This window comes from Rutidosis leptorrhynchoides, chromosome 1 (genome assembly GCF_046630445.1).
Source record: "Rutidosis leptorrhynchoides isolate AG116_Rl617_1_P2 chromosome 1, CSIRO_AGI_Rlap_v1, whole genome shotgun sequence".
Taxonomy (NCBI): Eukaryota; Viridiplantae; Streptophyta; class Magnoliopsida; order Asterales; family Asteraceae; genus Rutidosis; species Rutidosis leptorrhynchoides.
Window position 1 is genome coordinate 525,039,805 of NC_092333.1, and position 72,089 is coordinate 525,111,893.

The following is a 72,089-nucleotide window of genomic DNA, read 5'->3' on the forward strand; positions in this document are numbered from 1 at the left end:
TAAGGTGGATCCGGCAAAGATAGAAACTGTTGAAAAGTGGGAAACCCCAAAAACTCCGAAACACATACGCCAGTTTTTAGGACTAGCTGGTTACTACAGAAGGTTCATCCAAGACTTTTCCAGAATAGCAAAACCCTTGACTGCATTAACGCATAAAGGGAAGAAATTTGAATGGAATGATGAACAAGAGAAAGCGTTTCAGTTATTGAAGAAAAAGCTAACTACGGCGCCTATATTGTCATTGCCTGAAGGGAATGATGATTTTGTGATTTATTGTGACGCATCAAAGCAAGGTCTCGGTTGTGTATTAATGCAACGAACGAAGGTGATTGCTTATGCATCTAGACAATTGAAGATTCACGAACAAAATTATACGACGCATGATTTGGAATTAGGCGCGGTTGTTTTTGCATTAAAGACTTGGAGGCACTACTTATATGGGGTCAAAAGTATTATATATACCGACCACAAAAGTCTTCAACACATATTTAATCAGAAACAACTGAATATGAGGCAGCGTAGGTGGATTGAATTATTGAATGATTACGACTTTGAGATTCGTTACCACCCGGGGAAGGCAAATGTGGTAGCCGATGCCTTGAGCAGGAAGGACAGAGAACCCATTCGAGTAAAATCTATGAATATAATGATTCATAATAACCTTACTACTCAAATAAAGGAGGCGCAACAAGGAGTTTTAAAAGAGGGAAATTTAAAGGATGAAATACCCAAAGGATCGGAGAAGCATCTTAATATTCGGGAAGACGGAACCCGGTATAGGGCTGAAAGGATTTGGGTACCAAAATTTGGAGATATGAGAGAAATGGTACTTAGAGAAGCTCATAAAACCAGATACTCAATACATCCTGGAACGGGGAAGATGTACAAGGATCTCAAGAAACATTTTTGGTGGCCGGGTATGAAAGCCGATGTTGCTAAATACGTAGGAGAATGTTTGACGTGTTCTAAGGTCAAAGCTGAGCATCAGAAACCATCAGGTCTACTTCAACAACCCGAAATCCCAGAATGGAAATGGGAAAACATTACCATGGATTTCATCACTAAATTGCCAAGGACTGCAAGTGGTTTTGATACTATTTGGGTAATAGTTGATCGTCTCACCAAATCAGCACACTTCCTGCCAATAAGAGAAGATGACAAGATGGAGAAGTTAGCACGACTGTATTTGAAGGAAGTCGTCTCCAGACATGGAATACCAATCTCTATTATCTCTGATAGGGATGGCAGATTTATTTCAAGATTCTGGCAGACATTACAGCAAGCATTAGGAACTCGTCTAGACATGAGTACTGCCTATCATCCACAAACTGATGGGCAGAGCGAAAGGACGATACAAACGCTTGAAGACATGCTACGAGCATGTGTTATTGATTTCGGAAACAGTTGGGATCGACATCTACAGTTAGCAGAATTTTCCTACAACAACAGCTACCATTCAAGCATTGAGATGGCGCCGTTTGAAGCACTTTATGGTAGAAAGTGCAGGTCTCTGATTTGTTGGAGTGAGGTGGGGGATAGACAGATTACGGGTCCGGAGATTATATAAGAAACTACCGAGAAGATCATCCAAATTCAACAACGATTGAAAACCGCCCAAAGTCGACAAAAGAGCTACGCTGACATTAAAAGAAAAGATATAGAATTTGAAATTGGAGAGATGGTCATGCTTAAAGTTGCACCTTGGAAAGGCGTTGTTCGATTTGGTAAACGAGGGAAATTAAATCCAAGGTATATTGGACCATTCAAGATTATTGATCGTGTCGGACCAGTAGCTTACCGACTTGAGTTACCTCAACAACTCGCGGCTGTACATAACACTTTCCACGTCTCGAATTTGAAGAAATGTTTTGCTAAAGAAGATCTCACTATTCCGTTAGATGAAATCCAAATCAACGAAAAACTCCAATTCATCGAAGAACCCGTCGAAATAATGGATCGTGAGGTTAAAAGACTTAAGCAAAACAAGATACCAATTGTTAAGGTTTGATGGAATGCTCGTAGAGGACCCGAGTTCACCTGGGAGTGTGAAGATCAGATGAAGAAGAAATACCCGCATCTATTTCCAAAAGATTCGTCAACACCTTCAACAGCTTAAAATTTCGGGACGAAATTGATTTAACGGGTAGGTACTGTAGTGACCCGAACTTTTCCATGTTTATATATATTAATTGAGATTGATATTTACATGATTAAATGTTTCCAACATGTTAAGCAATCAAACTTGTTAAGACTTGATTAATTGAAATATGTTTCATATAGACAATTGACCACCCAAGTTGATCGGTGATTCACGAACGTTAAAACTTGTAAAAACTATATGATGACATATATATGGATATATATATAGTTAACATGATACTATGATAAGAAAACATATCATAAAGTATATTAACAATGAACTACATATGTAAAAACAAGACTACTAACTTAATGATTTTTAAACGAGACATATATGTAACGATTATCGTTGTAAAGACATTTAATGTATATATATATATCATATTAAGAGATATTCATACATGATAATATCATGATAATATAATAATTTAAAATCTCATTTGATATTATAAACATTGGGTTAACAACATTTAACAAGATCGTTAACCTAAAGGTTTCAAAACAACACTTACATGTAACGACTAACGATGACTTAACGACTCAGTTAAAATGTATATACATGTAGTGTTTTAATATGTATTTATACACTTTTGAAAGACTTCAATACACTTATCAAAATACTTCTACTTAACAAAAATGCTTACAATTACATCCTCGTTCAGTTTCATCAACAATTCTACTCGTATGCACCCGTATTCGTACTCGTACAATACACAGCTTTTAGATGTATGTACTATTGGTATATACACTCCAATGATCAGCTCTTAGCAGCCCATGTGAGTCACCTAACACATGTGGGAACCATCATTTGGCAACTAGCATGAAATATCTCATAAAATTACAAAAATATGAGTAATCATTCATGACTTATTTACATGAAAACAAAATTACATATCCTTTATATCTAATCCATACACCAACGACCAAAAACACCTACAAACACTTTCATTCTTCAATTTTATTCATCTAATTGATCTCTCTCAAGTTCTATCTTCAAGTTCTAAGTGTTCTTCATATATTCTACAAGTTCTAGTTACATAAAATCAAGAATACTTTCAAGTTTGCTAGCTCACTTCCAATCTTGTAAGGTGATCATCCAACCTCAAGAAATCTTTGTTTCTTACAGTAGGTTATCATTCTAATACAAGGTAATAATCATATTCAAACTTTGGTTCAATTTCTATAACTATAACAATCTTATTTCAAGTGATGATCTTACTTGAACTTGTTTTCGTGTCATGATTCTGCTTCAAGAACTTCGAGCCATCCAAGGATCCGTTGAAGCTAGATCCATTTTTCACTTTTCCAGTAAGTTTATCCAAGGAAATTAAGGTAGTAATGATGTTCATAACATCATTCGATTCATACATATAAAGCTATCTTATTCGAAGATTTAAACTTGTAATCACTAGAACATAGTTTAGTTAATTCTAAACTTGTTCGCAAACAAAAGTTAATCCTTCTAACTTGACTTTTAAAATCAACTAAACACATGTTCTATATCTATATGATATGCTAACTTAATGATTTAAAACCTGGAGACACGAAAAATACCGTAAAACTGGATTTACGCCGTCGTAGTAACACCGCGGGCTGTTTTGGGTTAGTTACTTAAAAACTATAATAAACTTTGATTTAAAAGTTGTTATTCTGAGAAAATGATTTTTATTATGAACATGAAACTATATCCAAAAATTATGGTTAAACTCAAAGTGGAAATATGTTTTCTAAAATGGTCATCTAGACGTCGTTCTTTCGACTGAAATGACTACCTTTACAAAAACGACTTGTAACTTATTTTTCTGACTATAAACCTATACTTTTTCTGTTTAGATTCATAAAATAGAGTTCAATATGAAACCATAGCAATTTGATTCACTCAAAACGGATTTAAAATGAAGAAGTTATGGGTAAAACAAGATTGGATAATTTTTCTCATTTTAGCTACGTGAAAATTGGTAACAAATCTATTCCAACCATAACTTAATCAACTTGTATTGTATATTATGTAATCTTGAGATACCATAGACACGTATACAATGTTTCAACCTATCATGTCGACACATCTATATATATTTCGGAACAACCATAGACACTCTATATGTGAATGTTGGAGTTAGCTATATAGGGTTGAGGTTGATTCCAAAATATATATAGTTTGAGTTGTGATCAATACTGAGATACGTATACACTGGGTCGTGGATTGATTCAAGATAATATTTATCGATTTATTTATGTACATCTAACTGTGGACAACTAGTTGTAGGTTACTAACGAGGACCGCTGACTTAATAAACTTAAAACATCAAAATATATTAAAAGTGTTGTAAATATATTTTGAACATACTTTGATATATATGTATATATTGTTATAGGTTCGTGAATCAACCAGTGGCCAAGTCTTACTTCCCGACGAAGTAAAAATCTGTGAAAGTGAGTTATAGTCCCACTTTTAAAATCTAATATTTTTGGGATGAGAATACATGCAGGTTTTATAAATGATTTACAAAATAGGCACAAGTACGTGAAACTACATTCTATGGTTGAATTATCGAAATCGAATATGCCCCTTTTTATTAAGTCTGGTAATCTAAGAATTTGGGAACAGACACCCTAATTGACGCGAATCCTAAAGATAGATCTATTGGGCCTAACAAACCCCATCCAAAGTACCGGATGCTTTAGTACTTCGAAATTTATATCATATCCGAAGGGTGTCCCGGAATGATGGGGATATTCTTATATATGCATCTTGTTAATGTCGGTTACCAGGTGTTCACCATATGAATGATTTTTATCTCTATGTATGGGATGTGTATTGAAATATGAAATCTTGTGGTCTATTATTATGATTTGATATATATAGGTTAAACCTATAACTCACCAACATTTTTGTTGACGTTTTAAGCATGTTTATTCTCAGGTGATTATTAAGAGCTTCCGCTGTCGCATACTTAAATAAGGACGAGATTTGGAGTCCATGCTTGTATGATATTATGTAAAAACTGCATTCAAGAAACTTATTTTGTTGTAACATATTTGTATTGTAAACCATTATGTAATGGTCGTGTGTAAACAGGATATTTTAGATTATCATTATTTGATAATCTACGTAAAGCTTTTTAAACCTTTATTGATGAAATAAAGGTTATGGTTTGTTTTAAAATGAATGCAGTCTTTGAAAAACGTCTCATATAGAGGTCAAAACCTCGCAACGAAATCAATTAATATGGAACGTTTTTAATCAATAAGAACGGGACATTTCACCGTATTCCCCGGGAATCACAGCACCACCGGGATGGGGCTGTGGCTCCGGAGGTACTGGGATGAGTGGAGCTGGAATCTCCAGTGGATCCTCATGTCCGTCTGAGATGATCACTGGGTCGGGTGCATGGCCACTGGCTCCAGAGGACGAAGCGCCAGAGTCACTGGAGTGTGTCGACGACGGGATCTGAGAATCGGCAACAATGGTAGGCGAGGTGGAAGGTGAGTCTGAGTCGCTCTCCAAAATGACAATGGGCGGGATATCCAACATCTGAACAAGGAAAAATAACTTTTTCCGTGTCAGCAAGTCATAAAGCAAGCATGTATTAGGCACTACAGCAACCTAGGTTGTCTACAACAGCACATAGCATGGCAATAATAACAACGCTTAAACCGAAATAACATGTGAAAGTAGATAGTAATTATGCAATAGCGAAAATAAGCATACAGCAAGTTCGCATGGTAGTAAAGATAAGTAATAGCATGCAGTAATATCACATAGCAGTAAAAGTAATCAGTAGCATGCAGTAAGTTTCGCAGAAATAAGTAAACTAGCAAATTGTAGATTAGTCCTATTAGTGAATCTTACTTGGTCCGGTCTAGACTCACTAATGCAACCTAATTCCCTACAACCAATGCTCTGATACCAAATGTGACGCCCCGTACAAAACCATCGTGTACGATTCGTCATCAATAGGATCTTTACACGGTTGAATACTACATGCTGTTTGAAAACCAGTTTGCATTCATAAAAACATAGTGTTTACAAAAGATAACGTGATACAAAGGTCGTTACAAAGCCATTATTCAAATAACATAAGTTGCGAATGCAAAATAAAAGTTTCATGATTGAGACATCTCTAAGTTATGCAGTGGTTATCTAACACAGCAGGTCCTTAACAGCAAGTCTAAACAGCATGACAGCAAGTCTAACAGCAGAAGCAACAAACCTCTAAGCACCTGAGAAAACATGTTTAAAAACGTCAACAATAATGTTGGTGAGCTATAGTTTAAGTTGTAACAGTAATATAAGATTGACCATGAGATTTCAATGTTTCAAAACAGTATGAAAAGCATATGTATAACCGTGGGCACATGGTAACTAGACTTAACGTAAATATAAATATCACCCCCTAAAAGTACACCTGGCGAGTGCGTATGTCCTCGAAGTATTAAACACCCGTTAAGTGCTGGCGCGACTAGCCCGAGTGGGGATGTCAAACCCTATGGATCCATATCTAATATTCGCGTCTACCGGTTCAAAACCAATAGTTAAACGTTACCGTGCTAAGGGGAATCTTTATGCCGTTGTATAACCCACACATATTTAAAGTTTAAGTACTCGTGTCAAGTAAGTAAAACATAAAAAGCGCATGTATTCTCAGTCCCAAAAATAGTATAAGTAAAAAGGGATGCTATAACTCACAGTGATAAAAGCGGTAAAGTCGGTAATGAAAGTGTGCAAGTAGTAAGTCGGTCCGAAAGGTCGTCAACCTAAATCAAAGGTTACTAGGTCAGTAGGTTATCTTTATAAGTTCTAATAATGCATAAAATAAGTTTAAGTGTCATCATCATAAAAGCTAAGTAAGTTTGACAAGAATAGAGATTGAAACAATAGGCTGTCTTCGGTCAGCTGTTACGACCTCTACGTAAATCGAAAAGATGCGTAATCAGTGGCTATGGCTCCGTATGTGAGTCCCCTAGTTTCTTACCAATTTATAGAACCAAACTCGTCTTCGTTTGACCGTGGCGACGGTTTAAGAGCGAGCCGGTCAGAAATTTCAGCACAACGTTAATAGGGTGTAACGACTTTCGGAAGGCCATAAATCCTAAACCGTAACTCGGATTAAGATGAGGTCTAAACGGAAAATCATCTAATCGAACCGAACTAACTGAAAATAAACTTTCCAGTAGCCCAGGTTACAGATCAGATCCCAAAAACAGTGAACAAGTGCTCCGGTGGGGTTCTTGGTGTTTGATGCTCATCACGGTTCTCATCCTTGATGCTTGTAGCTTCAAGTGTACAACTCGTTGATAGTTTAGTATCACTTTTGACCAAGATTTTAACATCAATACACAATATGTTAAGACGAAGTAATAACACAACTCATTTAAGAGTCTTAGATGGATGATGAACCAAGGTTACATCATATCCTTAGTCTTAACACAAATACAAGTCCTATTTACAAACAAAGTTACAAACTTTACATCAATCAAACAAATATGAACATAATCTAAGTAAAATGAGGTGATGGAACCCTAAGCTAGAGAGCTTGGATCCCTTTCACACAAGTTATAAGGTCACAAAGCTAGAAAGCTTGAACCTTTAGTGTTCTTGAAGATCTTGAAGCATAAAGCTTGGATCTTTAAGTTATATGAAGATCATAAACACAAGTTTTGATCTTTATATCAAAATAATGAGATCATAAGTTAGAAAACTTAGATCCAACAAAAGATATGAAGATCCAAGCTAGAAAGCTTGCATCTTGATTGTTCTTGAAGATCTTGAAGCATAAAGCTTGGATCTTTAAGTTACATGAAGATTACAAACACAAGTTTGAATCTTTATAACAAAATAACAAGATTTAAAGTTAAAAGATATAGATCTACAAAGTGGGTGAAGATTCAAAGCTAGAAAGCTTGAATCTTCCATGTTCTTGAAGGATTCAAATCCATGTTTGAATCTACAAGATGTAATCAAGATCAAAGCTAAAAAGCAAGACCCTTTAATGATGATGATGGTCACGAAAATAATAGAAGGAGAAGAAGAAGAAAAGTTCAAATTTACTTACACTTTTAGAGAGAGAAAGAACTAGAGAGAATTAGAGATTGAGTGTGTGTGAATCAGAAATGAAAGCAAGTGTAAAATGGGAGGAATGAGGCTTGTATTTATAGTGAAATGAGGGTGGGGGGAGGCCTCTTGGCCATAATTTTTGGTAGGGGGAGGGAGAAACAAGATTTACTTTTTGGTTAATGGTTGTCTAAAGTAGGTACTTATGTTGGGATCCCATGCAACATTAAGGATAATACTTGACATAAATGCTAGCATGTTCTCTCTAATAAATGGGCATTTGTCTTACTTATTATTGAGTCCCTAGTAATTAATTAGTGGGCTAAAAAAATGGGCTACTAGCTAGAGTAGGGTGGGCTTAAGTCTAACAAGGTAGAAAGTCCAACAAGACTAACTAGTAAGCATAATTAAATTACTACGCATAATTAAGCATCCATAAACCCAAGTAATTATTATTATGAAATAATAATTAGTATTCCGTAGTTATAATATTCCGATTACGACAAAAGTTAAACGTGCGCGCAGTTCGCGATTTAATCGGAACGTTAAGTGACACTAACGGTCATAAAGCATCCGGTGATCAAGTTAAGAATCCTACATACTTTAAGGCACGTTTTAACATATAAATGTAAGTACACCATGTATATAAAGGTTCCAGAGTATAAAGTAGCACAGTACGCACAAATACGCAGTTTCGCTAAAATACAAGGCATAAAAGCAAGTCGAAAAAGTCGGGTCGTTACATAACGGCCTGCCAAGTGGCAAGCTGTTTTTCAGCCATTTACTTACATTTTTGCCATCGAGCATTTCCTATAAATGGGGGTTTCATCCCACCATTTCAACACACACCAATTCTTCACTTCTCTCTCAAATATCTCTCTATAGTCACTCTCTAGTGATCTATAGGAGATTAGTTCTCTCTATACTTTCTCTCTCTAGATTCTAGAGAGAGAAAAGTACATAGATTGGGAAATGTAATTATCTCTCTATTGTCGCTCTCTAGTGATCAATAGGAGATTAGTATGTAGTTAGTAGTAGAAGTTATCAAGCATTGTAACGCTATGGATATTATGAAGAAATACAAGTGTTATTCTGCCGACATTATCCGGTAACATCTATCCTTTCTTTTATTATTTTATTATAATATTCTTGTTTGATGTTTGTGATTTATTAATATTAGAAATGCTTGTTGCCATGATGTGTGAGTAATTGCTTGATTGTTTGCCATGATTTAATAATGTTAGTTAGGGATGTTTATTGTTTCGTACTCTCTTTCTGTCTATGATATTAAACCTCGTTATTATCGTCCTTCCACCAATAAACGTGATTAAAACCTTTTATAAAGTCGACTATTATAAAGGTAATTAGTTATTTGTGTTTATACATTGATCAAGGTATGAACCCATCAGAAATGCTATAAAGTACATAGGGGAATTACCATAGGACCGGATCAAGACATTGGTCAAGAGTATAAGACTCATGTCGATGTACTATAGGACCACTTGAGCATGGTCAAGGTTAGAAGATATGGAACCACTATAAGTCTAGTACATGGTGGATAACTAAGGGATTTATTGGGTAGATTTAATTAAGGGCTGGTTTAAGTCATAAATGGGAATTTAATGCACTACAATACAAACTAAGCTTATAAATCTTTAAGGATGACTGAGAACTATCAGAGGTTCTAATTTGTCTACAAACCCTTAGATTTTACCAAACCATTGACAGAAAGGAATACGATACACAATCATAACCACCCATTTGGGTGATGCACTAAGGTGTTAAGAAAGGTTGGATATTATATGTATATGGCTATGCTACTTTATTCGTGCGCCCAAGGTATACATTGCATCCAAGATGGGCCGCTTATATCCTTAAACCGGATAAAGCGTCGGGAGTTAAGCATAGTCCATCCAATCAGAATCTTCAAAGCCTAGTTCCTCGTGACATGCTAATCGGGAAACCGCTTAGTAGGAAATCTAGTGTTCACACCAAGGTATATCTATCTAATGAGTGTCTCATAATCATCCCGACACTACGTTATCTTAAATCATGGTGAACCACGTCTTCTCTGTCCTTAGCCGTTGCATGCTAGCTAGCTTATTTTAATTATATTGCTTTAATATCTTAATTACAATTATATCAACTATTCAACCCAACTATTGCCTTTACACAATTTGATATTCCAGATAAAAGTGGTGTCTAGAATAAACCGGTTGGACTTGGTTGTTGGATTTTCCGAACAGTCACCAATTTATTGGGACCAAAAGGATCCTGCCTCTCCACACAAGGTGTACCTGGCCACTAGTCTTGGATACTAAATTGTTACAACTCATCTTAATCACTAAATTATCTAAATAAGCTCCGCTTCAAATTCGACCAATCAAAGAACTACCCTAGGTCATATTTGCCCTTGCTAACCTATAGGAAGGAATAATAGATTTAGGCCCAGCATATATAAATTAAACAATCGGCTTCTTCTGTTGATATCCTGAATTGACATTTTGCGACCTAACGACACCGCATAAATAAACCGTCCGATTTGGGCATATCAGAAACCTTATCACATGTCTCATTATTTACGTTGACGACATGATTATCACAGGAAATGATCAGGAAGAAATTGCAAATTTAAAAACTAACCTTTCTAAAGAATTTGAAATGAAAGACCTAGAAAGACTTAAATATTTTTTGGGAATCGAAGTCTTACGTTCACAAAGGGGGTTTTTTATATGTCAAAAGAAATATATACTTGATCTTCTTGCTGAAACAGGAATGGTCGACTGTAAACCTGCGGATACTCCTATGATCCCAAACCAAAGATTATATATGGAAGATAAGACCAAGGTCAAAGCAGCTAATCTAAGTCAATATCAAAGGATCGTGGGAAAACTCATTTATCTGGCTCATACTCGTCCTGATATAGCACATTCTGTCAGAGTTGTCAGTCAATTCATGAACCAACCTCAACATCATATGGATGCAGTATGGAGGATTATCAGATACCTCAAAGGCACAGCAGGGGACGGGGTCTTGTTCCAGAAAAACAACCACTTAGAAACACAAATATTTACTGATGCGGGTTATGGAGGAGAAAAGGGAGACAGAAAGTCAGCATCCGGATACTTTTCACTTGTTGGAGGAAATTTGGTTGCTTGGAAAAGCAAGAAACAAAAGGTTGTCGCCCTATCAAGTGTTGAAGCTGAATTTCGAGGAATTACTCATCGTGTAACTGAGGCTCTATGGATCAAGAAACTTTTAACAGAAATCGGCTTTCCTCCAGGTAATCCCATAAAAATCATGTGTGTTAACGAAGCGGCAATCGCAATCTCTGAAAATCCAATTCAACATGATCGAACCAAACACATCGAGATAGACCGACACTTCATTAAAGAAAAAATCGAAGCAGAAATAATCTCTCTACCATTCCTAAGATCAGAAGACCAACTAGCAAACATCCTAACAAAATCTGTCAACGGGAGACTCTTCAAAGACGTTCTCCTCAAGTTAAACATCGGGAATCCCACTATTTAACTTGCGGGAGAGTGTTAAAACAGAATCAAGAATTGGGATCAGAATCAAGTTCATCACTTCCCTCCTTTGAAGCTACAGCAGAACGACGGCTCTCTTACAGCAAAGATTACAGCACATGACAGCCTGCACATTCCATAAATATATTTAGGCTCCTTTCCTTGTATAGATTGATATAGCCATTGTATTTTAGATATAAATAGGGATGTTCCTGCATTGTAAGATTACTCATCTTAATCAAAGCAATATAATTACAATTCTTATTCAAAACAAATATCAAACAAACAACAATTTCTAAAGAAAAATAATTAAACAAAAATGGTACCAAGTTGAAAATTGAAGCAAACCAACGTCGATTCAGATAAACGCAGGAAGAAACAGCTTCTACAACAGAATATTTTAACAAACAACAAATTATTTTTGCTGTAGCTTCAACAGAGCACATATCAACTTCTAATTCATATTACAAAACTGACACAAAATCATCTAATAATCGCAATCTAAATTAATAACCTAAAGCACTAATAACATCTAAAATTAAGAGCTCAAACTTATTCTGAAAACAGAATAACATGCATATAATGATGTAATGTGCTAAACAGATGAAATGAAATTCAAATTACTTTATAAAAAATACAGATACAAATATGCTAATAGATCTCAAATAACATATATAGTCAAATAGATAAATACAATAGAATTTCATAAAGGAATAAAGCTTGAACCTGCACTTTGATACGATTACGTCAATTAATCGCAATGTAAGCCGAATTTTCAATAGAGGAAACCACAACTTTAGAAGAAAGAAGGGTGAAAACAAACGATTATAACCCTAAAACGTTTTTTGAATCGCTTCATACGACAAAATTACCAACTGAAAACCATTCAATCGTTACTCATTAACAATCGCCCGAAAATCGTTGAGCACTTACGATGAACCATTGAAGATGGCGGTGGTAGTTTAGTTTTTCCTTTTCTCAGCTACAATCGCCTGGAGATAAAGCATCTTTAAATTATATCAAACTTAATACAAATATTAGCAAATATATCGTACATCTGCTTCCATAATACCAAATCAAGCGTTCATCTATGCACAATACCTCACTCAATAATAGCGTTGCATAAGATATTGAATTTATCAATGCATACAGATTTCAATTTAACGATTAAAGAACGACTACTAAATCAATCAATTGATCTGTGCCACTCTATGAAGATCCAGTTCCCTAACCCTAACAACATGGATGTTGTTCACATATCAGAGTGGCGATTTGGCTAGAGTCGCGAATTTTAGGTTTTGATTTCTTATTTTGCTATCGACAAATCTCCTATGATAAAATCTAGAATGAATTTCTTATTTTCTTACATCTTTGCTACTCATGCTTTGTTGAATTGGGTACCCTCAACTCTCTTATTTCAGTCCAAATGCGTTTTCATGAATGTTGATTTAATTATGATGTTTCACAAGTCTAATGTTTAAGAAACGGGCGATCAGCATCAGTGTTTTCTTGCTACCAACATCAAACTGATTATAAGAACATCAGGTGTGGAAGGGTCACTTCCGGTGTCGGTGCCGGCGTCGATTGTGACCGACGGTCACTACACACCAGGCCAGTGTCGCTTTGACGTTTTGAGGACCAGCGTCGAGGAAGCAACGCTGCTTCTAACACCGTTTGTGGGTCCCAAAATTTGAAAATAGATCCGTTGTAATACAATTTCAGCCTTTTTTATTTTTAATTAATATTAATATATACTAGTATTTTTTTTTATTTAAGGCAAACATGAACGAATTTTTCATGTGATACGTATTTGTGTTTTCATGAACGAATTTTGAGTTCCAGGTAGAAATCGTTGGTCAGAGTAGTGGTGCAGTGAGTTTTAGGTTTAAATTGGGGAATAAGAAAACACTTTTTCAACTTTTTGTTTAATACCCTCAACTTATGTTTACATTGTGTTGTAACCCTTCATAAATAATATTATATCAACTCCTCAATCAAATTTGTAGATAAATACAAACATAAAATATTTATCTAATAATATATAATTAATTAGTATACTTTTACACCAATCGACCGTTTCGAATATTGGATAAAGATTTTACAAATCAAATTTTTTACAGTAATATCATTTAAAAGAGATAATTATATTTATTTAATAATATATAATTAAATTAAATAATAAATACATAAAATATTTTCTCTTTCTAAGATACTGAACTGACCATATTTTCAATTCTCCTGTTTTTTCAGCAATGTCAGTTTACAATGTCAGCCCAGTCAGCGTCCAGTCATCAGCAAGACACTGAACTAACACTGAACTGATGCGTTACGGCACCCCGTGCTCTAATGATCATTTAGAAATCACAATATGGGGACTGATAGAACTAAAGATGATTGCATATATGTATATGTGTATATATGTGGTGATAATGGCATTACAATGTCTGACTTTATTTTTATGTTTTTTATATTTTTCAAAAAACTATAACTTATATAAAAACTTGGGGACACTCATCGGAAAGATGATGAAAGGACCCGTTCATATACATTATAAACGATTCACAATAGTTGATTACATCGCGAGGTATTTGACCTCTATATGATACATTTTACAAACATTGCATTCGTTTCTAAAAGATAAACTTTCTTTATAACGAAAGTTGACGGCATGCATACCATTTCATAATACATCCAACTATAATTGACTTAATAATAATCTTGATGAACTCAACGACTCGAATGCAACGTCTTTTGAAATATGCCATGAATGACTCCAAGTAATATGTCTAAAATGAGCAAATGCACAGCGGAAGATTTCTTTCATACCTGAGAATAAACATGCTTTAAAGTGTCAACCAAAAGGTTGGTGAGTTCATTAGTTTATCATAATCATTCATTTTCATCATTTTAATATACCACAAGAATTTTATTTCTAGTTCTCATAAATATACGTCCCATGCATAGAGACAAAAATTATTCATATGGTGAACACCTGGTAACCGACCTTAACAAGATGCATATAGAATATCCCCATCATTCCGGGACTCCCTTCGGACATGATAAATTCGAAGTACTAAAGCATCCGGTACTTTGGATGGGGCTTGTTGGGCCCAATAGATCTATCTTTAGGATTCGCGTCAATTAGGGTGTCTGTTCCCTAATTCTTAGATTACCAGACTAAAAAGGGGCATATTCGGTTTAATAATCCAACCATAGAATGTAGTTTTCGATTACTCGTGTCTATTTCGTAAAACATTTATAAAAATTTCGCATGTATTCTCAGCCCAAAAATATAAAGGGTAAAAAGGTAAATGAAACTCACCATACTGTATTTTGTAGTAAAAATACATATGACGACATTGAACAACTGAACAATGCAGGGTTGGCCTCAGATTCACGAACTTATATCATATGTATATTTATTAATATTCATAGTTGTAATTGAACCCATATATATATATATATATATATATATGTTTCATATATTCATTTTTGTATATAAAAAAAAATATAAGTTTTGTTATATTATATGTATTAAATATATTTTCATGTAACTAATATTTATTTGGTAAAATAATATTAATAGTAAAATTTGTATCTTTTTCTGATAATAATAATACTAAAAATAATTAGATTTAGTAATGATACTGATATTAATAGCTTTGATAATAATACTAATAATGATAATAACTATAATAATAAATTTTAATATTAATGATAATGGTTTTAATCTTAATGATGCTACTAATAATAATAACCTAATGATAATACTAATAGTAATACTTGTACTAGTAGTAGTAATAATAATAATAATAATAATGATGATAATAATAATAATAATAATAATAATAGTAATAATAATAATAATAATAATAATAATAATAATAATAATAAATATAATAATAGTAATAGTAATAGTAATAATAATAATAATAATAATAATAATAATAATAATAATAATAATAATAATAATAATAATAATAATAATAATAATAATAATAATAATAATAATAATAATAATGGTAATAGTAATACTACCTCATAGAAGTAGTCCTTAAAAAAAATGTCCAAGCCCGGGTTTGAACCTGCGACGTCCCGCTAACCCGATAACGCCTTTAACCATTCATTTGTCACCTCATTTCTGATTTAATTGATACACTAAATCTATGTATTCTAATACTAATGTCTGTCTTCTTCTTGTAAAAAAAATGCCATAACTCAGGCTCGAACCTGAGTGCTCTCGTTAAACCCACACTCAAACCAATCCTTTGTCCGCTGTTTTTCTGTTTTAGTTACCATCCTAATTTCTTTTAACTATTATATAACAGTCATCTTCTTCTTAAAACTAATAGACTTGGAACATCATTAACCATTATCATTTATTTTCCCATCTCACATCATTATCATAACTTACCATAACATCAATATTTTATGTACCATATCATCATTATAATCGACTGGAATCATCATTTAATCACTATATTCATCATCATTCTCATACTAATCCAATCCTAACCCTAATTATCATCATTAACCTACAACACCCATCATCATATCATCGATGCTTTATCATTAACTTAACGTTATATTAAGAGTACTCGTAAGTCTATTTCTTGGCCAGGAACACGGTTCAAAACAAAAAAAAATATAGCAGCCCAAACGATTTACTCGGCCCAACAACTAAAAATAAGTCCACGTTGTAGTGTTAAGTTACATAGTCCATCATCAAGCCCAAGAGACTATATAACCTAATAATTAGACCTAAACATATTCGTAAATCAATTAACAGATTATTAGTTGTATACATGTGTGCTGATGTCGACAGGAATTAGTGGTTGGTCTTCGATTCCTTTTATAAATAATTAACTAAAACATCATCATTATCATTCTCACGTTCATCCTTTATTTATGTTACCTTTACATTGAATTGAGTGATAGGGTGTAAAGTTGTGATGGTTGATTGTAAACGAAAAGAGAAGCATAATTATGGCAGAAATCATAATAGCTTATGGTGGTGGGTCTGGTTCGATATGAAACAGAAGGGGAAACAGTGTTGTAGCAGTAGTTAGTTGTGAGATTGTGAACTGAAATAGTAACAGAAGTATTGCATCTGCAGTCTTCGAAGGAAAACAGGGAAAAAAATATCAAGCGGTTTTGATGGTTTGATGGTTTGATAAAGTGGTGATCGAACCCATTCAATAGGAACAAGGAAAATGGTTTGGGTATATGTGGGTCTTGTTGAACGAAGCCTTCCATCATGATGATAGTTATATGGTGATCGGAATAGAGAAAAAAAATGACAGGTATTTAATTGTTAACAACAGCTAGCATCCTTACTTCATCATTACGTACCTTAATATTATTCTTTCATCACCTCATGTTATTTCATGTATCGTTATTTTTATCATTTCATCTTTGTAATTACTCCTTCGTGATTGTAACCGAAGCAAGGACAAGAAGCAGGAAATCACCAAAGTTATGAGTTTTGTGTTGGTAACCATAAACAGGAACAATTACATGGTGGTTCGATTGGTGGGTTGTGATAGAGTGTGATCATGGTGTTGATCCTCGGATGATGGTGAGCAAGAAGGACTCGAGCAGGAAATATATTGAGTTTTTGGTTTAGGCTGTTTATTAATTGAATGAACAAAGAAAGATGGACCAATAAGAAAGAAGAGATATAATGCTCTCGTGATGTATTGTCTATAAACTCTAACACATGTATATGTATATCTAATCCGTGCATTGTAGATAGTGGGGAAAAGGAATTAGCATCCAATAATGAATTCAATTAGGTACAGTAAAAACCAATCCTTCAATCAATTAGGCATAGGATTGTGATTATAATAATATTTGAAATGTAAACGTGGAAAACTTGAGCAACCTCTATAATTTTTACCGATAGTTTTATTAGAGATATTAATTCGTATTCCGTTGTAGATCAGTAACAAATAAAAGTCTTTAATTGATTAAATATAAAATAAATCAACTATCTGCATTTGATCCTGAGTAAAATATAAAAAGTGTTAAAATCTAATAATTAGATTCTGAATATACTTTTAATAAGCCTATACATTATATTACTCATTTTTGGATCACCGTTTATATTAAAATAATATTAGTTCGTATTTTACTCATGTAATATCCATCGAATGGCAATTGAGTATAACAGTCGTTAACTAAATAGATTCGAAATCACAAAATATATAATTAATGTACTTTATATATATATATATATATATATATATATATATATATATATATATATATATATATATATATATATATGTTCTTAAATAATTATCATAATATCATTTTTATTTTATTTTATATAATTACTTTTAATAAGAGCAACCTATAATATTTTAAATCAATATATATATATATATATATATATATATACACACACACACACACACACACACATATATATATTTACAATTAATTGTTCGTGAATCGTCGGGACTGGTCGAAGGTCAATTGAATATATGAAACAGTTCAAAAATTTTAAGATTTCAACATTACAGACTTTGCTTATCGTGTCGGAAACATATAAAGATTAAGTTTAAATTTGGTCGAAAATTTTCGGGTCGTCACAGATGAGGCCTCGAAACACATACAACTGAAAGGCACCAAAGCCGCACAAAGAAACAACATGTCCTAAACAACATAAAATATCACACCAAAACCACTTACTAAACAACATGTCCTATACATACGTGTTATATCTTTTCGTTTCATTGGTTAATCTATTTTGTTTCTTAAGAATGAAGATGGAAGATGAATACGGAACGGAAGGGTCTACTAATGAAAAGAAGAACGAATTAGCGGTAATGGTTGAAGCCGCGATTGAACAATGTGTCTCGGGTGTCGCCAACGGAGTTGGCCAAGTAGTCAAAGAGTCAATCGAAGGACGGGTAACCGAAATGGTCCGAGACCAAGTGACGAAGGTCGTAAGGGAAGAGTTTGAGAAGAGGTTTCCTAAACCTCGAGGTAGGGGTGACGAAGATGTACATGCAAGGCTAGAGCCACATGGTACTTCGGGTAAAAGGAAAAGAGGTACGCCTGAAGGCGTAGAGTATGTGAAAAAGAAGAACAAGGGAAGTTACACATCTAGATGTTTCAATTGTGGTGTTAGGGGCCACAAGATATGGGAGTGCACGCTGCCGAGAAACGAAAACAGAATGTGCTACCATTGCCATAAAGAGGGACACCGAAGGTCGGAGTGTCCCGAGTTGCTCAATGATCAAGGTAGAAGTGTAAATGAGGCGTCTAGTAGCATGAGGAAGGTAGTAACGGGCTCCGGTGGGTCTAAGTGTTACAATTGTGGGCAACGGGGACATAAGTCTCGCGATTGTCCGTCGGGTAAAACTGTATGTTTTTATTGTTGGAAGGAAGGGCACCAAAGGTCTGAGTGTCCCGATTTAGCTAGTAATCAGACTAGGAGGTTTGGAGGTTGGGTGCTTACGTGTTTTAAGTGTGGAGGACGAGGCCATTTGGCACGGGATTGTACGGGTACACCTTTGAGCACGATCAAGTGCTTTGCTTGCCAGAAGGAGGGACATCGAAAGTCAGAGTGTTCGGAAGCGTTTGCCGATCGGGTTAAGAGGTTAGAGCGCGAGTATTCGATGGGTGGTGAAGCACCGAGCGATGTTGTTTCAGGTACCTTCACTTCTCGATGCAAATATGCCTTACTATTATTGATGTTGTGTGCCAATGTATTCGGTTATGAAATTGAGACCTAGATCTCATTACCAAACCTAATAAGTTTTAAGTGAACGTATATTTTAACCGTACCCTTACGGGCGCGGGGCTAGTGATAAGATGACAGCGCACTAGGGTAGCGTTTGAGTCATTGACTCATGTGAATGCGACTTGAGGGGCGAATGCATTAGTGTAAATACGTGGTATTGTTACGGGTAGCATTCCTAACGGAGTTACCCTACGTTGGAGTTGGGATCGTCGACCGCAGGGCGTAAGACTTGGTGCAACCAAGCATTCCTTAATGTTTGGGAAATGTTTTCTACTAAGCCATGGAGACGGGCTTTGGTTTTGGATGTTAGGGCGTGTTCGTCTTCGTGTGGAAAACTGATGAGCTATAGCAATGGGATTATTGCAAGTGCAAGGTTGTGTATATCGTGGTAAACTCTACGTTTGAAGAGTTTAAGGTTAGGTTAAATTCCTTCGTATGCTCGGGGTTGGAGCAAGGTTTTGGTGACGTGTGTATTAAGAGATGCAAGACGGGTGAACCTCGTCTCTCTTATAGGAATTACGATAATGCGATTTGGCGAATTAGTTGTTAGGTTAGTGGTCACTCTTTCTGCGAACGCGAATATGTGTTTATCGTCGGGATTTATTGTTAAGGATGAATTCGCGAGAATTCAAGGACTATGACCAATGAGGACATCGATTGTGTATGTGGATAAGTGGACCTCCCACGGGATGCTATTATTCAACTATGTGGTTACGGAACGGAGTCTTAAGTGGGGGAGTTGTACCCTCGCACGAAGGTGCTCTATTGTATTGTTACTTTGGATGATGCTCGTATGGATACGAAGCTAGTGTTGAGACCTACATTGGTCGACGGTGGTAAAAGTACAATTTGGAATAAGTTGTGCTTATGGTTTTGGGTTTAAATTATCACCAAGGTGGTAATGTGGTAAATCTCATTGGGAGATAATTGACGTATTCGACAAGTAAGGTAAGGTCCCTCGGTTAAGGGATGTGCGTACCGGATTCTCTTCTAGGGGATTATTGTTGTGCCTATGCGCAATATGGGTGGTTCTTGGCTCGATTGTGTTAGCCGTTTGGTTACCTTTGGGAATAGCATGATGGGACTTTGAGAAAGGGCACGATGCCTCATTCTCGTATACTTTGAGTGATAGTTACACAATGGCCATTATTGTGTACTACAAGGTGGTTACATGTAGGTTTATGATGTTAATTGCCCGTGTAAATTGTACACTTAGCCGTTTTGTGCATGTGGTGGTAAGTAATAGTAGTTTTCGACATTAACGGTTTTTGGTCGCTTGCTTACGATCTTACGATAGCTGTGTACTAGTCGTGGTTGCGCGCTACTAAGAATGTTGAGTAATAAGTGTTATCCGTAAGGATTTTCTTTTGTCCGGTCTTCATCGTTTGGGTCGTTGACCTTGGGTTGAGAATTTTGGTTGTTTTTAGCATTGTACTAGGTAAGGGTACGCTAAGGGTACGTGGCATTCTCGCGTATTCTGAGTTATCGTTATAGACTTCGGATATTGTGTGTATTGCACGTTTTGGGATGCGTGCAAATGTGTATTTACTTTTGGGTCAACCGGTGGGTTAATACATTTTGTGATGGAAATCGGATCGTAACGTTTGTTAAGTACCATAGAGCGTGGTTCCGGGTGGTTAAGTGACGTGGATCACGAGGACGTGATCGATTCTAAGTGGGGGAGAGTTGTAAGACCCGTGTATTTTATTGTGAACATGTAATTATAAGTGATTCGGATGGTGGGGTTTCGTTACATAATTTAAAACGAGGAAAGAAGCTGATCTGGGCGGGTGCGCGCCGCGCGTCCCACTCGCGCGCCGCGCGAAATCGAGCTGACAGCTCACCTCTTTTTATTTAATTTATGGCATGGGCATTTTGGTAAAATCACATGGAATCCGAACTAAAGGCCATAAGATCAGTTTGTGGAGTGTTATAGCTTCATTACCACCAACCTTATCTCCTTCCACCTAAACTTTAGAGAGAGAGAGAGATACTTAGTGAGAGAAAGCTTGAATCAAGGAAGAAGGAGGCGATTTTGGGTCGAATTGCGAGTTCTAAAGTTGTTCATCTAGTCACTAGCTACGTGGTGATTGTGGCGGTAAGTTCTAAACCTAATTCCTTGTTGTAAATTGTTTAAGGGTTAGGGTTTGGAGTAAAGGATGAACATCAAACCCATTTATTAGTGATTTTGGAGTGTTCTTGGGTAAATTGTGTCATGAAGACTAAATGGTAACTAACCTAGGGTTTCATAGTACTAATTGATGTTTATGAACCCTAATAGGTTAGTTAATTGCTAGCACACATTTATATAAGTAAATGGGTGTTAATTGGGTGTGGATGACCCAAATGGGTGTATTGACTTGAAAATTGGTCAAATGGGTCAAAATGGACCTAGGATAGTAATGCTTGTGATTAATGCACAAACCTAGCGTTAAAAGTTGTTTTAGGACCTAACTTGGTTAATGTTAGGGTTTTTGGCGAAAGATGACCCGATTTTAGGGTTAAGTGTTAAAATGGGTCAAGATGAGTAATGTTGACCTAGTTGGGTTAAATTGGTGAAAAATGACCCAAAGGGTGTTAACCTAGAGTTCATTCTTGTGTTTGAGGTTTTGTAAGTGTTGAATTGAGTTGCTAGTCATTAGCACTCTTATGAATGATGAAAGACTTGAAAATGGGTCAAATGAGTCAAGGTTGATCGAAAGGGATGAAACGGGTATGAAATATCCTAAGTTTATTCTAGTTGAAGTTAGTAGACTATAATTCGCTAGTTTTAGTGATTAAAGTTGAGTCTTGGCCATTTATGGGCGGTTTTGGTATAGTCGAGCTATTTAATGCATATTGGGTCATTAAATGCTCAAGTGTAAGTATTGTGGTTAATTCCACTAGTTGCGTAATTGAATGTGTACTTATGTATTAGGTACGATTGCTTTGAAGATCGGAAGTGCATAATCATCATCTTGGTGCTAAGGTGAGTGGAATAATTATGCGTATGTGTATATAATTTATTTATTTGTGTTGCGTGAATGTGGCATTGTCGCGGTGTTCAAGACACCACATTCTAGGTAACGAGTAGTATTGTCGCGGTGTTTAAGACACTACTCATTGTATGTTTGACGAGTGGTATTGTCGCGGTGTTTAAGACACTACTCATTGTTTAATTGACATGTGGTATTGTCGCGGTGTTTAAGACACCACATTGTCATGGGAGTGGAATTGTCGCGGTGTTTAAGACACCACTCATTGTATTGAATGAAGTGTGGATTCGTCGCGGTGTTTAAGACGCCACATTGTCGTAAGGGTGAGTTAGTCGCGGTGTTCAAGACATCACCCGGGGGATTAGTGATTACGCGGTGTGTAAGTAACACTAGTGGATGTTATGAACTCCAACGGTCTTATAAGTACCGTTTCCCTTGTTCGAATTGGTTAACCAAGGTTGCGTGAATTAGGTATTGAATGTATTTAATTATGAATCGTATGCTATTGTATTATTAGCTACTCGTGGATTTGCGGTTTATGGTATATGCATAATATTGTTGTATGATTGTCGAAATGTTAAACCGAGTATGATGTTGTGTAAGTGATGCAAGTAGGTAGATTATATATGTATATGTATAATTATTTTGCTCACTAAGCTTTGCTTACCCTCTCGTTGTTTACCTTTTTATAGGTTCGTGTGTGGATAAGGGTAAGGGCATTACCTTGGATTAAGTTTCCCGCTTTGATGATTAGGAAGCGCTTTTGGCTTTGGCTTGGAGTTTGACCGAGACTTGGGTAGTTTAACCCCAAACACCATGCTCGTTGTGTCGTTTGGCAATTAAACTTTTTGTGGTCGAAACTCTAATTTGTATTAAACATTGTATTTTAAACTTAGTGGCGTTTTGGGCACGTGTGGGCCCCACCTTGTAAAACTTGTTCATACCTTAGTTATGTGCTAGTTTTACATATATGAATGTATGGTTAAAAACGTTTTGGTTAAATATGCCGGGAACACGTTCATCTTTTTCGCATTTAAACTTTCCGGCAACAGCAGGGGTTTGGCGCGGCGCGCGGCCCTTTTTGGCGCGGCGCGCCGATGGCCTGGAACAACAAATTTTTTTTTTGTTTGAAATTTTCGTCGTGTTTGGTCGGTTACGGTTTGGGTTGTTACAAGTGGTATCAGAGCCTGGTCTAAGGGATTTAGGTGACTTGAGATAGGCGCCTAGACTTAGACTTTTGTGTGTGCATTGTGCGGGACTTGTAGGACTTTGGGTCGGACCGGGACTTGGTTAGCACATAGATTATATGAACTAATCATGCGTTATTTGTTTGTGTTGTGTAGCGATCATCAAGCGAAATGGACGTTGTACTAGCGAGTTAACGCGACGTGCTCGCGTAGTAATGATTAGCTACCCTTACTACGGGTGCAAATCGTGTCAAACAAGCGATGTACGACGATTGTTAAGCAAGATGGGGTAGTGTGGCATATGTATATATATATGTATATATATACATACGTGTTATATCTTTTCGTTTCATTGGTTAATCTATTTTGTTTCTTAAGAATGAAGATGGAAGATGAATACGGAACGGAAGGGTCTACTAATGAAAAGAAGAACGAATTAGCGGTAATGGTTGAAGCCGCGATTGAACAATGTGTCTCGGGTGTCGCCAACGGAGTTGGCCAAGTAGTCAAAGAGTCAATCGAAGGACGTGTAACCGAAATGGTCCGAGACCAAGTGACGAAGGTCGTAAGGGAAGAGTTTGAGAAGAGGTTTCCTAAACCTCGAGGTAGGGGTGACGAAGATGTACATGCAAGGCTAGAGCCACATGGTACTTCGGGTAAAAGGAAAAGAGGTACGCCTGAAGGCGTAGAGTATGTGAAAAAGAAGAACAAGGGAAGTTACACATCTAGATGTTTCAATTGTGGTGTTAGGGGACACAAGATATGGGAGTGCACGCTGCCGAGAAACGAAAACAGAATGTGCTACCATTGCCATAAAGAGGGACACCGAAGGTCGGAGTGTCCCGAGTTGCTCAATGATCAAGGTAGAAGTGTAAATGAGGCGTCTAGTAGCATGAGGAAGGTAGTAACGGGCTCCGGTGGGTCTAAGTGTTACAATTGTGGGCAACGGGGACATAAGTCTCGCGATTGTCCGTCGGGTAAAACTGTATGTTTTTATTGTTGGAAGGAAGGGCACCAAAGGTCTGAGTGTCCCGATTTAGCTAGTAATCAGACTAGGAGGTTTAGAGGTTGGGTGCTTACGTGTTTTAAGTGTGGAGGACGAGGCCATTTGGCACGGGATTGTACGGGTACACCTTTGAGCACGATCAAGTGCTTTGCTTACCAGAAGGAGGGACATCGAAAGTCAGAGTGTTCGGAAGCGTTTGCCGATCGGGTTAAGAGGTTAGAGCACGAGTATTCGATGGGTGGTGAAGCACCGAGCGATGTTGTTTCAGGTACCTTCACTTCTCGATGCAAATATGCCTTACTATTATTGATGTTGTGTGCCAATGTATTCGGTTATGAAATTGAGACCTAGATCTCATTACCAAACCTAATAAGTTTTAAGCGAACGTATATTTTAACCGTACCCTTACGGGCGCGGGGCTAGTGATAAGATGACAGCGCACTAGGGTAGCGTTTGAGTCATTGACTCATGTGAATGCGACTTGAGGGGCGAATGCATTAGTGTAAATACGTGGTATTGTTACTGGTAGCATTCCTAACGGAGTTACCCTACGTTGGAGTTGGGATCGTCGACCGCAGGGCGTAAGACTTGGTGCAACCAAGCATTCCTTAATGTTTGGGAAATGTTTTCTACTAAGCCATGGAGACGGGCTTTGGTTTTGGATGTTAGGGCGTGTTCGTCTTCGTGTGGAAAACTGATGAGCTATAGCAATGGGATTATTGCAAGTGCAAGGTTGTGTATATCGTGGTAAACTCTACGTTTGAAGAGTTTAAGGTTAGGTTAAATTCCTTCGTATGCTCGGGGTTGGAGCAAGGTTTTGGTGACGTGCGTATTAAGAGATGCAAGACGGGTGAACCTCGTCTCTCTTATAGGAATTACGATAATGCGATTTGGCGAATTAGTTGTTAGGTTAGTGGTCACTCTTTCTGCGAACGCGAATATGTGTTTATCGTCGGGATTTATTGTTAAGGATGAATTCGCGAGAATTCAAGGACTATGACCAATGAGGACATCGATTGTGTATGTGGATAAGTGGACCTCCCACGGGATGCTATTATTCAACTATGTGGTTACGGAACGGAGTCTTAAGTGGGGGAGTTGTACCCTCGCACGAAGGTGCTCTATTGTATTGTTACTTTGGATGATGCTCGTATGGATACGAAGCTAGTGTTGAGACCTACATTGGTCGACGGTGGTAAAAGTACAATTTGGAATAAGTTGTGCTTATGGTTTTGGGTTTAAATTATCACCAAGGTGGTAATGTGGTAAATCTCATTGGGAGATAATTGACGTATTCGACAAGTAAGGTAAGGTCCCTCGGTTAAGGGATGTGCGTACCGGATTCTCTTCTAGGGGATTATTGTTGTGCCTATGCGCAATATGGGTGGTTCTTGGCTCGATTGTGTTAGCCGTTTGGTTACCTTTGGGAATAGCATGATGGGACTTTGAGAAAGGGCACGATGCCTCATTCTCGTATACTTTGAGTGATAGTTACACAATGGCCATTATTGTGTACTACAAGGTGGTTACATGTAGGTTTATGATGTTAATTGCCCGTGTAAATTGTACACTTAGCCGTTTTGTGCATGTGGTGGTAAGTAATAGTAGTTTTCGACATTAACGGTTTTTGGTCGCTTGCTTACGATCTTACGATAGCTGTGTACTAGTCGTGGTTGCGCGCTACTAAGAATGTTGAGTAATAAGTGTTATCCGTAAGGATTTTCTTTTGTCCGGTCTTCATCGTTTGGGTCGTTGACCTTGGGTTGAGAATTTTGGTTGTTTTTAGCATTGTACTAGGTAAGGGTACGTGGCATTCTCGCGTATTCTGAGTTATCATTATAGACTTCGGATATTGTGTGTATTGCACGTTTTGGGATGCGTGCAAATGTGTATTTACTTTTGGGTCAACCGGTGGGTTAATACATTTTGTGATGGAAATCGGATCGTAACGTTTGTTAAGTACCATAGAGCGTGGTTCCGGGTGGTTAAGTGACGTGGATCACGAGGACGTGATCGATTCTAAGTGGGGGAGAGTTGTAAGACCCGTGTATTTTATTGTGAACATGTAATTATAAGTGATTCGGATGGTGGAGTTTCGTTACATAATTTAAAACGAGGAAAGAAGCTGATCTGGGCGGGTGCGCGCCGCGCGACCCACTCGCGCGCCGCGCGAAATCGAGCTGACAGCTCACCTCTTTTTATTTAATTTATGGCATGGGCATTTTGGTAAAATCACATGGAATCCGAACTAAAGGCCATAAGATCAGTTTGTGGAGTGTTATAGCTTCATTACCACCAACCTTATCTCCTTCCACCTAAACTTTAGAGAGAGAGAGAGATACTTAGTGAGAGAAAGCTTGAATCAAGGAAGAAGGAGGCGATTTTGGGTCGAATTGCGAGTTCTAAAGTTGTTCATCTACTCACTAGCTACGTGGTGATTGTGGCGGTAAGTTCTAAACCTAATTCCTTGTTGTAAATTGTTTAAGGGTTAGGGTTTGGAGTAAAGGATGAACATCAAACCCATTTATTAGTGATTTTGGAGTGTTCTTGGGTAAATTGTGTCATGAAGACTAAATGGTAACTAACCTAGGGTTTCATAGTACTAATTGATGTTTATGAACCCTAATAGGTTAGTTAATTGCTAGCACACATTTATATAAGTAAATGGGTGTTAATTGGGTGTGGATGACCCAAATGGGTGTATTGACTTGAAAATTGGTCAAATGGGTCAAAATGGACCTAGGATAGTAATGCTTGTGATTAATGCACAAACCTAGCGTTAAAAGTTGTTTTAGGACCTAACTTGGTTAATGTTAGGGTTTTTGGCGAAAGATGACCCGATTTTAGGGTTAAGTGTTAAAATGGGTCAAGATGAGTAATGTTGACCTAGTTGGGTTAAATTGGTGAAAAATGACCCAAAGGGTGTTAACCTAGAGTTCATTCTTGTGTTTGAGGTTTTGTAAGTGTTGAATTGAGTTGCTAGTCATTAGCACTCTTATGAATGATGAAAGACTTGAAAATGGGTCAAATGAGTCAAGGTTGATCGAAAGGGATGAAACGGGTATGAAATATCCTAAGTTTATTCTAGTTGAAGTTAGTAGACTATAATTCGCTAGTTTTAGTGATTAAAGTTGAGTCTTGGCCATTTATGGGCGGTTTTGGTATAGTCGAGCTATTTAATGCATATTGGGTCATTAAATGCTCAAGTGTAAGTATTGTGGTTAATTCCACTAGTTGCGTAATTGAATGTGTACTTATGTATTAGGTACGATTGCTTTGAAGATCGGAAGTGCATAATCATCATCTTGGTGCTAAGGTGAGTGGAATAATTATGCGTATGTGTATATAATTTATTTATTTGTGTTGCGTGAATGTGGCATTGTCGCGGTGTTCAAGACACCACATTCTAGGTAACGAGTAGTATTGTCGCGGTGTTTAAGACACTACTCATTGTATGTTTGACGAGTGGTATTGTCGCGGTGTTTAAGACACTACTCATTGTTTAATTGACATGTGGTATTGTCGCGGTGTTTAAGACACCACATTGTCATGGGAGTGGAATTGTCGCGGTGTTTAAGACACCACTCATTGTATTGAATGAAGTGTGGATTCGTCGCAGTGTTTAAGACGCCACATTGTCGTAAGGGTGAGTTAGTCGCGGTGTTCAAGACATCACCCGGGGGATTAGTGATTACGCGGTGTGTAAGTAACACTAGTGGATGTTATGAACTCCAACGGTCTTATAAGTACCGTTTCCCTTGTTCGAATTGGTTAACCAAGGTTGCGTGAATTAGGTATTGAATGTATTTAATTATGAATCGTATGCTATTGTATTATTAGCTACTCGTGGATTTGCGGTTTATGGTATATGCATAATATTGTTGTATGATTGTCGAAATGTTAAACCGAGTATGATGTTGTGTAAGTGATGCAAGTAGGTAGATTATATATGTATATGTATAATTATTTTGCTCACTAAGCTTTGCTTACCCTCTCGTTGTTTACCTTTTTATAGGTTCGTGTGTGGATAAGGGTAAGGGCATTACCTTGGATTAAGTTTCCCGCTTTGATGATTAGGAAGCGCTTTTGGCTTTGGCTTGGAGTTTGACCGAGACTTGGGTAGTTTAACCCCAAACACCATGCTCGTTGTGTCGTTTGGCAATTAAACTTTTTGTGGTCGAAACTCTAATTTGTATTAAACATTGTATTTTAAACTTAGTGGCGTTTTGGGCACGTGTGGGCCCCACCTTGTAAAACTTGTTCATACCTTAGTTATGTGCTAGTTTTACATATATGAATGTATGGTTAAAAACGTTTTGGTTAAATATGCCGGGAACACGTTCATCTTTTTCGCATTTAAACTTTCCGGCAACAGCAGGGGTTTGGCGCGGCGCGCGGCCCTTTTTGGCGCGGCGCGCCGATGGCCTGGAACAACAAATTTTTTTTTTGTTTGAAATTTTCGTCGTGTTTGGTCGGTTACGGTTTGGGTTGTTACAGATTGCCTTGGTTACACGAAATCTTTACAAGGATAAGACAAGAACGCAATCAGTTTTTTTGCAATGAAATCACTGATTAAATTGTTAGAGAATATGTGTGTGTTTTCTGTTTGTTGATGAATACAGAATATGAACAAAAACGTCCACATAAAACTGTTATAGAAACAGTTGGGAAATGAAAGGATGTGTACTCCACATTCTCATAGCTAGTTGTTAAGTATAACTAGCAAACACATGCATTCAAGTAAATCACAACTAACTAAAATACACGTTGGATGACACTAAAATCACCAAAAATACAGACCCTCAATTCCAAATTATAACCCCCATATCTACAGAGATATGCATTTCAATCAATTAACTCTTAAGTTTTAACTGGATTAATTTTGTTCTTATTATGGTTTTGTTGGATGGAAATTGATTTTTTATAAAGCAGGCTACTAAACGAATTTATAACCAGATTGAAATATTTGTGCTAGTACTTGATTAAGGTTTGTTCAAGATTAATTTAGTTAAAAGCTTTATTTGGTGAAGGTTCGTATGGCCGAGTTTGTATAAATTGATATTTGGGCAAGTGAATCTCATTTTAGTACAGTAGTAGTAATGAGTTTCAAGAAGACAACTTGTATCCATTCCCTTATAATAGAAGTAGTGATGATTATATTAATTATTAACCTTATATACTAATCAACACCAAGATTTTTGTACTTTTGACCAAAGTCACCTTTTATATACTAATCAACACCAAGATTTTTGTAGTTTTGACCAAAGTCACTCACAAACTTTGATCAAAACTACAATACCAAAATCATCCTAAAAATACCCTTAAAACCCCCCCAAATTTTTAGCAACTTTCAAAATCACACCCCCAAACTTAACTCAATTCCATCCAAATCTTTAACGGAGCATATCTTCCCGCTCGCCGCGAGTTTAATTTTTTCAACACCATCGTTTAACTCGAAATAATTTTACGAACACAACGCAACTTCCTATACGCAAAACCGACGTTTTTAAAAAAACGCTAAATACTCTGGGCTATCTTCCATACATAATACACTCGTGAAAATACATTTTTTATTCTGTAAATACATAACGTGACGTTAATTATGAATATGCAACCCGAAAGGTGCCGCAGCAACGCGCGGCTGATTTTTTTTCTAGTTAGTAATATTATGCATTTTATAGTCAAATGGATAGAAGTATTCTTTAATTCTTTCATGATTTTGTCTGTTGTACTGGTCTGTTAATTGATATGGTATAAGACTACACACAAATAGGTATCACGCCATATGTGATGGTTTGATACCGAGGGGTGTTGTGAGACTCTATGGAAATAGGTACTATTCGTTAGCTCTTTATGTTAATTGTGTCCTAATTTTTATATGCATATTAGAAAATTAGACAAACTTACAAGGTTGATGAAAATTTTAAACAATCATTTCGTTATATAAATTACTAAGCTTCTTTGTTAATTGTTTTTTTCGTTATATTACTAAGCCGTGTGCTATAACTTGCGGGGACGACAAGACCACCAAGGAATGCTTTTGAGGTACCTATATATGGTCAATGTATAATTGGTAGTCGTTAACTTTGTAATTCTAATATCTAATACTTTTTAGATTCAGTATGTATCTTACTAGTATCATTGTTGCTTTGATAAAGCTTTAAGAGTATGGAGGCCATGATATTCACTTTAATATATAGTTACTTTTTCTTTTATGTTGGTGAAATAATTAAACTTTTTATTTTGTATAAAATTGTAGAATCGAAGCATTGACGAGTTTGGTGAGACAACATGCTGAGGTAGTTGCTGTGGAAAATGACTTTGATAGCCCTAGCTCTCTAACCGATTTACACGATGTGGCAACAGATCAGTTTGATATCAAAATAATGGGAAGGCTACAAGTAAGGATTCTATTGTTAGGAGTTTAGGGATTCAAACAAGACAAGTGATTTAAACTAATCACTAACCCACGAACGACAAACGAATTAAAATGATAAATAAAGTACAAACGACACGGGTATTTAACGTGGTTATATCCCAACTCCAAAATGCGGAGAAGGGTTTACTCCACGTGCGCAAACCAGAAATATTTCACTATATTTTTCGTGCACATATTACAATGAGGCTAGAGGTTACAATTTATAGGCAACAAGATCTCTACGACTTGTTCACCAAGTCAAGCTCCCTACGACTTGTTCACCAAGTCAAGCTTCATACGACTTGTTCACCAAGTCAAGCTCTCTTCGACTTGTTCCTTTGATCAAATTCTTCACACCTTCAACATCTATATCGTTGAAACTGTTTAAGTTTACTGTGACCTGTATGTAACTATTTTTCGGAGAAAAGGATTTGATAAGATACCCTTCGAGTTAAAAATAGATGAAGGTAAGTCCCATTTTCTATTAAACTAATGGAATTTTTTGATTGGACATAATAAGGGTTTACAGACAATAAATAAGGGTGACACGATGCTATGAAAAGGCTTTTAGTTGATTTCTTATCTTTAATTTTGGTTGTGAAAAACCTTTTTAAACTTCTAAAAAAGGTGCTATCTCCTCCTTTTGCACATCCACTCTGCTAACGTTTTGTAAACCTTATATTTAAGCTCCGCCGCCGCCGGTCTCCGGCACGTCGCCGGAGGTTCGGTTGGCCTCTTTTCCAGCCTTTTTCCTCGTCTCTTCCTTCATGCTCTCTCTCTTCTGTCCTTCCCATCTGTTTTGACGTCCCACCTTTTTCTCATTCTTCAGCAGGTTTGGGAGATTATTGGCGGGTGTTATCGTTATCTAACATCGTTCTCATGGTAGGGGTGATGATGTTTATGGCCCTCTGAATTTGCTGGTTCTCGATGTTTTTTTTGGTGGCTGATTTCTCCGCAACTACACCGTCGGTGGGGTGGCTGTTGCCTCTAGCAGTTGGTGGTGCTGTGGCGCTTTCGTTGGATCTAGTGGTTTACCACCCAGTTGGTGGTGGCTGCCAGATGTGGCGGCGGTGATGTCGGCGGTTTGTGGTGGGTCTTGGTTGCTCGAAATAGCTATCTTTCGGGGTTCAGGGGGACGGTGGTAGTGCGATGGACCGTGGTGGGTTGGCTGGTTTGTTGTCGTGGGTTTGCGTGCGAGTCTATTTCTTTCTGGGTTACCTTCGGATTTGGACCAGGCGACGATCTCCCTGTTGGAGATCTGGTTTCAAACTCGAGGGAGGATGCGGTGTTTTACAGATTGGACTCATCTTTAGACGACTCGGGGAGATGTCGGATGCTGGTGCTATTTTTTTGTTTTTGTTTTTTTTTTGTTGCGGGTGACGGTCAGCGTTCTCCCGATCGTCGTCGTCGTTTATTTTATCACTATAGTTTATGTTTTGTAGTGCAACTGATTCATAGGTTTTTCCGTTGTTAGTTTGTTAGGATTGTTCGTACATTCATAGTCTTTTATGTTCCGCCCTGTTGGCTGGAATTTGATTAGGATAGTATTGACGGCTGCTTGTTTTGGCTAGATTGTGGATTTCCTTTGTATCGATTGTACTTGTTGATCTTCGGATCCGTTAAATGTTATCATTTTTTGTAAAAAAAAAAAAAAAAAAAAAGGCTTTTGTTATAAAATATCTAGATTGTGTTATAAAATATCTAGATTGGATGTTAATTTTATTATTATTATATTTCTTGCATAGTAATATTTTATACTATAAATAGACATGTATGGTAACCATTTAAGGTGCACCATTTCTCTTGAAATATCAATATCAATATTTCTTCTCTCCTTCTTCTCTCTTTTTCTCTCTTTGTTCTTATAACCATTAAAGGTAGTTATAAGCCTACTGAATTATAACACGTTATCAGCACGAAAAGCTTAGTGTAATTAAAAGATATCTCAAACGATCACGAATCACTAATCAAGGTATGAAATTATTAATAATTTTCAGACTCGAATATATCAAATTTTGGAATACTAACATTTATATTTATGTTATTTAAGTTATATATGGTCGGTTATACCACCTGAATTATATTTCTGTAATCTAACTTTTACTAACTTCACTAACATTTATATTTATGTTATTTAAGTTATATATGGTCGGTTATACCACCTGAATTATATTTCTGTAATCTAACTTTTACTAACTTCACTAACATTTATATTTATGTTATTTAAGTTATATATGGTCGGTTATACCACCTGAATTATATTTTCTGTAATCTAACTCTTATTAACTTCACTAACATTTATATTTATGTTAATAAGACCTCATGATTGTACGCAACACGTCATTTGACAACACGGTACTTTATGTACGCAACACGTCATTTGACAACACGGTACCAAGGGTCGAGATTAATTCCGATCAATACGAATACGACGGGGTCTTTATATGTTATCTAACATTTATGATTATTTATGCAATTAATCATTATTTATTTCATGCATACTAATGTTTATTCTTAAATTTATAATTTTAAAAGTTAAAATAAAAAAATAGTTTGTATTTTTATTAAAAGTAAATCTTAAAAGTTAAAATAAGAAAAAGTAGTTTGTACTTTTATTAAAAGTAAATCTTAAAAGTTAAAATACAAAAAGTAGTTTGTATTTTTATTAAAAGTAAATCTTAAAAGTTAAAATAAGAAAAAGTAGTTTGTATTTTTATTAAAAGTATATCTTAAAAGTTAAAGTAAGAAAAAAAAGGGGATGGTAAAATGGAATAGTTTTTTGCCAAAAATGAAGTATTGAAAATGAAGTGGTCTCCTTCTATAACTAAAAAAATATATATACTTTTATCAAATGAATTTTTTTGTGGCCGACAATTTCAAACACGAGTCCGTGTTTAGTTTATCAATAATATCTCTTGCTTTGGTGAAAGGTCACGATCACGATATCAGGTGTTGTGAAAGAATTAAAAAATTGGTCAAGTGGCCTTTTAAAAACTAGAAAAAAAATTTAAACAAAAAGTTTTTTTTTATATATTTATAATTTACGGGTAACGTAAAAAAAAGGAAGTTTTTTTAAAAAAAAAAAACAAAGAAAGTGTTTAAATGAGTTTTACAGAAAGGAGAAAAGCAAAGTAAAAAAAAACTTTTTTCCAAACAAAGGTAAATGAAAGTAGGACTTAATACAAGAAAAAAGTAAACATCTCCTAGACGTGATAAAATCTATCAATGATAAGTATTAGACTTGATGAGCTAAATGTGACAAAAATGTTTCAACATGTCTTATGTTAATTTTCTAAAATAAGTTATTATTATTCCAAGTTTAACACATATACATATGTTAATTAAAAATAACCTTTTTGTTCTTATGTAGTGTTGAGTTGCAATTTTGGTTGTATGCCATAATTCCATCCAGTAGAGTGACAATAGAAAACTTTTGATGATAATCAATAAAAAACTTTTTTCCAAACTTGTCAAATGTTTTGTTAAAAACGTGACTGTTGAAAAAAAGGAGGTTGAATAATAAAACTTAAAAAACAAATTATTTTTTTAAGAGTGTGCATCAAAATGGCCCGTTTAATAATTGGGAGTAAAAATATAGTCAAATTGTTTCAACGAACAAGGGTTCAATTGGATGTCTCTTAAAAAAAATCCGCGGGTACGGGTGATGGATCCAATGGATCCGCATCCACGACCCGCGGGTGCTATCCCTAATTGTGACAAGTACAAATCAACTAAAAGTCTAAAAAATAAATGCTCTTATAGGGACCAAATGTTCACAATAATTGCCTAAGCTAGATATGAAACAAATAGTTCATAAAAAAAAAAGGGTCGTTGTGCGTTTTCGGGATGATAGCCGAAATACACTTACAAAAGTAGGTCAGCCGTCAATTCTTTATGGCCATATCAACGTAGATCAATAAAATCATTTATGGTTTTGATAAAAGATTAATTAAAAATAAATTGTTTTTTGGTCTTGGATTCTCGGTAACAAAAGCAAAGGTTGTTTTTGGTTGCCACAACAAACAAGACAGAGGTTGTTGACTTTTGTTGTTAAACATGGCACAAGTGAACAATAACAATAGATTATTGTTTTTGAAAAGAATAATGATGCGTTAATTTTATTGTATAAAATAAAATTAAAGAAAATGGTTTTCATTGATGACTATGAACAAACGCAAACAAAGTGTTTGTGGTATTTGGTGATTAAAAAAAAAGTGCATCTAAAGCTTCTACTGAAAATAATATGCATCTAAAGCTTCTACTGAAAATTAATGTGCAAGGTACAACGTATAACTATATGGTCAAATTCATTTGAGCCTTCGGAGTCACAAGTATATGATGTATATATATATTACTCAATTAACAAAATAGTAAATCTAAATTAATTCATATGAATAGTAAAACGAAATTAATTAATTTACTATTCACATAAAAAAGCGCATATGATAAAAAGCGCATCGCATATGATAAGCGCATATGATAAAAAGCGAATATGATGAAAAGCACAACGCATATGATGAAAATCGCATATGATTAAAAGCGCATATGGTGAAAAACACAGCGCATATGATTAAAAGCGTATATGGTGAAAAGGATATATGATAAAAAAAAACACATATGGTGATTTATAAAAATAAAAAAAAAAACACATATGGTGATTAATGGAAAGCACATATGGTGATTAATGAAAAGTATATTGTGAAAAAGAATCACAAATGTTTCTTGAAAGAATTCAAGGTAAGATATATGAACCAATTCATCCATCATGTGAACCATTTTGATATTTCATGGTTCTAATAGACGCATCTAGCGGATGGTCTCATATTTGTATGTTATCAAGCCGTAATATGGCATTTTCAAAGTTTCTTGCACAAATTATTAAATTGAGAACACATTATTCTGATTACACCATTAAAAGGATGAGACTTGATAATGCTGGTGAGTTAACATCTCAAGCATTTAATGATCATTATATATCTACAGGGATTGTTGTTGAACATCCAGTTGCTCATGTGCGTACACAAAATTGGTTTAGCTGAATCAATAGATAAACGCTTACAGCTAATAACTAGACAATTGATAATGAGTACAAATCTCTCAATATTTATATGTGGACATGTAAATTTACATGCTGCGACATTAATTCGCATTATACCATGTGGAAGTCGTAAATATTTTCACTTAATACTTGATTTTGGCCAAGAGCCAAATATTTTCTACCTTAAAACATTGGTTGTGCAGTGTATGTTCCAATTGTATCACCACAACACAATAAAATGGTTCTTCAAAGAAAGATGATAATATATTTTGGATATAAAACATCTTCAATCATAAGATATATTGAACCCATGATGGGTGATGTTTTTACAGCACGTTTTGCTGATTGTCATTTTAATAAAACATTGTTCCCTAGATTAGGGGGAGAAATAAAAATAAAAAATAAAATGATGCTTCATGATGTGAACATCAATTAAGGTATATTGAACTCGCACAAAAGAATGTGAAACGAAAGTTCAAAAATAATGCATATGCAAGAACTTGCAAATTAATTACTTTATGCATTTACAGATATAAAAAAGTGACTAAATCATATATACCAGCGATAAATGCTCCAGCTCGAACTGAAATTCCAAAAGCTGGCAATAATGTCACTGTTGAGTCTTTGCCACGTATCAAACGTGGAAGATCAATTGGTTCCGAAGATAAAAATCCTCGAAAAAGAAAATCAGCTGATAATGAGGTAAGAGAAAGTGTTCAAGAAGAACCACAAATCAATATTCCTTCTGCAGAGGATATTGATAAATGTAAATACTAAAATTGCGATAAATTATGCAATATTATGGAACCGAAATGAAACTAAAATCTCTATGAGATATTTTCATATAATGTTACAATGACATCATGAATAAAGATGATGATCTGGAACTAAAATCTGTCATTGAATATACAAAATGGACATGATTGAGCTCAATGGAAAGGAGCAATAAGAGCTGAATTAGAATCGCTCGATAAAAGAAAAGTTTTCGGATCAATCGTTATCACTTTTAAAGATGTGAAACGTATGGGATACAAATGAATTTTTATCCGAAAAGAAATGTGCAAATGAAGTTACAAGGCAAAACTAGACTTGTAACTCAATATTTCCCACAAAGACCAGAAATGAATTAGGAGGAAAAATTATCCTCCTGTAATGGATACAATTACTTATTAGATACTTAATCAACCTGGTAGTTATTTAAATGCATCTCATGAATATTGTTACTACTTATCTGTATGGATCACTTAATAGTGATATATATGAATATACCTAAAGGGTTAAGGTATCATAAGCATCTAATGTAAAACCCAAGGGAATATATTCCATTAAATCACAAAGATTTCTAAGTGGGTTTATACAAACGGGACGTATGTGGTATAACCGATTAAATGACTACTTGATAAAAAAAAAAAGGGTATAAATATAAACTTATTTTGCACGTATGTTTTATAAAAACAATGTTTGGATATGAGATCGTAGTTGTTTATGTCAATGTTCTTAACATCATATGAACAAATAAAGAGATCTATGAAATCATTCAACTTCTAAAGAATTATTTTGAAATGAAAGATCTTGAAAAAACCAAGTATTACCTTGGATTGCAAATTGAGCATATGCCTAATGGTTTACTTGTACATCAAACAACTTATACCGAAAAGATTTTAAAACATTTTTTTTAAAGACAAACTCATTGTTGTTAGATCACTCAATATTGACACTGATCTATTTCATCCCTGCGAAGATCATGAAAATTTTAACAGATCGGAAGTTCTATATTTTAGTGAAATTGAGGTTCTTATGTATCTTATAGATTATACAAGATCTGACATTTCTTTTGCAGTTAATTTGTTGACAAGGTTCAGCTCAGCCCCTACCAAAAGACATTGGAATGGGATCAAACAAATAGTTTGATACCTTCGGGGAACTACTGATTTATAATTATTTTATTCTAACAACTCGAAACAAGATTTGTTTGGTTATACAGATGCAGATTATTTATCCGATCTACATAAAGCTAAATCTCAAACTGGATATGTATTCCTAAATGGAGGCACCGCAATATCATGACGTTCTCAAAACAAACACTTGTTGCAACATCATCAAATCATGCCGAAGTGATTGCATTACATGAAGCTACTCGGGAATGATTTTAGTTAAGATCAATGATACAAATCATTATTGATTCTTGTAGACTAGAACGCTATAAAAGCGTAACAACTATCTATGAAGATAATACAGCTTACATAATACAATTGAAAGAAGAGTATCAAAAATGACAGAACAAAACATAAATGCTGACGAGGCGCTAAAGCTATAAACGGTCTTAACGGTCATAAGTTTGATGGAAAAGAATGGTATATTGGTAAGGCTCAGAAAAAGACTGAAAGGGAATAGGAACTGAAACAACGGTTTGAACAAACCATGAATGAGACTGTAGACAAATCACGAGGGCCAAACTTGTACATAAAAGATTTAGATGATACAGTTTCAGATGAAAACCTCAGATTTTTCTCATATACTCAAGATATCGTAAAAGACAACCAGATTAAAATGAGATACGTTCAATCAACAACTCTGCTGATCTTTATACCAAAGCACTGCTAACTGCTATTTTCAGAACACACGTTCATAATATTGGCATGAGGCATGTTCAGAAGATGTAACAACTCAGGCGTTGCCTACTTGAGGGGGAGTCAACTTTATGCTGCACTCTTTTTCCCTTAGCTAAAGTTTTATCCCAATGAGTTTTCTTTAGCAAGGTTTTTAACGAGGCAGTACTAGTTATTCTCTAATAAAATTGTCATCCAAGGGGGAGTGTTATAAAATATCTAGATTGTGTTATAAAATATCTAGATTGGATGTTAATTTTATTATTATTATATTTCTTGCATAGTAATATTTTATACAATAAATAGACATGTATGGTAACCATTTAAGGTGCACCATTTCTCTTGAAATATCAATATCAATATTTCTTCTCTCCTTCTTCTCTCTTTTTCTCTCTTTGTTCTTATAACCATTAAAGGTAGTTATAAGCCTACTGAATTATAACAGCTTTTAGTTAGAGGTACATATTCATATAATTTTGTTACATTTATTATTGATGTATGACTACACAGAATATATATAGTGACCGGAAGCATTTACAATTTCATTATAACAAGGTTCGGATCGGCCCGCGGATGCGGCGGGCTCTTTCGGGTTACATACTCATATTTATCGTAGCGTTATATATTTACTTAATCAAAAACGCGTTCACACGGGTGTGTTATGTTTGAAAGATAGCCCGAAACATTTAGCGTTTTTTAAAAAGTGTCCGTTTCACCTACAGCAAGCTGCGTTGGGTTCGTAGAATTATTTCGAGTTGAAAGGTGGCGGTGGAAAATTTTAACTCGGGTCGAAGAGACATATACAGCCTGGTAAAAAATTGGGTGGTGTTAGTTACTATTTTGGCAATAAATTAAGTATTTTATGTTCTACACCCCTGAAAAATTGGAAAGTTAGATAAGTTGAAGGAGTCAGATGTAAATTGGGGGGATGTTTGTGGTTTTGGAGTAGTCAAACGACACATATGTCCACTTCTAGTAGTAAAAGTATAATATAATATAATATAATATAATATAATATAATATAATATAATTTAATATAATATAATATAATATAATATAATATAATATAATATAATATAATATAATATAATATAATATAATATAATATAATATTATATTATATTATAATATAAATATAAATATAAATATAAATATAAATATAAATAATAATAATAATAATGTCGTTTGTGCTCACAAGGTGTTTGTTAAAAGTCCCCTATGAGTTTTTTCTTGGCTTCATGGTTATAATTTTATTGGTGTATGGGGATTTTGTCTCTGTCATTTTAGCTATGCACTACAACTAAAGGTTGTGTGCAGTTATGTCGCATGCCACAGTGAAGTTTCATTGTCCCTTTGTGGGTCTTAGTGGCTGTCAAAATGGGAGTGGAAATGGGCTTGTTAGAAGTTCTCTTATCAAGCATCTTAGTGATCGTCATTGTGGTATCGATGCGCGGGATATCACTCGACATTCTCTTACTTCTAATTTGGGTGTTTATACTGAGGCTGATGTTACTTTTAGGCGTATGGGGATTTGGTTATGTGGTGTTTGCTACAAAACACACACGGTACGTGCTAAGTGCCGTCATGGTAGGGGCCCGGATGTACCGCCCCCCGATGAGGGAAATGGTGTTGTTCGTTATGTGCTTCATAATTTTTCCAAGCCACTAGCTCCCTCTTCTCCTGCTCGACTTTGTATTGAGGATGGTTCGGTGCGTGATCATAACGATGGTTTTGACGTGGCTCTCCTGGATCAGTTGTTCTCTAAGGGGTTTCGCACGGTTAAGTCTATCCCTCCCAAGTGTCGTTTGGGGTTTTCTCGGGTTTTGAAAGGTGCTCTTGATAAGGTGATCTCTAAGCCTGATGACATTTCTAGTTGGGTCTCTTTGTTGGTGTTACCCCTTTGTACCCTTAAAACCTTTCGGCCACGGAGTTGTCGTGAGTCTAGGTCTTCGATAAAGCGTCGGCATCAGGAAGAGAATATTTCTCGTGCTATTTGCTCTTGGGGGACAGCGGGTGGGAGTTTACAGCTTGTGAGGGAGTATTTGTAGTGACCCGAACTTTTCCATGTTTATATATATTAATTGAGATTGATATTTACATGATTAAATTTTTCCAACATGTTAAGCAATCAAACTTGTTAAGACTAGATTAATTGAAATAGGTTTCATATAGACAATTGACCACCCAAGTTGACCGGTGATTCACGAACGTTAAAACTTGTAAAAAAAACTATATGATGACATATATATGGTTATATGTATAGTTAACATGATATTATGATAAGTAAACATATCATTAATTATATTAACAATGAACTACATATGTAAAAACAAGACTACTAACTTAATGATTTTGAAACGAGACATATATGTAACGTTTATCGTTGTAACGACATTTAATGTATATATATCATATTAAGAGATATTCGTACATCATAATATCATGATAATATAATAATTTAAAATCTCTTTTGATATTATAAACATTGGGTTAACAACATTTAACAAGATCGTTAACCTAAAGGTTTCAAAACAACACTTACATGTAACGACTAACGATGACTTAACGACTCAGTTAAAATGTATATACATGTAGTGTTTTAATATGTATTTATACACTTTTGAAAGACTTCAATACACTTATCAAAATACTTCTACTTAACAAAAATGCTTACAATTACATTCTCGTTCAGTTTCATCAACAATTCTACTCGTATGCACCCGTATTCGTACTCGTACAATACACAGCTTTTAGATGTATGTACTATTGGTATATACACTCCAATGATCAGCTCTTAGCAGCCCATGTGAGTCACCTAACACATGTGGGAACCATCATTTGGCAACTAGCATGAAATATCTCATAAGATTACAAAAATATGAGTAATCATTCATGACTTATTTACATGAAAACAAAATTACATATCCTTTATATCTAATCCATACACCAACGACCAAAAACACCTACAAACACTTTCATTCTTCAATTTTCTTCATCTAATTGAACTCTCTCAAGTTCTATCTTCAAGTTCTAAGTGTTCTTCATAAATTCCAAAAGTTCTAGTTTCATAAAATCAAGAATACTTTCAAGTTTGCTAGCTCACTTCCAATCTTGTAAGGTGATCATCCAACCTCAAGAAATCTTTGTTTCTTACAGTAGGTTATCATTCTAATACAAGGTAATAATCATATTCAAACTTTGGTTCAATTTCTATAACTATAACAATCTTATTTCAAGTGATGATCTTACTTGAACTTGTTTTCGTGTCATGATTTTGCTTCAAGAACTTTGAGCCATCCAAGGATCCATTGAAGCTAGATCCATTTTTCTCTTTTCCAGTAGGTTCATCCAAGGAACTTAAGGTAGTAATGATGTTCATAACATCATTCGATTCATACATATAAAGCTATCTTATTCGAAGGTTTAAACTTGTAATCACTAGAACATAGTTTAGTTAATTCTAAACTTGTTCGCAAACAAAAGTTAATCCTTCTAACTTGACTTTTAAAATCAACTAAACACATGTTCTATATCTATATGATATGCTAACTTAATGATTTAAAACCTGGAAACACGAAAAACACCGTAAAATCGGATTTACGCCGTCGTAGTAACACCGCGGGCTGTTTTGGGTTAGTTAATTAAAAACTATGATAAACTTTGATTTAAAAGTTGTTATTCTGAGAAAATGATTTTTATTATGAACATGAAACTATATCCAAAAATTATGGTTAAACTCAAAGTGGAAGTATGTTTTCTAAAATGGTCATCTAGACGTCGTTCTTTCGACTGAAATGACTACCTTTACAAAAACGACTTGTAACTTATTTTTCCGACTAGAAACCTATACTTTTTTTGTTTAGATTCATAAAATAGAGTTCAATATGAAACCATAGCAATTTGATTCACTCAAAACGGATTTAAAATGAAGAAGTTATGGGTAAAACAAGATTGGATAATTTTTCTCATTTTAGCTACGTGAAAATTGGTAACAAATCTATTCCAACCATAACTTAATCAACTTGTATTATATATTATGTAATCTTGAGATACCATAGACACGTATACAATGTTTCGACCTATCATGTCGACACATCTATATATATTTCGGAACAACCATAGACACTCTATATGTGAATGTTGGAGTTAGCTATACAGGGTTGAGGTTGATTCCAAAATATATATAGTTTGAGTTGTGATCAATACTGAGATACGTATACACTGGGTCGTGGATTGATTCAAGATAATATTTATCGATTTATTTCTGTACATCTAACTGTGGACAACTAGTTGTAGGTTACTAACGAGGACAGCTGACTTAATAAACTTAAAACATCAAAATATATTAAAAGTGTTGTAAATATATTTTGAACATACTTTGATATATATGTATATATTGTTATAGGTTCGTGAATCAACCAGTGGCCAAGTCTTACTTCCCGACGAAGTAAAAATCTGTGAAAGTGAGTTATAGTCCCACTTTTAAAATCTAATATTTTTGGGATGAGAATACATGCAGGTTTTATAAATGATTTACAAAATAGACACAAGTACGTGAAACTACATTCTATGGTTGAATTATCGAAATCGAATATGCCCCTTTTTATTAAGTCTGGTAATCTAAGAATTAGGGAACAGACACCCTAATTGACGCGAATCCTAAAGATAGATCTATTGGGCCTAACAAACCCCATCCAAAGTACCGGATGCTTTAGTACTTCGAAATTTATATCATATCCGAAGGGTGTCCCGGAATGATGGGGATATTCTTATATATGCATCTTGTTATTGTCGGTTACCAGGTGTTCACCATATGAATGATTTTTATCTCTATGTATGGGATGTGTATTGAAATATGAAATCTTGTGGTCTATTGTTACGATTTGATATATATAGGTTAAACCTATAACTCACCAACATTTTTGTTGACGTTTTAAGCATGTTTATTCTCAGGTGATTATTAAGAGCTTCCGCTGTCGCATACTTAAATAAGGACAAGATTTGGAGTCCATGCTTGTATGATATTGTGTAAAAACTGCATTCAAGGAACTTATTTTGTTGTAACATATTTGTATTGTAAACCATTATGTAATGGTCGTGTGTAAACAGGATATTTTAGATTATCATTATTTGATAATCTACGTAAAGCTTTTTAAACCTTTATTGATGAAATAAAGGTTATGGTTTGTTTAAAAATGAATGCAGTCTTTGAAAAACGTCTCATATAGAGGTCAAAACCTCGCAACGAAATCAATTAATATGGAACGTTTTTAATCAATAAGAACGGGACATTTCAGTTGGTATCAGAGCGTTGGTCTTAGAGAACCAGAAAATTTGCATTAGTGTGTCTTATCGAGTTTGTTAGGATGCATTAGTGAGTCTGGACTTCGACCGTGTTTTCTTTAAAAATGATTGCTTAACATTTTTGTTGGAAACTATATATTTTTAACATATGAATATTATGTGATATATTAATCTCTTAACGTGTTTGATATTATGTGATAGATGTCTACCTCTAGAACAAGTCCCATTGACTCACCTAATAATAATGAAGAGTCAAATGTAAATTGGAATGATTCGTGGACTGATTCACAAGTTCCCGAAGAGGAACCGGAAGAAGAGTCAGAACCGGAAGAAGAGTCGGAACCGGAAGAAGAATCGGAACCGGAAGAAGAAATAGAACCGGTGGGGGAAATAATAAAACGGTTAAGTAAAAGAGAATCCTCAACCAACCAACCAAGGTTAATTATGGTCAATGGTGTTTCCGCCAAGGAAGCAAAATATTGGGAGGATTACCAATTCTCCGATGAATCGGATTCCGACGAGAATTCCGATGATGTTATAGAAATTACCCCAACTGAATTTAAAAAGGCAAAAGAAAATAATAAGGGAAAGGGCATAAAAATAGAGAAATCTAATTCCAACCCCGATGAACTTTATATGTATCGTCAACCCCCGAAGTCCTTAAGTTGTAACAATGACCCGGGAACCTCTAAACCACCAGGTTTTTCTAAACCAATGTGGATAACGACGGCTCGTATTAGGGGAACATCATATATCCCTAGAAACTTGGCAAAACGAACCAAAACCGAACAAGAAGAAACGAGCGAGTCGGAATAAGATAGTTATATTCGTGTGGTGTAATATATGTAATATAGTGTGCTTATGCTTTATGATATTTGTAAAAATTGCTTGTATTAATAAGTATTTTTTTTTTATGAATCTAACTCTTGTCTATTTTACAGTTTAAAAACACAAAATGGATAGACAACCCAATATTTTAAGAGACCTACCCGGAGACATGATTGATGAAATCTTGTCTAGAGTCGGCCAGAATTCTTCGGCACAACTATTTAAGGCGAGATCAGTTTGTAAGACATTCGAAGAACGTTCCAAGAATGTCTTGGTTTATAAGTGACTTTCGTTTGAAAGATGGGGGATATCACATTGGGAAACCCATAAGTTACGATGTGTTTACTTTGACGCATATATTGCGGGGAACCCAAATGCTATTTTACGCAACGGGTTAAGAAATTATTTTGACTCAATATATCCGAATATTGGACTTCGTGATTTAGAAAAAGCGGCTAACATGCAACATAAAGAAGCATGTTATGCTTACGGATTAGTAATGTTCGCTTCTCACCAAAGTGAGAACAAGAACATCGGGCTACAACTATTAAACAAAACGTTTCCACAAGTGACGGAGTCGGTAATTGGGGTAAGAAATGAGGTTTTTAGATTATTACGGGACTGTTGGACATTACGTAACCCTCGTCCCTTTGATGACGTTACAACACGCTGTCTTATCAACGGCCATAACGGTTATGTTGCACAAGACCAAGGATGGGAAGTAGTCCTAGTAAAACCAGAATGCATGACTTGTTTCTGGACGTATGAATTACGTGTCTTTATTGCCTTTGCTGAACGACTTGTGTACTAGCTAGAATTGTCTTCACAACTATCTTGTATCAAAGTTATTGTGTGCTATATTTCATGCTTTATGTAAAATAAGCGGTATTGTAAGTTTGTAAAATATTGTATAAAAGTTTGAACGCGAAATATTATTATAATCAGTTTTTCATATAGAATTGTAGTAGTTGAATTGTATATTAGCTACTAAGTATGAACTTAACGGGTAGGTACTACCCGAATTTAAACTTATAAAACGCTAATATGAAGAAAAAGCTTTTATAAATGAGTTCATATTATGCTACGAAATACTATTAACTACTCTTAATATTCTGTATGATTAACTTGTTCCATTTAACTATTTTGAAGGAAATGGCACCGACTACTCGACACACCGTGAATATGAATGAAGAGGAATTCCGTACTTTTCTAGCTTCAAACATAGCCGCAGTACAGGCTGCGCTACATACCAACAATAACCTTGGATCTAGCAGTACAGGAAATCGTGTAGGATGCACCTACAAAGAATTCACTGCCTGCAAACCTTTGGAATTTGATGGAACCGAAGGACCGATCGGATTGAAACGGTGGACCGAGAAGGTTGAATCGGTGTTTGCCATAAGTAAGTGTACTGAAGAGGACAAAGTGAAGTACGCTACGCATACCTTCACAGGTTCTGCGTTAACATGGTGGAATACCTATCTAGAGCAAGTGGGACAAGATGATGCGTACGCACTACCGTGGTCAGCATTCAAGCACTTGATGAACGAGAAGTACCGTCCCAGAACCGAGGTCAATAAGCTCAAGACAGAACTTAGAGGGTTACGAACCCAAGGATTTGATATTACCACGTACGAAAGACGATTCACAGAATTGTGCCTATTGTGTCCGGGAGCATTCGAAGATGAGGAAGAGAAGATCGACGCGTTTGTGAAAGGATTACCGGAAAGAATCCAAGAAGATATAAGTTCACACGAGCCCGCCTCCATACAACAGGCATGTAGAATGGCTCACAAACTAGTGAACCAGATTGAAGAAAGAATTAAAGAACAGACTGCTGAAGAGGCCAATGTGAAGCAAGTCAAAAGAAAGTGGGAGGAAAACGGTGATAAGAATCACCAATACAACAACAACAGCAATTACAACAATAATCGCAACAATTATCCCAACAATCGCAACATCAATCGCAACTACAACAAACGGCCCAACAACAACAACAACAACAGCAACTACAACAATCATCCCAACAACAATAATAACCGCAACAACAACAACAATCAGAAGCAACTATGCCAAAGGTGTGAAAAGAATCACTCGGGGTTCTGCACCAAATTTTGCAACAAGTGTAAAAGAAATGGTCATAGCGCGGCGAAGTGTGAGGTCTACGGACCAGGGGTTAATAGAACGAAAGGAACAAATGGTGTCGGAACGAGTAATGGCGGAGCAAGTAGTGTCGGAGCAAGTTATTCCAATGTAGTTTGTTATAAATGTGGAAAACCAGGCCACATTATTAGAAATTGCCCGAACCAGGAGAACACGAATGGACAAGGCCGTGGAAGAGTTTTCAATATTAATGCGGTAGAGGCACAGGAAGACCCGGAGCTTGTTACGGGTACGTTTCTTATTGACAATAAATCTGCTTACGTTTTATTTGATTCGGGTGCGGATAGAAGCTATATGAGTAGAGATTTTTGTGCTAAATTAAGTTGTCCATTGACGCCTTTGGATAGTAAATTTTTACTCGAATTAGCAAATGGTAAATTAATTTCAGCAGATAATATATGTCGGAATCGAGAAATTAAACTGGTTAGCGAAACATTTAAGATTGATTTGATACCAGTAGAGTTAGGGAGTTTTGATGTGATAATCGGTATGGACTGGTTGAAAGAAGTGAAAGCGGAGATCGTTTGTTACAAAAATGCAATTCGCATTATACGAGAAAAAGGAAAACCCTTAATGGTGTACGGAGAAAAGGGCAACACGAAGCTACATCTTATTAGTAATTTGAAGGCACAAAAACTAATAAGAAAAGGTTGCTATGCTGTTCTAGCACACGTCGAGAAAGTACAAACTGAAGAAAAGAGCATCAATGATGTTCCCATTGCAAAAGAATTTCCCGATGTATTTCCGAAAGAATTACCGGGATTACCCCCACATCGATCCGTTGAATTTCAAATAGATCTTGTACCAGGAGCTGCACCAATAGCTCGTGCTCCTTACAGACTCGCACCCAGCGAGATGAAAGAACTGCAAAGCCAATTACAAGAACTTTTAGAGCGTGGTTTCATTCGACCAAGCACATCACCGTGGGGAGCTCCTGTTTTGTTTGTCAAGAAGAAAGATGGTACATTCAGGTTGTGTATCGACTACCGAGAGTTGAACAAACTTACCATCAAGAACCGCTACCCACTACCGAGAATCGACGACTTATTTGATCAACTACAAGGCTCGTCTGTTTATTCAAAGATTGACTTACGTTCCGGGTATCATCAAATGCGGGTGAAAGAAGATGATATTCCAAAGACTGCTTTCAGAACACGTTACGGTCATTACGAGTTTATGGTCATGCCGTTTGGTTTAACTAATGCACCAGCTGTGTTCATGGACCTTATGAACCGAGTATGTGGACCATACCTTGACAAGTTTGTCATTGTTTTCATTGATGACATACTTATTTACTCAAAGAATGACCAAGAACACGGTGAACATTTGAGAAAGGTGTTAGAAGTATTGAGGAAGGAAGAATTGTACGCTAAGTTTTCAAAGTGTGCATTTTGGTTGGAAGAAGTTCAATTCCTCGGTCACATAGTGAACAAAGAAGGTATTAAGGTGGATCCGGCAAAGATAGAAACTGTTGAAAAGTGGGAAACCCCGAAAACTCCGAAACACATACGCCAGTTTTTAGGACTAGCTGGTTACTACAGAAGGTTCATCCAAGACTTTTCCAGAATAGCAAAACCCTTGACTGCATTAACGCATAAAGGGAAGAAATTTGAATGGAATGATGAACAAGAGAAAGCGTTTCAGTTATTGAAGAAAAAGCTAACTACGGCACCTATATTGTCATTGCCTGAAGGGAATGATGATTTTGTGATTTATTGTGACGCATCAAAGCAAGGTCTCGGTTGTGTATTAATGCAACGAACGAAGGTGATTGCTTATGCGTCTAGACAATTGAAGATTCACGAACAAAATTATACGACGCATGATTTGGAATTAGGCGCGGTTGTTTTTGCATTAAAGACTTGGAGGCACTACTTATATGGGGTCAAAAGTATTATATATACCGACCACAAAAGTCTTCAACACATATTTAATCAGAAACAACTGAATATGAGGCAGCGTAGGTGGATTGAATTATTGAATGATTACGATTTTGAGATTCGTTACCACCCGGGGAAGGCAAATGTGGTAGCCGATGCCTTGAGCAGGAAGGACAGAGAACCCATTCGAGTAAAATCTATGAATATAATGATTCATAATAACATTACTACTCAAATAAAGGAGGCGCAACAAGGAGTTTTAAAAGAGGGAAATTTAAAGGATGAAATACCCAAAGGATCGGAGAAGCATCTTAATATTCGGGAAGACGGAACCCGATATAGGGCTGAAAGGATTTGGGTACCAAAATTTGGAGATATGAGAGAAATGGTACTTAGAGAAGCTCATAAAACCAGATACTCAATACATCCTGGAACGGGGAAGATGTACAAGGATCTCAAGAAACATTTTTGGTGGCCGGGTATGAAAGCCGATGTTGCTAAATACGTAGGAGAATGTTTGACGTGTTCTAAGGTTAAAGCTGAGCATCAGAAACCATCAGGTCTACTTCAACAACCCGAAATCCCGGAATGGAAATGGGAAAACATTACCATGGATTTCATCACTAAATTGCCAAGGACTGCAAGTGGTTTTGATACTATTTGGGTAATAGTTGATCGTCTCACCAAATCAACACACTTCCTACCAATAAGAGAAGATGACAAGATAGAGAAGTTAGCACGACTGTATTTGAAGGAAGTCGTCTCCAGACATGGAATACCAATCTCTATTATCTCTGATAGGGATGGCAGATTTATTTCAAGATTCTGGCAGACATTACAGCAAGCATTAGGAACTCGTCTAGACATGAGTACTGCCTATCATCCACAAACTGATGGGCAGAGCGAAAGGACGATACAAACGCTTGAAGACATGCTACGAGCATGTGTTATTGATTTCGGAAACAGTTGGGATCGACATCTACCGTTAGCAGAATTTTCCTACAACAACAGCTACCATTCAAGCATTGAGATGGCGCCGTTTGAAGCACTTTATGGTAGAAAGTGCAGGTCTCCGATTTGTTGGAGTGAGGTGGGGGATAGACAGATTACGGGTCCGGAGATTATACAAGAAACTACCGAGAAGATCATCCAAATTCAACAACGGTTGAAAACCGCCCAAAGTCGACAAAAGAGCTACGCTGACATTAAAAGAAAAGATATAGAATTTGAAATTGGAGAGATGGTCATGCTTAAAGTTTCACCTTGGAAAGGCGTTGTTCGATTTGGTAAACGAGGGAAATTAAATCCAAGGTATATTGGACCATTCAAGATTATTGATCGTGTCGGACCAGTAGCTTACCGACTTGATTTACCTCAACAACTCGCGGCTGTACATAACACTTTCCACGTCTCGAATTTGAAGAAATGTTTTGCTAAAGAAGATCTCACTATTCCGTTAGATGAAATCCAAATCAACGAAAAACTCCAATTCATCGAAGAACCCGTCGAAATAATGGATCGTGAGGTTAAAAGACTTAAGCAAAACAAGATACCAATTGTTAAGGTTCGATGGAATGCTCGTAGAGGACCCGAGTTCACCTGGGAGCGTGAAGATCAGATGAAGAAGAAATACCCGCATCTATTTCCAGAAGATTCGTCAACACCTTCAACAGCTTAAAATTTCGGGACGAAATTTATTTAACGGGTAGGTACTGTAGTGACCCGAACTTTTCCATGTTTATATATATTAATTGAGATTGATATTTACATGATTAAATTTTTCCAACATGTTAAGCAATCAAACTTGTTAAGACTAGATTAATTGAAATAGGTTTCATATAGACAATTGACCACCCAAGTTGACCGGTGATTCACGAACGTTAAAACTTGTAAAAAAAACTATATGATGACATATATATGGTTATATGTATAGTTAACATGATATTATGATAAGTAAACATATCATTAATTATATTAACAATGAACTACATATGTAAAAACAAGACTACTAACTTAATGATTTTGAAACGAGACATATATGTAACGTTTATCGTTGTAACGACATTTAATGTATATATATCATATTAAGAGATATTCGTACATCATAATATCATGATAATATAATAATTTAAAATCTCTTTTGATATTATAAACATTGGGTTAACAACATTTAACAAGATCGTTAACCTAAAGGTTTCAAAACAACACTTACATGTAACGACTAACGATGACTTAACGACTCAGTTAAAATGTATATACATGTAGTGTTTTAATATGTATTTATACACTTTTGAAAGACTTCAATACACTTATCAAAATACTTCTACTTAACAAAAATGCTTACAATTACATTCTCGTTCAGTTTCATCAACAATTCTACTCGTATGCACCCGTATTCGTACTCGTACAATACACAGCTTTTAGATGTATGTACTATTGGTATATACACTCCAATGATCAGCTCTTAGCAGCCCATGTGAGTCACCTAACACATGTGGGAACCATCATTTGGCAACTAGCATGAAATATCTCATAAGATTACAAAAATATGAGTAATCATTCATGACTTATTTACATGAAAACAAAATTACATATCCTTTATATCTAATCCATACACCAACGACCAAAAACACCTACAAACACTTTCATTCTTCAATTTTCTTCATCTAATTGAACTCTCTCAAGTTCTATCTTCAAGTTCTAAGTGTTCTTCATAAATTCCAAAAGTTCTAGTTTCATAAAATCAAGAATACTTTCAAGTTTGCTAGCTCACTTCCAATCTTGTAAGGTGATCATCCAACCTCAAGAAATCTTTGTTTCTTACAGTAGGTTATCATTCTAATACAAGGTAATAATCATATTCAAACTTTGGTTCAATTTCTATAACTATAACAATCTTATTTCAAGTGATGATCTTACTTGAACTTGTTTTCGTGTCATGATTTTGCTTCAAGAACTTTGAGCCATCCAAGGATCCATTGAAGCTAGATCCATTTTTCTCTTTTCCAGTAGGTTCATCCAAGGAACTTAAGGTAGTAATGATGTTCATAACATCATTCGATTCATACATATAAAGCTATCTTATTCGAAGGTTTAAACTTGTAATCACTAGAACATAGTTTAGTTAATTCTAAACTTGTTCGCAAACAAAAGTTAATCCTTCTAACTTGACTTTTAAAATCAACTAAACACATGTTCTATATCTATATGATATGCTAACTTAATGATTTAAAACCTGGAAACACGAAAAACACCGTAAAACCGGATTTACGCCGTCGTAGTAACACCGCGGGCTGTTTTGGGTTAGTTAATTAAAAACTATGATAAACTTTGATTTAAAAGTTGTTATTCTGAGAAAATGATTTTTATTATGAACATGAAACTATATCCAAAAATTATGGTTAAACTCAAAGTGGAAGTATGTTTTCTAAAATGGTCATCTAGACGTCGTTCTTTCGACTGAAATGACTACCTTTACAAAAACGACTTGTAACTTATTTTTCCGACTAGAAACCTATACTTTTTTTGTTTAGATTCATAAAATAGAGTTCAATATGAAACCATAGCAATTTGATTCACTCAAAACGGATTTAAAATGAAGAAGTTATGGGTAAAACAAGATTGGATAATTTTTCTCATTTTAGCTACGTGAAAATTGGTAACAAATCTATTCCAACCATAACTTAATCAACTTGTATTATATATTATGTAATCTTGAGATACCATAGACACGTATACAATGTTTCGACCTATCATGTCGACACATCTATATATATTTCGGAACAACCATAGACACTCTATATGTGAATGTTGGAGTTAGCTATACAGGGTTGAGGTTGATTCCAAAATATATATAGTTTGAGTTGTGATCAATACTGAGATACGTATACACTGGGTCGTGGATTGATTCAAGATAATATTTATCGATTTATTTCTGTACATCTAACTGTGGACAACTAGTTGTAGGTTACTAACGAGGACAGCTGACTTAATAAACTTAAAACATCAAAATATATTAAAAGTGTTGTAAATATATTTTGAACATACTTTGATATATATGTATATATTGTTATAGGTTCGTGAATCAACCAGTGGCCAAGTCTTACTTCCCGACGAAGTAAAAATCTGTGAAAGTGAGTTATAGTCCCACTTTTAAAATCTAATATTTTTGGGATGAGAATACATGCAGGTTTTATAAATGATTTACAAAATAGACACAAGTACGTGAAACTACATTCTATGGTTGAATTATCGAAATCGAATATGCCCCTTTTTATTAAGTCTGGTAATCTAAGAATTAGGGAACAGACACCCTAATTGACGCGAATCCTAAAGATAGATCTATTGGGCCTAACAAACCCCATCCAAAGTACCGGATGCTTTAGTACTTCGAAATTTATATCATATCCGAAGGGTGTCCCGGAATGATGGGGATATTCTTATATATGCATCTTGTTATTGTCGGTTACCAGGTGTTCACCATATGAATGATTTTTATCTCTATGTATGGGATGTGTATTGAAATATGAAATCTTGTGGTCTATTGTTACGATTTGATATATATAGGTTAAACCTATAACTCACCAACATTTTTGTTGACGTTTTAAGCATGTTTATTCTCAGGTGATTATTAAGAGCTTCCGCTGTCGCATACTTAAATAAGGACAAGATTTGGAGTCCATGCTTGTATGATATTGTGTAAAAACTGCATTCAAGGAACTTATTTTGTTGTAACATATTTGTATTGTAAACCATTATGTAATGGTCGTGTGTAAACAGGATATTTTAGATTATCATTATTTGATAATCTACGTAAAGCTTTTTAAACCTTTATTGATGAAATAAAGGTTATGGTTTGTTTAAAAATGAATGCAGTCTTTGAAAAACGTCTCATATAGAGGTCAAAACCTCGCAACGAAATCAATTAATATGGAACGTTTTTAATCAATAAGAACGGGACATTTCAGTATTTGGCAGAGGATTCTCCTATGTTGTCAGTGGTTGATGATGAGGTCCTTGATTTGGAAGAGCGTAATATTAAGCAGTGTCGTAGGAAGATTTGTGATGGCCATTACACCGCTGCAGCTCGTGTTCTTTCTTCATCAGGCATTGCTCCTTATAATGACGCCACACTGGCGGACTTGCTGTCTAAGCACCCTTCTTCTATCGCTCCATCCTTGCCTGATATGACGGTTGATCACCTTCACCTCGTTACGACTTCTGCTGTTGTTTTGGGCCAGATTAAAAGTTTTCCTCGGGGCACTTCATGTGGTAGGGATGGTTTACGTGCAAAACACCTTATGGATTGCTTGAATGGTGCTGCTGTGGCAGTCTCGGATGAGTTGGTTGGCTCTATTACTGGAGTCGTTAATCTCTTTCTAGCTGGAAGGTGCCCTATGGAATTAGGAGAGTATATTGCTAGTGCTCCCCTCACACCGCTTGTCAAGCCCGGCGGTGGTCATCGTCCTATAGCTGTGGGTACTGTTTGGCGACGTCTTGTTTCGAAGGTTGGCGCTGCTATGGTTGGCCAGTCTTTGGGAAGTTACTTCGATGGTCTTCAGTTTGGTGTTGGTGTTTCTTCAGGTGGTGAGGCTATTCTTCATGCTGTGAATCGGCTGATTGAGGATCGTGGCTCTGATGTTGGCCTCTCTATGTTATTAGTTGATTTTCAAAATGTCTTCAATCTAGTTGATCGTACGGTCATGTTACGTGAAGTTCGCCGCCTTTGTCCGAGCCTTTCTCGGTGGGTTGAATTTTGCTACTCTAATCCAGCCAGATTGTATTATGGGAACCACACATTATGGTCTTCTCAGGGGGTGCAACAGGGTGATCCCCTTGGTCCGCTGCTTTTTGCTTTGGTCCTACAACCCTTGGTTTCTAAAATCAGAGATAATTTTGAGGTTTGTCTTCAGGCGTGGTATTTGGATGATGGTACTATTATTGGGGACACTTTGGTGGTGGGGAAGGTTTTGCATTTGATTATGGAGGATGGGCCTCGTTTTGGGCTGCATCTCAACGTTGAAAAAACAGAAATTTTCTGGCCTACGGAGGACCCTCGCAGCAGGCAAGTAGGTGTCTTTCCTCCTAATATTGCTCGGCCTTTAAATGGTGTTAAGTTGCTTGGGGCCCCCGCAAGTTCCGATCCTGGTTTTAGTAGTGAACTGGTGATGCAAAGGGTGACCAAGTCCATTGCGCTTATGGATAAGGTTGCTAAGCTTGATGATCCTCAGTGTGAGTTGTTGTTGCTTAGGGCATGTACGGGAGTTTCTAAACTCTACTTTTCCTTGCTTACTTGTCCTCCTAGTATATTTGAGGCGGCTCAACGCGCTTTCGATGGAGCCCTTCGATCTTCCTTGGAGCATATTGTTACTGCTTCAGGGCCTGGGTTTGGTGATTGGCAGTGGCGGCTTGCCACCTTGCCATTTGCATTTGGAGGGCTTGGTGTTTATTCTGCGGGAGATGTTTGTCATTATGCTTTTCTGGCTTCTCGATTACAGTCTGCTGGATTGCAGACCAAGCTACTACGTCATGCGAGTATTGTTGGTCTTGGTCGTGCTTTTGAAGATGCATTGGGTCTGTTTAATAAAACAGTTGGGTTTGATATTTTAGGTAATCCGAGTGACGTCGCTGCCCCAATACTCATGAAGAAATTGACAGATGTTTATTTCACAAAGGTTACCGCTTCTGCAGAATCCACTTTTTCGTTATCTCCCCGACAATCGGCCTTATGGAAATCACAGCAGAGTGATCACACCTCTGCTTGGCTAAGGGCAGTCCCTATTTTGGGGTTGGGTCAGACGATGAACGCAAAGACTTACCGATGTGTGTTGTGCTACCGGTTAGGTGTTCCATTGTTCTCTATCTCGACGGCATGCTCTGCCTGTTCAAGGGTTTTTACTGGGGATATTTTCGGGGATCACGCGGTGTCTTGTGCTGGTATGGTGTGTAGTGACCCGAACTTTTCCATGCTTATATATATTCATTGAGATTGATATTTACATGATTAAATGTTTCCAACATGTTAAGCAATCAAACTTGTTAAGACTTGATTAATTGAAATAGGTTTCATATAGACAATTGACCACCCAAGTTGACCGGTGATTCACGAACGTTAAAACTTGTAAAAACTATATGATGACATATATATGGTTATATATATAGTTAACATGATATTATGATAAGTAAACATATCATTAATTATATTAACAATGAACTACATATGTAAAAACAAGACTACTAACTTAATGATTTTGAAACGAGACATATATGTAACGATTATCGTTGTAAAGACATTTAATGTATATATATCATATTAAGAGATATTCGTACATCATAATATCATGATAATATAATAATTTAAAATCTCTTTTGATATTATAAACATTGGGTTAACAACATTTAACAAGATCGTTAACCTAAAGGTTTCAAAACAACATTTACATGTAACGACTAACGATGACTTAACGACTCAGTTAAAATGTATATACATGTAGTGTTTTAATATGTATTCATACACTTTTGAAAGACTTCAAGACACTTATCAAAATACTTCTACTTAACAAAAATGCTTACAATTACATCCTCGTTCAGTTTCATCAACAATTCTACTCGTATGCACCCGTATTCGTACTCGTACAATACACAGCTTTTAGATGTATGTACTATTGGTATATACACTCCAATGATCAGCTCTTAGCAGCCCATGTGAGTCACCTAACACATGTGGGAACCATCATTTGGCAACTAGCATGAAATATCTCATAAAATTACAAAAATATGAGTAATCATTCATGACTTATTTACATGAAAACAAAATTACATATCCTTTATATCTAATCCATACACCAACGACCAAAAACACCTACAAACACTTTCATTCTTCGTTTTTCTTCATCTAATTGATCTCTCTCAAGTTCTATCTTCAAGTTCTAAGTGTTCTTCATAAATTCCAAAAGTTCTAGTTTCATAAAATCAAGAATACTTTCAAGTTTGCTAGCTCACTTCCAATCTTGTAAGGTGATCATCCAACCTCAAGAAATCTTTGTTTCTTACAGTAGGTTATCATTCTAATACAAGGTAATAATCATATTCAAACTTTGGTTCAATTTCTATAACTATAACAATCTTATTTCAAGTAATGATCTTACTTGAACTTGTTTTCGTGTCATGATTCTACTTCAAGAACTTCGAGCCATCCAAGGATCCATTGAAGCTAGATCCATTTTTCTCTTTTCCAGTAGGTTTATCCAAGGAACTTAAGGATTCATACATATAAAGCTATCTTATTCGAAGGTTTAAACTTGTAATCACTAGAACATAGTTTAGTTAATTCTAAACTTGTTCGCAAACAAAAGTTAATCCTTCTAACTTGACTTTTAAAATCAACTAAACACATGTTCTATATCTATATGATATGCTAACTTAATGATTTAAAACCTGGAAACACGAAAAACACCGTAAAACCGGATTTACGCCGTCGTAGTAACACCGCGGGCTGTTTTGGGCTAGTTAATTAAAAACTATGATAAACTTTGATTTAAAAGTTGTTATTCTGAGAAAATGATTTTTATTATGAACATGAAACTATATCCAAAAATTATGGTTAAACTCAAAGTGGAAGTATGTTTTCTAAAATGGTCATCTAGACGTCGTTCTTTCGACTGAAATGACTACCTTTACAAAAATGACTTGTAACTTATTTTTCTGACTATAAACCTATACTTTTTCTGTTTAGATTCATAAAATAGAGTTCAATATGAAACCATAGCAATTTGATTCACTCAAAACGGATTTAAAATGAAGAAGTTATGGGTAAAACAAGATTGGATAATTTTTCTCATTTTAGCTACGTAAAAATTGGTAACAAATCTATTCCAACCATAACTTAATCAACTTGTATTGTATATTATGTAATCTTGAGATACCATAGACACGTATACAATGTTTCGACCTATCATGTCGACACATCTATATATATTTCGGAACAACCATAGACACTCTATATGTGAATGTTGGAGTTAGCTATACAGGGTTGAGGTTGATTCCAAAATATATATAGTTTGAGTTGTGATCAATACTGAGATACGTATACACTGGGTCGTGGATTGATTCAAGATAATATTTATCGATTTATTTCTGTACATCTAACTGTGGACAACTAGTTGTAGGTTACTAACGAGGACAGCTGACTTAATAAACTTAAAACATCAAAATATATTAAAAGTGTTGTAAATATATTTTTTGAACATACTTTGATATACATGTATATATTGTTATAGGTTCGTGAATCAACCAGTGGCCAAGTCTTACTTCCCGACGAAGTAAAAATCTGTGAAAGTGAGTTATAGTCCCACTTTTAAAATCTAATATTTTTGGGATGAGAATACATGCAGGTTTTATAAATGATTTACAAAATAGACACGAGTACGTGAAACTACATTCTATGGTTGAATTATCGAAATCGAATATGCCCCTTTTTATTAAGTCTGGTAATCTAAGAATTAGGGAACAGACACCCTAATTGACGCGAATCCTAAAGATAGATCTATTGGGCTTAACAAACCCCATCCAAAGTACCGGATGCTTTAGTACTTCGAAATTTATATCATATCCGAAGGGTGTCCCGGAATGATGGGGATATTCTTATATATGCATCTTGTTAATGTCGGTTACCAGGTGTTCACCATATGTGTAACATCCCGTGATTTTCCGTTAAATTTATTTTAACACCGTCTTTTTTTTTATATAATATCTTTCGTTATTCAAATTTGTATCTTTCGTTAACTAACGTTCATAATATTCTCGTTATCTAATTATAAAGTCATCCGTTACTCGAACGTTTTTAAGATATTCGTTGGGTTAATTCCCGCACCCGCTTTGAAACTCGAGGGACCGAGATTGCCAAATGGGCAAACTTGTTGACTAGGTCAACTAGTCAACCCACTTACCACACCCATTCATTTCATCTCCACCTCCCACCTTCATCCTCCTCTTTCTCTCTACTTCCCATTTTTGAACTCAAAACCCTCAAACATAAAATCATCATCTAAATCCGATTGGAGAAGCAAACATCAAAACAAATTGTACTTTTGGAATCCTCGTTTCATCCTCTTCGATTTGATACTAGTCTCATGGCATGGGGTAAGAATTTCTCATGAAACCCTAACTTGTTAAATTCGTTTTTAGACTTGTCAAGTGGTTAATTAGTGTCTATGGCTCGTAGGGATGTCGTGTATGTAATTTGTATGCTCGTTCTTCGTGTTTTGAAAATATGACATGAACACCCAAATGGGTCTAGCTTAATCTTGAGTTTTGGTTGCTCAAATGATGTTATAAGATAAAGTGTATGTGTTAAAAGTGTTAGTTACTTCATTAGCTTCGTTTTGATATGTTGGATGATGATAAACTAGCTCAATAACATGAAATGTGTTTTTGGTGAATCGATTATCGTTTTGGTAGGAACTTGATGCGGTTGAATGCTAGTTGAGACACTTGTTTGAATGTATGCTAGTTAACTAGTTAAATTGTATGCGTAAATAGCTTCGAAATGGTGTGATGTATGCTAGCGTTTGATTAGTGAATCATAAGTCTCATTTGTGTCGAAATTGATTTTGAAACGATAACGTGGCTAGTGATTTTGACGTAGTGAATGTTTATTGAAACTTGGAATATGCGTCTAGTTGCAATGTATGCGTTATTACCTTCGAAACGGCATAACATACATGTAAATTGGTTGCCCGAATCATAAAATGCGTTTTTGGAACTTGAACTTTGATTATGAATGTTTAATTGTGGTTTTTGGTTGTTATAAGTGGAAGTTTGATTGATGATATGTGTTTAGTTGCATTCCTCGTCAAAATACCTTTCCAACGATGTATGATAGGCGTTATAAGTGTTTGCGGGTCAAGAGTTGTGTTAGAATTGGTTTTGGCTCGTGCATAGTTTGAAAGACAGAAAAATAGCTGAACTACAGGTCGCGCGGCGCGCACCCTACCCCGCGCGGCGCGCCAAATGGCCTGGACAGATTCTGACCTCCATGTCCCTTTTAACGTGAAATGTTTGACTAGCTACCGACCTCCGATTCACATGAAACTTGTTTTAATATACTTGTATACGAATAATTAGCATGGAAAATTTGTCCGGGACCCGACCCGAACATGTTGACTTTTTCGTTGACTTTGACCCGACCAAGTTTGACTTTTTGTCAAACTTAACCAAATACTTATGCAACCTTTCTAACATGATTAATTACTTGTAACTTGCATGAAACTTGACTAGTTGATTCACATGTTAATATAATCGAGTCGTAACGAGCCATAGGACTAATTGAACATCTTTGACCCTTCGTGACTATCGTTATTGATACAACCTACTTGTTTAGGTCGAGATTAGCTTTGTCTTTGCACGCGTTTACTCGTTGAAGTACTTTATTAACTCTTGCGCTCAAGGTGAGATCATAGTCCCACCTTTTCAACAACTTTTATACTTTTAAATCGTGGGCTGAGAAAACATATACTTTGTTACATCTTGTACTACTTACTTTTATGTTTTGAACACAAGTGTGAAAACAAACATTCCACGTGCGAGTTAGAACAAAAATGCCTCAATTCGATTATCATTAGTTACACTTGCAGGGTGTAAGCGAGAACTTATATTGTGTGGCCATACGGGTTTAACAAACCCTCATTCGGACGGTTCGCTACCGTTATGCGGATGAAATATATTTTTGTGTTTTAGTGCGGGTTCTAGCACTGTGTGATGGGGTAACGTTGGTTAAGTTTTGATAATTGAGTGCTCGCGTATAACAACACTTTTGGAATGCAAATGATTTGGATAATCTACGTTATGGAAATACAAAATCTTGTGGTTCAAAAACAACGTTTAATACTTACTAAACCTATGATTTCACCAACGTTTTCGTTGACAGATTCTTCTATGTTTTCTCAGGTTTTGAATGCTTAGTGATACATGCTTCCGCACTCTTTTGATACTTGCTTGGATGTCGAGTATACATGCATTTTGGAGCATCTTTTGAACTTATTTAAACTGGGTCGCATAGTTTTCATTTGTACTTAACGTTGTAACTTAACTTGTGGTCAATTATCTTTGTAAACTTTGAAATAATCTTTACACTTGAATGGATGCGACATATTTTGGGTCAAACGTCTGTTTTAAAGACTTATGACCAGGTAATGGGACCTACGTAGTCGACGCCGTCACTTGACGATTTGTCGAGGTCGCTACAAGTGGTATCAGAGCCTTGGTTGTAGGGATTTAGAGTTCATTTGTGTTCACCCCGAGTCATAGGATACATAGGTGAATCTAGACTACAACCGGCATATAGACTGAAGTAGGAATTACTTGACTATTTGTGCATCTATACTCGAACTCTTCTATCATATCTAACTCGTATTCGATCTTGATCTTACGTTGATAAATTTTGTTGACGCGCCACCTTGACTTTATGAGGTAATGTTAAATGCACATGAGAATCAGGGTAATATAATTTCCGGGATTATATTACGGTGATTCATATGGACATTCCGACATTATGACATAAAGAATTTAAGGCGAGTCAAGGAAAATTTTCTCTACATCATCATTCCCTATCATGATTAGTATTATTGAGAATACTAATCAACGATATCCTTGTGTCTTGAAGGAACAATGCCTCCCCGTCGCGGGCCACATAATGAAACTTCCGAACAAGCTTTTCAACGCATGATAGCCACCGCCATAGGTGCGGCTATGGCTAGTATCTCCTCCGACATCAATAACAACCACAACCACAACAACCATGGAGTCGGTAATTCAAACGAGGGTTGCTCCTACAAAACTTTCATGGGGTGCAAACCTCACACCTTCGATGGGACCGGAGGACCGGTTGTGCTCACCCGATGGTTTGAGCAAACAGAAGCCGTTTTTAGCATAAGCGGTTGTCGGGACCAAGACAAAGTCAAATATTCCACCCACACTTTCGCCGGTATCGCCCTCACATGGTGGAATACGTATGTGCTGTCGGTGGGTATCGATGAAGCTCACACTCTCTCATGGGCCGACTTAAAGAAAAAGATGATCACCGAATACTTCCCGCGCGAAGAGACCCGTAAGCTTGAACACGAACTAAGAACTTTAAAAGCGGTCGGGAATGACCTAAAGGCATATAATCAACGATTTTCTGAGCTATCCTTGATGTGCCCAAACCTCGTGACCCCCGAATCTCTAAGGGTTGAACTTTACATGGATGGTCTTCCCAAGAGCATCAAACAAGGAGTAATGTCATCCAAACCCAGTAATCACCAAGAGGCCCTGAATATGGCCCGTCAATTGATCGAAACGGTAGACGAGATTGAAGTGCCGGCACCTAAAGCCGAGGATGAGTCGGGTGACAACAAAAGAAAATGGGAAGCCCCCCAATCGAGCAACTACAACAACAACTTTGCCAAGGAACCTCTCACCCCCGTCGGCAAGAAAAGTTATGCCGGGACACGACCTTTTTGCAACAAATGCCACAAGCATCATTTTGGTGAATGTGGCAAGCTAATTTGCCATCGGTGCCAAGGTAGTGGTCATATTGCCAAGTATTGTGGAAGTACCGCCCCCGTCACTCAAAAGGGGCCCGACGCACCAAAGCCGAGTATTTGCTACAAATGTGGCCAATCGGGTCATTTTAGGAATGAATGCCCAAAGAATAAAGCAAAAACCAACGCGCGCCGTTGAACTTACAACATCGACACCTAGGATGCCCGAGACGATGATGGACTAGTCACGGGTACGTTTCTTCACAACAAACCGTATATTTCATACTTATTCGATTCGAGTACCGTTAGACGTTTTATAACCAAGGATTTGACTCGTGCTCTTTATATTCCACCTCTTTCCCCCAGATACTACTTAGACGATTTAAGTGACCGACGGAAAATATTGTGTGCCTATAAATATTATCGGAGGATATACGTTAAGAAATTGAACTCGACACCAATAGAACTAAGGAACTCAAAACCTATTCATTAAGGAGAAATTGTTGCCCTACATTTATGTATAGATTATTGTGAACTAAGAAATTTTCGGTTGGAAACCGATACCCTCTCCCTCGCATCCATGACCTCATGATTATTTGCACGAATCCCGTATGTTCCAAATCGACCTCCGTTCCGGTTATCATCAATTGGGGGTTAAGTGAGACGATGTCTCCTAAGCCACTTTCCGAACTCGCAACGTTAGTTGTAAATCTCTCTTAGTACCGTTTGATTTATTTAGGGCTCGCCCGTATCCATAAACCTCTTGAACCGCGTATGCAAATTCATATAGACTAATCTGTTATCGTATTTATAGATGACATCTTAACTTATTTAAGTAAAGAAGGAAAACGAACAACATCACCATCTTAAGCTCGAACTTTTGAGAAAAGAACAACTCTATACCAAATTCTCCGAGTGAGAATTTCTGTTGAACGAAGTCCAATTTTCTAGACCATGATGTTAATGGTCAAGGCATTACAATCAATCTCGAAATCAAGCCACATGTAATCAGGAAACTCTCCCAACTCAGACTTGTATTCGTAAAAATCTTAGATCTCACCGGTTGTTACCGAAGATTCATTTCTGACTTTTCTCGTGTTACACAACTTTAAACCTCTTCATGTCTGAGCCTTGAACGTGATTCTTCACACCAACCTTCCTAGCTAAATTCGTATAGCACTAGATGGAACTCAAACATGGAAATATTTCTACTTGAACGCCGAAAGGCATACTCTCTCGACTCAAAAATCAACATAACTAAAATTCGTTATTTTGCACGAAGAATTCAAATACTAAATTGTGGATCCGATCAATATTCTCGTCATCACGTACCACACTACATACCTCTGTTATTTCACCGTTACCGTCTGATATTACTGGAAATTAAGATAACACACAATCCAACGATACTTCACTCTTCTTTGGCTTAACGCCCTTGTGTTTCTGATAATCGGTCAACTATTATTCAACCCCGAACTATACAACTACGTGTACTACCTCGTTTCTCTTTCAGACTTCAACTTTTGACAACTAGAGGCACGTTATGGCAACCTCGAGATGTAAACTCATCCTATTCTAAGTCCTCATTTCACTACTATCTTTACCGTTCGCATTTCCGTTTAAAGAAACTCCTTGTAACATTTCTCCATGGATAGAGAAACTCCTCATATTACATAAGTATTCGCCACGAGGGTGAATAGTCCTAACGAACATTTTTCGGACCCTAACTAACTTGTTCAAACGTATCTTAAGAGATTCTATTCCAACACGGTGTATCTTTGTCAATTATTCCGTATCGAAATACTCGTTTCACTTCTAGTTTTACAAGAAACCTTGGGAACCCGCTTAGACATGAGTACCGCGTACCACCCACAAACTGACGAACCGAGCAAACGAACGATTTACGTCTTGGAAAGACATGTCACAAACTCGTATTGTCACCTTTAGTAGATCACTCTTACAACAGTAGTTACCACTCGTGTGTTCACGCGCACTTTCCGAAACCTTATATGACCGCTAATGTCATACCCCTGTTCATTTAACCAAAGCATCAACCACCGAAATCTGAACTCCATCAAGAAACAACAATTGAGATCGTTCAAGTCCGAGAAGGGCTCGAGACAACCCATTGTCGCCAGAAGAGTTATACCAAACTTAGAGGAGAACCTCACCAAACCCAGTGTGTAACCGCGTAATATTGGGAAACCGCACCTTGGAAGGGTGTAATCCATTTTGGGAAATTGAGAAAGACTATATCCGCAATATTGAACCTTCTGAAACCTTGGGGCGTATTGGAACCGCTTCCTACCATTTAGAACTCCCGACTCAATTAAGTTTCCGTTTACCCTACATTTCGTGTAACAAACTTAGAAACGTGTCCTGCGGAACAGGAACGTGCAATCCTACTAGATACATCAACTATCGATGACAAACTCCTCCTCATAGGAAAAACCGGCTGAAGTTGTGGATCGTAAAGCCAAGCCCTAATACAACGTAACACCCCGACTATCCGGATTCGTGGAATGTCTAAGAAAGTACCTTCAATCATTCGTAGAGTTACTACACTAGGTCTCGAGTAAGAGACATCGACTATTACTTCCAACTAAATTTCGGGACGAAATTTCTTTTGAGGTGTGGATAATGTAACATCCCGTGATTTTCCGTTAAATTTATTTTAACACCGTCTTTTTTTTTATATAATATCTTTCGTTATTCAAATTTGTATCTTTCGTTAACTAACGTTCATAATATTCTCGTTATCTAATTATAAAGTCATCCGTTACTCGAACGTTTTTAAGATATTCGTTGGGTTAATTCCCGCACCCGCTTTGAAACTCGAGGGACCGAGATTGCCAAATGGGCAAACTAGTTGACTAGGTCAACTAGTCAACCCACTTACCACACCCATTCATTTCATCTCCACCTCCCACCTTCATCCTCCTCTTTCTCTCTACTTCCCATTTTTGAACTCAAAACCCTCAAACATAAAATCATCATCTAAATCCGATTGGAGAAGCAAACATCAAAACAAATTGTACTTTTGGAATCCTCGTTTCATCCTCTTCGATTTGATACTAGTCTCATGGCATGGGGTAAGAATTTCTCATGAAACCCTAACTTGTTAAATTCGTTTTTAGACTTGTCAAGTGGTTAATTAGTGTCTATGGCTCGTAGGGATGTCGTGTATGTAATTTGTATGCTCGTTCTTCGTGTTTTGAAAATATGACATGAACACCCAAATGGGTCTAGCTTAATCTTGAGTTTTGGTTGCTCAAATGATGTTATAAGATAAAGTGTATGTGTTAAAAGTGTTAGTTACTTCATTAGCTTCGTTTTGATATGTTGGATGATGATAAACTAGCTCAATAACATGAAATGTGTTTTTGGTGAATCGATTATCGTTTTGGTAGGAACTTGATGCGGTTGAATGCTAGTTGAGACACTTGTTTGAATGTATGCTAGTTAACTAGTTAAATTGTATGCGTAAATAGCTTCGAAATGGTGTGATGTATGCTAGCGTTTGATTAGTGAATCATAAGTCTCATTTGTGTCGAAATTGATTTTGAAACGATAACGTGGCTAGTGATTTTGACGTAGTGAATGTTTATTGAAACTTGGAATATGCGTCTAGTTGCAATGTATGCGTTATTACCTTCGAAACGGCATAACATACATGTAAATTGGTTGCCCGAATCATAAAATGCGTTTTTGGAACTTGAACTTTGATTATGAATGTTTAATTGTGGTTTTTGGTTGGTATAAGTGGAAGTTTGATTGATGATATGTGTTTAGTTGCATTCCTCGTCAAAATACCTTTCCAACGATGTATGATAGGCGTTATAAGTGTTTGCGGGTCAAGAGTTGTGTTAGAATTGGTTTTGGCTCGTGCATAGTTTAAAAGACAGAAAAATAGCTGAACTACAGGTCGCGCGGCGCGCACCCTACCCCGCGCGGCGCGCCAAATGGCCTGGACAGATTCTGACCTCCATGTCCCTTTTAACGTGAAATGTTTGACTAGCTACCGACCTCCGATTCACATGAAACTTGTTTTAATATACTTGTATACGAATAATTAGCATGGAAAATTTGTCCGGGCCTCGACCCGAACATGTTGACTTTTTCGTTGACTTTGACCCGACCAAGTTTGACTTTTTGTCAAACTTAACCAAATACTTATGCAACCTTTCTAACATGATTAATTACTTGTAACTTGCATGAAACTTGACTAGTTGATTCACATGTTAATATAATCGAGTCGTAACGAGCCATAGGACTAATTGAACATCTTTGACCCTTCGTGACTATCGTTATTGATACAACCTACTTGTTTAGGTCGAGATTAGCTTTGTCTTTGCACGCGTTTACTCGTTGAAGTACTTTATTAACTCTTGCGCTCAAGGTGAGATCATAGTCCCACCTTTTCAACAACTTTTATACTTTTAAATCGTGGGCTGAGAAAACATATACTTTGTTACATCTTGTACTACTTACTTTTATGTTTTGAACACAAGTGTGAAAACAAACATTCCACTTGCGAGTTAGAACAAAAATGCCTCAATTCGATTATCATTAGTTACACTTGCAGGGTGTAAGCGAGAACTTATATTGTGTGGCCATACGGGTTTAACAAACCCTCATTCGGACGGTTCGCTACCGTTATGCGGATGAAATATATTTTTGTGTTTTAGTGCGGGTTCTAGCACTGTGTGATGGGGTAACGTTGGTTAAGTTTTGATAATTGAGTGCTCGTGTATAACAACACTTTTGGAATGCAAATGATTTGGATAATCTACGTTATGGAAATACAAAATCTTGTGGTTCAAAAACAACGTTTAATACTTACTAAACCTATGATTTCACCAACGTTTTCGTTGACAGATTCTTCTATGTTTTCTCAGGTTTTGAATGCTTAGTGATACATGCTTCCGCACTCTTTTGATACTTGCTTGGATGTCGAGTATACATGCATTTTGGAGCATCTTTTGAACTTATTTAAACTGGGTCGCATAGTTTTCATTTGTACTTAACGTTGTAACTTAACTTGTGGTCAATTATCTTTGTAAACTTTGAAATAATCTTTACACTTGAATGGATGCGACATATTTTGGGTCAAACGTCTGTTTTAAAGACTTATGACCAGGTAATGGGACCTACGTAGTCGACGCCGTCACTTGACGATTTGTCAGGGTCGCTACAATATGAATGATTTTTATCTCTATGTATGGGATGTGTATTGAAATATGAAATCTTGTGGTCTATTATTATGATTTGATATATATAGGTTAAACCTATAACTCACCAACATTTTTGTTGACGTTTTAAGCATGTTTATTCTCAGGTGATTATTAAGAGCTTCCGCTGTCGCATACTTAAATAAGGACGAGATTTGGAGTCCATGCTTGTATGATATTGTGTAAAAACTGCATTCAAGAAACTTATTTTGTTGTAACATATTTGTATTGTAAACCATTATGTAATGGTCGTGTGTAAACAGGATATTTTAGATTATCATTATTTGATAATCTACGTAAAGCTTTTTTTAAACCTTTATTGATGAAATAAAGGTTATGGTTTGTTTTAAAATGAATGCAGTCTTTGAAAAACGTCTCATATAGAGGTCAAAACCTCGCAACGAAATCAATTAATATGGAACGTTTTTAATCAATAAGAACGGGACATTTCAGTTGGTATCCGAGCGTTGGTCTTAGAGAACCAGAAAATTTGCATTAGTGTGTCTTATCGAGTTTGTTAGGATGCATTAGTGAGTCTGGACTTCGACCGTGTTTACTTGAAAAATGATTGCTTAACAAATTTTGTTGGAAACTATATATTTTTAACATGTGAATATTATGTGATATATTAATCTCTTAACGCGTTTAATATTATGTGATAGATGTCTACCTCTAGAACAACTCCCATTGACTCACCTAATAATAATGAAGAGTCGAATATAAATTGGAATGATTCGTGGACTGATTCACAAGTTCCCGAAGAGGAACCGGAAGAAGAGTCGGAACCGGAAGAAGAATCGGAACCGGAAGAAGAATCGGAACCGGATGAAGAAATAGAACCGGTGGGGGAAATAATAAAACGGTTAAGTAAAAGAAAATCCTCAACCAACCGACCAAGGTTAATTATGGTCAATGGTGTTTCCGCCAAGGAAGCAAAATATTGGGAGGATTACCAATTCTCCGATGAATCGGATTCCGACGAGAATTCCGATGATGTTATAGAAATCACCCCAACTGAATTTAAAAAGGCAAAAGAAAATAATAAGGGAAAGGGCATAAAAATAGAGAAATCTAATTCCAACCCCGATGAACTTTATATGTATCGTCAACCCCCGAAGTCCTTAAGTTGTAACAATGACCCGGGAACCTCTAAACCACCAGGTTTTTCTAAACCAATGTGGAAAATTACGGCTCATATTAGGGGAACATCATATATCCCTAGAAACCTAGCAAAACGAACCAAAATCAAAGAAGAAGAAACGAGCGAGTCGGAATAAGATAGTTGTATTCGTGTGGTGTAATATATGTAATATAGTGTGCTTATGCTTTATGATATATGTAAAAATTGCTTGTATTAATAAGTATTTTTTTTTATGAATCTAACTCTTGTCTATTTTACAGTTTAAAAACACAAAATGGATAGACAACCCAATATTTTAAGAGACCTACCCGGAGACATGATTGATGAAATCTTGTCTAGAGTCGGTCAGAATTCCTCGGCACAACTATTTAAGGCGAGATCAGTTTGTAAGACATTCGAAGAACGTTCCAAGAATGTCTTGGTTTATAAGAGACTTTCGTTTGAAAGATGGGGGATATCACATTGGGAAACCCATAAGTTATGATGTGTTTACTTTGATGCGTATATTGCGGGGAACCCAAATGCTATTTTACGCAACGGGTTAAGAAATTATTTTGACTCAATATATCCGAATATTGGACTTCGTGATTTAGAAAAAGCGGCTAACATGCAACATAAAGAAGCATGTTATGCTTACGGATTAGTAATGTTCGCTTCTCACCAAAGTGAGAACAAGAACATCGGGCTACAACTATTAAACAAAACGTTTCCACAAGTGACGGAGTCGGTAATTGGGGTAAGAAATGAGGTTTTTAGATTGTTACGGGACTGTTGGACATTACGTAACCCTCGTCCCTTTGACGACGTTACAACACGCTGTCTTATCAACAGCCATAACGGTTATGTTCCACAAGACCAAGGATGGGAAGTAATCCTAGTAAAACCAGAATGCATGACTTGTTTCTGGACGTATGAATTACGTGTCTTTATTGCCTTTGCTGAACGACTTGTGTACTAGCTAGAATTATCTTCACAACTATCTTGTATCAAAGTTATTGTGTGCTATATTTCATGCTTTATGTAAAATAAGCGGTATTGTAAGTTTGTAAAATATTGTATAAAAGTTTGAACGCGAAATATTATTATAATCAGTTTTTCATATAGAATTGTAGTAGTTGAATTGTATATTAGCTACTAAGTATGAACTTAACGGGTAGGTACTACCCAAATTTAAACTTATAAAACGCTAATATGAAGAAAAAGCTTTTATAAATGAGTTCATATTATGCTACGAAATACTATTAACTACTCTTAATATTCTGTATGATTAACTTGTTCCATTTGACTATTTTGAAGGAAATGGCACCGACTACTCGACACACCGTGAATATGAATGAAGAGGAATTCCGTACTTTTCTAGCTTCAAACATAGCCGCAGTACAGGCTGCGCTACATACCAACAATAACCTTGGATCTAGCAGTACAGGAAATCGTGTAGGATGCACCTACAAAGAATTCACTGCCTGCAAACCTTTGGAATTTGATGGAACCGAAGGACCGATCGGATTGAAACGGTGGACCGAGAAGGTCGAATCGGTGTTTGCCATAAGTAAGTGTACTGAAGAGGACAAAGTGAAGTACGCTACGCATACCTTCATAGGTTCTGCGTTAACATGGTGGAATACCTATCTAGAGCAAGTGGGACAAGACGATACGTACGCACTACCGTGGTCAGCATTCAAGCACTTGATGAACGAGAAGTACCGTCCCAGAACCGAGGTCAATAAGCTCAAGACAGAACTTAGAGGGTTACGAACCCAAGGATTTGATATTACCACGTACGAAAGACGATTCACAGAATTGTGCCTATTGTGTCCGGGAGCATTCGAAGATGAGGAAGAGAAGATCGACGCGTTTGTGAAAGGATTACCGGAAAGAATCCAAGAAGATATAAGTTCACACGAGCCCGCCTCCATACAACAGGCATGTAGAATGGCTCACAAACTAGTGAACCAGATTGAAGAAAGAATTAAAGAACAGACTGCTGAAGAGGCCAATGTGAAGCAAGTCAAAAGAAAGTGGGAGGAAAACGGTGATAAGAATCACCAATACAACAACAACAGCAATTACAACAATAATCGCAACAATTATCCCAACAATCGCAACATCAATCGCAACTACAACAAACGGCCCAACAACAACAACAACAACAACAACAACAACAGCAACTACAACAATCATCCCAACAACAATAATAACCGCAACAACAACAACAACAATCAGAAGCAGCTATGCCAAAGGTGTGAAAAGAATCACTCGGGGTTCTGCACCAAATTTTGCAACAAGTGTAAAAGAAATGGTCATAGTGCGGCGAAGTGTGTGATGACCCGGGAATTTCCGACCAAATTTAAACATAATCTTATATGATTCGACTCGATAAGCAAAGTCTATTAAACCGAGTCTCATTATGTTTGAACTATTTCATGATAACATTTGACCTTTAACTATTTCCGACGATTCACGAACCTTTAATTGTAACTAAGAATGTAAATATAAATAATTATATATAAAACTAATTATATTAGTATTAATGAACTATTAAGTAATTTTGTTATTATAAAAGATAACATTTAATAACTAAAGATTTTCATTTTGAATATATATAGTATATTGTATATAAATGATTCAAACATATTTTACCAACGTTATCAAAATATTAAATGTACAATGTTATACTTTGTAGTTAATTGTTTAATATACATAATTAATCATCTACTCAACATTTAAAACATGATTTTATATATATGGTAGTATACATGTATACATAAATATAACTATATATATATATATGATTTTATACATAATTATTATATTATGTATATGTAGAAATTTATAATATATCTATGATGAAATAATGTACTATTTTAATAAATATATATAATACTTACATATATAAAACATTTATATTTTTCATAATTACATACATAAGTATAATATAATTAGTATGTAAATAAATATTATAATATATTTATATTAAAATGCATAAATATATAATATTCAGTATATGTTACAATACATATTACATAATTATTAAATATTACATAATAATAGATGATATTAATAAATTAAATTTAAATACAAATATAGTTGTTGTAGTAATGTTATTTGTATCGTCAAATATCAATATTTGTATTCATAATATCACTTTATATCATATAAAGATGAAATTGGATGTATAAATTAGATTATTATTACTAATATTATTATTATCGATAAAATATTAATATTATCATAATTAGTATGGTATTATTATTATTATTATTATCATTTTTACAATTATTATTATCATTAATATTATATTTATCATTATTA

General features: G+C 35.9%; 1 protein-coding gene across 1 annotated transcript; it reads left to right on the forward strand.

The window, feature by feature from the left end:
- The first annotated feature begins 10,969 nt into the window (after positions 1-10,969).
- LOC139841967 (secreted RxLR effector protein 161-like) lies at positions 10,970-13,418 on the forward strand. The gene is made up of 2 exons (XM_071832152.1): positions 10,970-11,477; positions 13,207-13,418. The coding sequence occupies exons 1-2, from the start codon at positions 10,970-10,972 to the stop codon at positions 13,416-13,418; spliced, it is 720 nt and encodes a 239-aa protein (XP_071688253.1).
- The last annotated feature ends 58,671 nt before the right edge of the window (positions 13,419-72,089 follow it).

Bases quoted from the DNA above. Each gene is read 5' to 3' on its own strand.
- LOC139841967 (XM_071832152.1), top strand. From the start codon at position 10,970: ATGGTCGACTGTAAACCTGCGGATACTCCTATGATCCCAAACCAAAGA. The intron at 11,478-13,206 runs GTAATCCCATAA...CTAATGTTTAAG, and splicing joins AGAAATCGGCTTTCCTCCAG to AAACGGGCGATCAGCATCAG.